At 40.9% G+C, this 72,089-nt stretch overlaps 1 protein-coding gene and 2 pseudogenes across 3 annotated transcripts; all 3 read right to left on the bottom strand.

Annotated features, from left to right (window-relative positions):
* Window positions 1-5,059: 5,059 nt before the first annotated feature.
* On the bottom strand, window positions 5,060-6,111 carry LOC150012382 (hypoxia-inducible factor 1-alpha inhibitor pseudogene; annotated as a pseudogene).
* Window positions 6,112-19,577: 13,466 nt separating this feature from the next.
* Window positions 19,578-19,674, bottom strand: LOC150012381 (U6 spliceosomal RNA; annotated as a pseudogene).
* Window positions 19,675-37,663: 17,989 nt separating this feature from the next.
* On the bottom strand, window positions 37,664-63,552 carry HSPH1 (heat shock protein family H (Hsp110) member 1). 3 transcript variants are annotated; one of them, XM_090273732.1, is made up of 18 exons: window positions 63,148-63,551; window positions 60,650-60,707; window positions 58,629-58,769; window positions 57,786-57,908; window positions 56,426-56,525; window positions 55,064-55,197; window positions 54,536-54,780; window positions 53,692-53,920; window positions 52,587-52,693; window positions 52,215-52,348; window positions 47,638-47,846; window positions 46,021-46,152; window positions 43,472-43,609; window positions 42,574-42,699; window positions 40,165-40,272; window positions 39,945-40,064; window positions 39,345-39,506; window positions 37,664-38,539 (listed from the first exon to the last, which is right to left on the bottom strand). In XM_090273732.1, the coding sequence occupies exons 1-18, from the start codon at window positions 63,252-63,254 to the stop codon at window positions 38,330-38,332; spliced, it is 2,583 nt and encodes an 860-aa protein (XP_090129858.1). In that variant the 5' UTR covers window positions 63,255-63,551; the 3' UTR covers window positions 37,664-38,329. The 3 variants fall into 3 exon arrangements, with proteins under 3 accessions (XP_090129858.1, XP_090129859.1, XP_090129860.1); XM_090273733.1 differs by lacking the exon at window positions 46,021-46,152 and adding an exon at window positions 61,982-62,069 and having other exon boundaries at window positions 63,148-63,247; XM_090273734.1 differs by lacking the exon at window positions 46,021-46,152 and having other exon boundaries at window positions 63,148-63,552.
* Window positions 63,553-72,089: the final 8,537 nt, after the last annotated feature.

The following is a 72,089-nucleotide window of genomic DNA, read 5'->3' as shown; positions in this document are numbered from 1 at the left end:
AATGTTGAGTGAAATGCAGAAAATACCCCAGGGAAGCATAGCCATTACAAGGGTGGAAGTCATGCAAGGTAAGTGAAGTGTTCATTGATCCAAATATTTATTCATTCAGTTATCAATTTGTTCAACACATATTTATCAAACACTTTCATAGTGCCATGCTTAGTGGATGAGTACATGAGATACAAACAGAAATAAAATGTGGTTTCTGGCCCAGATTCTCACAGACTGTGAGATGATAAACTAAGGAAATAATAACCACAAACATGAGAGATGACATAATAATGTATAAACTGCAGACAAGCACAGCAGTGGGAACTACTAACTTTTCTGTAACATGTCAAAGGATATTAATATAACTAGGATTTTTCCAGAAGGCCAATGCAGGCAAAGGCATTTGGATGAGGAGAAGAGCATGAGCCATGTCTAGAAGCAGGAGAAGCAAGTTGGTTGGAGGGTCTATGAAAGTTTGAGCGGATAGAGCATCAGGTACAAGAGGAAATTAGGACAGAAAGTTAAATTAGAGCTTGAAAGTCATGCTAAGGAGTGTGCACCTCATTGAGCAGGCAGTGGGGGCCACAGGAGGAGGAATGTGGACATCAGTGCCCACAGGCAGTGAGGGAGGTAGGATTGGAACAGAGGTTGTGGGAAGGAGAGAGCCCTTTTCCGACAACTGTCCAATGCCACCTTCACAGTTGCTTTGAAGCAGGACACCCTAGATTTTCAAGGATGCTCCATGGGGAACATATGAAGGCAAGGGAGAAAAGACACAGTTCCAGTGCAAGAGAAGCCAATTCTCTTCACATAGAACCTGAACCCAGTGAGAACATTGAAAGAACAATGGCCAGGGACACTTTGAACTCTACAACACCAGTCTCAAAAAAGGAAAAAAAATTTAGTTTCTAATCTTTCTTAAGTATTCTTATCTGAAAGTCTTCCTTTGCAGAACAGTAGATGCTTCTGTTCCTAATGCCACATGTAAGCCACAGTGGGACAGATGGGCAGCTTAGGAAGGGAATCAGGGGACACCACTCTCTGGAGTTTAGATCTGGGCTGCTGGGAAACCAAACCACTTTGGCCAGCACTTGGGTTCTGTTGTCCCATTTCCATCAGCATTTTAGCCCCAAAGAGGGATCCTTGTAAATAATCTGTTTGCCCACAGTATGAGTGGTAAGGAAGCCACAAGGAGCAGCACTTCCCTAGGGAGAATGATGAAACTGGCCCAAGGAGACACAGCACCTCTCTGGGTGACCTGCACATGGACCACTACAGGGAGAGATGCCTCTGGTCCTCTGGGCCACAGGTTCCAGGTGAGTCTTTGGTGTGAGCGATCACAGGAGAGACCCCTCTGCCTCTGTCATAGCGGTGACATGAAGGGAAGTTTGCTGTGGATGTTTGGGGATTTGATTTCTTACTCTGTTCTTCTCTGTCTCTTCTTTCTCAGAACCACGGGCATAAGGAGGACATCCTCTCTATGGCTCAATGCCCAGCTTTTCTTCTTGCAGCCTCCAGCTATAATGGGGAGATTATCATTTGTAATGTCATCTCAGGCCACATATACAGCAAGATGAATACACCAGCCATCCTGACAGAGCAGAAGATAGTGAAGGTAGGCAAGCAAGGGGCAGGTTCCATAGCCACTGTGCACAGGTCACAGCAGGCTTGGACTCCTAGCCAGTTGTCTAAAAGATCTTCAGTTCCGAACTGCTTGGTTTCAGGTTTAACTTGAAGGATGAAGATTCCCAAGGTGGGAGGGAGTTTAAGAGTTCCACTTGCTCATTCACATCCATGGGCACTATCAAAACCCTTCTCATGGGCCAGCTCGCCACCTCCAGGAGCCCTATTCTCACCCATTGCCCCCCTGAAAAACTCTCCCCCGCTGAGGCTCTTGGGCTTTGTTGGTACACAACACTGATTTTCCTCTTTGTCTTCAATACCACCACCCATGGGCTCCTTCCACCCAGCTAGCAAGCCTGCTCCCCCAGCCCATATCAGACATAATCTCCTGATGTGTCACTCATCTGTGTGGCTCACAAATCTTTATGTCACCCCATCACCAGCCCCATTTTGATGGCTCCCAGCTTCCAGGGTCCTCCCTCACATTGCCCAAATCCCCTATACCCCTGACCTGGGTCTGTCTTACTATTCATTATTTGTATGTTCTATTGCAAAAATTTCTCCACCCTCCTACTCCAACTTTCCCAAGTTTTCTGCCCTAGTCCCATTTCAAAAATAGTGATGAGCTCTTGCTATTGTCCAGGCCCAGAGCTAGGTGCTTGCTGGTAGTCATGTCCTTTTCCAAGACCTGAACCTTCTGAAAAATACACATTAGAGACACATGGAGGATTCATTTATCTATCACTCTCATTGCTGGATTGGAAAATGTACTTGAACCGCAGTCCGGTGGGCTCCTTATCTCTTCTCTCCCTGCCTACAGATTACAAAGTCATTCGTTCTTCCCAAGTGGCAGTCTGAAGACACTCACTTGCCATCAGCCAGGAACCCACTGCCTCATATCCATGGAACCTGACAGGGGAAACACAAGGCATTGGGCATTTTTGTATAAAACTGGAGAATTCTTACATCTCCTGAAGTCCAATTAGCAAACTCTTAGAGAGCCATGAGTCTCAGATTGCAATCTCCTGCTTTAGGCATGTGATAACTTATCAGCCATGGAAAAGCTCTAATGACTCATTCCATCAGAAACTCTCTTCAAGCCTCTCCTGTGGGCACATCCTTATGGGAGCTGGGTAGAGGAGACTAGAGAGATGTGAAGTCTGATGCTGCTCAAGGGGTTCACAGTCTAGGTTCAGAGATAAGATGTACATGTCTGACACAGCTAAGATAAATGATACAGCAATGTAACTAGCCTCCCTGTGCTTAGAACTTGAAACCAGTGGACACACAAGAATAATTTTTTTTTTTTACTTGTAGATATATTATCTTTTCTATTCTCATTCCCCTATACTATATATATAAGATTTTTCCTTGAAGCTTTTTCTGAGATCTTTGGGAGAAAAAAAGGGTGGCATTTCCTTCTAAAGGGTTTTTTTTTTCAGCAATGACTATATTTGAAAAAACTACACTTGAGAATGTACCATGTTTGTGCACACACATTGCCAGAGAACCCCAGAACAGAGGACTAAAAATAAATATCCCTTCCTAAAATACACACACAGGTACACATACATACACCTTCTCAGTCCATCAGGGCAAGGTAACTGTAAACCGAGCTTTAGGGGTAAGAGCCACAGCTCAGACACTGGAAGTAAACCTTTGGCAAAGAAAGAAAGAAAGAAAAAGAAATATATAAGCCCAGAGATTCCAATTCATCTTTTCTTCCAGAGAAAAGGGGCATAGTGATGAAAGTGGAGGTGACAGGTCACAAGGCCACCATATTGCCCAATTCCAGGGGCCCCACTTCTACTGAATAGATGTGAATGATGGCTCTTTGAGTTGTGCAATGCACAGCTGCCCAGTTGTTAAGGTACAGCCCTGAGAGGGGTTCCCATGAGTAGCTATGAACAAGAAAGGAAATTATACTTCTGTGATCCACCAGTTGCCCTGACTTTTTTGAGGGTGTTTGTGTGGAAAATTATCAGAGGCAGATTTAATGGCAGGCACACTGGGCATGCACGCTGGGCCCTGACTTCTGAAGGGCCCCGCAAACCCCAACTTTACACTTTTTTCTAATGACAGCAACTTTGGTTTTATTACTATGCTGCATAAAATATGGTTAACATGTATTTTTATTTTCCCTGTCTCTCTCTTTTTTTTAAGGGGCCCAATATTTTCCTCATGTCCGGGGCCTCAACCAACCTTATGATCCACCTCTGATTACAGTAGGGTCTGGCAGAGGTGCTGACTTTAAGAGAAAAGGCTACATTTTTCTCCTTGGCATAAGGTGGATGACAGGTGGTAAGTTAGCTGCCTAAACTGAACCCCATTTTGTCTACTTAGCCAGGAATGTCCGTAGGCATAGAGGACATAGCCTGGGCACAAGAGACTAGCCAGTCAGCCTCATGCAGGTTTCAGTGAAACCTTGCCAACACCCAATAGCTAAAACTGAGTTTAAAATCTTTAGGTTAGGTCAGGTAGTACTGCCCTGGGGTTTCCACTGTATGCCCCATTGGACAAGGTTAAGCAGTAGAGAAACTTGGTAAGCAGAGAGGCAGGCCAATGTGAAAATTCATGCATGCAAGCCTGCACACATACACACACACCCTACACAGAGGTGAGCACCCCTAGAACCTAGAGAAGCCACTACTAGGACTACATTGTTACACAACACAGGGAGAAAGAGCTGGTGCTGAAAGAGAGAGGCTGTATATATGTCTGCAATTTGAAACTTATGCACAATCCTTGGCTCTTGTGTCGCAAAGCTCCTTTCTATGTATGGCTTGAGCATGAAGGTCCAAGTTGGAACCTATTTACTTTCTCATACGAATCTCTCTAGGCTCTCAAAGTAAGCCTTCTTCTCACTCTCCCCATTAGAGTCCCAACAGCCACTCCTACCCAGCCTAGAGCCTGACTGTGAAACTTGAAGGAAGACGAGTGACCTAACAGTCAGGATAGCTTTGACCCTGCAGCCCAGATGTATGAGGCATCCAAGGCATCCTCTCTCAGGCTGAGGCATAGAGGTTGCAGGAGATAAGACTGAGACCCAGAAGTGGGATCCTGACCTGAAAGAAGGGCTTAAGGAAAGATACATAATGCGTGTGCATTCACACACATGCATACATACATCCTGAGGTTGCCAGACTGACACACACAGACATGATGAAAACCACAAACTGGAACTCCACATACTAAATGCCGGACTTTAGAGGGGTAGGGAAGGAAAGTGCTGAGGCACAGAGGCAAGGGTATGACATTCCTCCAAATGGGAGTGGAGTCTCAACCATCCTTCCTTGCCCCAAACACTTACCTCCAGGGTCATGACAAGAGTCCAGTCCATTATGTGCTGCCTGCAATACGAGTGCTTGGAGTCTGCTGTCCTCATGAACGTGGTGGTGTGGATGGGCTAGCAGTCACCTGGCAGGAGGCCTCAACTTCTGGCTGGCTAGTTGTACTGGCCCTTGATCATTGTGTTCAACAAGTGCCCTACCTCTTGTGGGTTCCTCAAGGCCTCTCCAAACATCTTCTCAATGCTTCTCATTATGGCCATTTTCTAATAGGCTTTGAGAGGATATTCAATTCTCTTAGAGGTTAGGGGCCCCCTTAACCGGAAGTTCACAGTGATGGTAATCCCCCATTTAGTAATGACTCTATATGATGCCACAAGTGCATTGGGATGTAAAGAACATCACCAGGACCTGCCACTGTTTTGTAACCAGCCACATTTTGGAATTTGGGGAACCTCTCATAGTCAGGATTGTCAAAGTCTACCTGGCTTTGTCTGTCACACAGATAATGAGTAGGATGTGGGTGGAGGTGCTCATACTGATCCAGAGGCAATAAAATGCATCACTTATAGCCCTTTGTGTGAGCAAAGAAGTTCTCTTGCTCATCATAGTGAGCAGGCATCATGTTTTCTTCCAAGCCGATGAGCAGCAGATTGAAGGTCAACTGCCCCCAGCCACACTTTTCCTGTTGCTTCTTAATTCAGTTGCAGTTAAAACCCAAGAAGTCCATGACAGCCTTCCTGCCCACAGTGTCATTGAGTGTTTGCTGCAGATTCAACCTCTTGTCCCCCCACCTTCACTGCTGTGTATCCTGCAGTTTCTCAACAAACTCATGGCATTTCATTTCCTCCTTGTTAGACCTTGCTTTAAGGTCTGGAAATTAGCCATCTTCTTTCTCATCGTAATAAAAAGGACTTGTGGGTACTGGCACTACACACAGAGAAGTCTCTGTTCTAATATTCCCTTGCAGGTATTCAAGGTCCCGTTTCAGGGCAGGATACACAAAATTTGTGTCAGTCACTACCACTGGCTCCTCATTCTCATTAAGCTCCTCTGCCTGGGCATCGCTCTGACTCAGAAGCGGGATGGCCCAAGTGGGGAAGCTATGACTGCACAGTTGGCACTCATTCCAGGCAGGGCAGGGGGCCTTCAGCCTCTTCCCAGGGTTTTCCAGAGCCTGAGGCCTTGGCTCCACTGCTGTAGCTGCCATCTCAGCCACTAGGGAGGGCCCAACAAAAAGGTTTATTTTCATTGCCATTAAAATAAAAATAAAGTCATCAGCCAAGAATTCGATGTCAACCTTTAAGCCAGCTGCTCTCATTTAAAACCTTGTTTGCAGCAGTACTTTCTACTTAAAGTTACGTGACAGTTGGTTTTGAGAAACTGCTTTTCTGCTCCAAAAATTTTCAACCAGCCATAGCTACCAAGAATTCATGTCTGCATTGCAAAAATTGCAAAAATGGGATGAAAATTTGTGAAAATTCCTCATTCTTCCAGGGATGACAGTACTGGCTCTTCTTGAAGGTTAGAGCAGAACACCATGGTCTTTCCATGGGGCTTGTTAAGAAGTCACCATTGTATTTGTAAAACCATCTGGACAATTCTGAAGTCATTCTCCATAGAGAGAAGAGCTGAGAGAGAAAGGGAATTGTGCAAGCAAAGCTGGATGAGGTAGAAACAGGTTCTTCCTGCCAATTTTTCAACATTTTAGCTTCACTGTTCATTATATTGGGGATTGTTAACTTCTTTCCCCACATCAAGGAGAAAGAATTCATGAGTAAGAGAGAGACCAAGAGATTTCAACCAGGCTAACATCCAGGAAATCAGTGAGCTCCCTGGGAGACTAAGCCTTTTTCTTTTCTTCTTTTTCTAATGTGGTAAAATATACATAACATAAATGTTACTGTCTTAATTATTTTTAAGTGTACAGGTCAGTGGTGTTAAATGCATTCACATTGTCGTGCAGCCATCAGCACCATCTGTGCCCATAACTCTTCATCTTGAAAAACTGAAACTCCGTACCTATTAAGCTATAACTCCCCATTTTCCCCTTTCCCCAGCTTCTGGCAACCATTATTACACTTTCTTTCTGTCTATGAGTTTGACTCTTAAGTACCTCACATAAGTAGAATCACACAGTATTTGTCTTTTGTGACTGGCTTATTTCACTTCATATGACATCCTCAAGTTTCATACATGTCGTAACATAAATCACAATTTTCTTCCTTTTAAGGCTGAATAATATTCCATTGTATGTATAAGCCACCATTTGCTTATCCATTCATCAGTTGGTGCACCCTGGGATATTTCCAGATTTTAGCTGTTGTAAATAATGCCGCTATGACATGGGTGTTCAAACATCTTTCTGAGACCCTGCTTCAATTTTTTGTTTGGGTATACATTCAGAAGTGAAATTGCTGGATCATATGTTAATTCTATTTTTAAATTTTTTAGGAACCCCCATACTGTTTTTCACAGTGAGTACATCATTTTACATTCCCACCAGTAGGGAACAGGGTTCTGATTTCTCCACATCTGTGTCAATACTTGTTCTATTCTCTGTGTTAGTTTGTTTTATAATAACCATTCTAATGGTTTGAAGTGGTATCTCATTATGGTCTGATTTGCATTCCCATAATAATTAGTGATGTTGAGCATCTTTTCTTGTACTTAATGACCATTTGTATATCTTCTTGGAGAAATACCTGTTGAAGTCTTTAAATGTGTATTAATTGGAGAGAGAGAGAGAGAAAGAGAGAGATTAATGTGAGAGAGAAACATCAATTGGTTGCTTCCCATTCGCACCCCGACTAGGGATCAAACCAGCAACCTAGTATGTGCCCTGACCAGCAATCAAACCCCCAACCTTTTGGTATATGGGACAATGCTCCAGCCAACAGAGCCATACCAGCCAGGGCATATTCAAGTCCTTTGCTTATTTTTGAATAGCGTTGTTTTTTTATGCTGAGTTTTATAAGTTTTCTATATATTTTAGATATTAAGCCTTTATCAGATATATGACTTGTCACTATTTGCTCTTATTCTGTAGGTTGACTTTTTACTCTGTAGAGAGTGTCTCTTTTTTTTTTAAATATATTTTATTAATTATATTGTCACAATAGCTCCAATTTTTTCCCGTTTGCTCCCCTCTGCCCAGTACCCTACTTCCCCACAAATCCCCCCCCTCAAATCCATGCCCATGGGTCATGCATACAAGTTCTCTGGTTTCACTTTTTCCTATATTATCCATTTAAAAGAAAACAAAATAATTAATTAATTTTTTATAACAATAAAAATAATATTTTACCCTCTCAGACTTAAGACCCTTTATAATCTTATAAAGGACAATGGGCTCCTTTAGCTGCTTCGAGCTGGACATGGTCGTCATCCTACCTACCCTTGAGTCCAAAAATCCTTAATGAGGGTGGAGGTGTGGAGGGGAAGGTGGTCTTCCAACTTGGTGAAGGATCTTGTAAGCTCCAGGTTAGTTGGTTGTACCCGGACAACAGAGTGCTTGATTTAACAGGCTGGCATCCTTGTTGTATTCTGGGGGCAACAGATTTGGCAACAGGGTTAAAAAACATTATTCAATCCATAACCACTATATGACAAAAGGCAGGTATTAATTTTCAATGTCCCACATTAGGAAAAAAAAGAGCTTCTTTGAAGGAAGGTGTGCCAGGCATGTCACATCTGTCCAAAACCCATTAGCCCATTATATTTAGTTTGGGCTGAGGGAAATATTTTAGGTTTCCTTCCTCTAAGACCTCTGGGTTCTTTCTGTCCAAGCCATTAGGATAGAAAAGAGAAAGCAGTTTTAAAGTGAAGCCCACAGACCACCCAATTCTTCACCAACCCATCCACTTAGTTCAGTCAAACCGTTGAGCCTCAGGAGGCAGCAATGCAGACAGGATTAAGTGAGGCTTAAACATACAGAGAATCACTCAGGTAATGAGATCATAGGCTTATGCCCTCTGGTTCAATTTTGCTCATTTGTTTGTGTTGTTCATTAGTCTCCTGTAATAGGTGATACCATAAAGTATTTTTCTTTCATTGCCTGGCTTATTTTTGCTAAGCATAATTCTCTCTAGTGCCATCCATGTTGTTGCAAATGGTAGAAGTTCCTTCTTTCTTTCTGCTACATAGTACTCCATTGTGTAAATGTACCACAGTTTTTTGATCCACTCATCTACAGACGGGCACTTAGGCTGTTTCCAGCACTTATTCATTGTAAACAGCGCTGCTATGAACATAGAGGTGCATAAGTTCTTTTGAATTGGGGTTTCAGGATTTTTCAGATATAATCCTAGCAATGGAATTGCTGGTTCAAAAGGCAGTTCCATTTTTAGTTTTTTGAGGAAATTCCAAACTGTTTTCCATAGTGGCTGCACCAGTCTGCATTCCCACCAGCAGTGCACTACGGTTCTCTTTTCTTCACATCTTCGCCAGCACAAGTTTTTACTGATTTGTTGATGATGGCCATTCTGACTGGTGTGAGGTGATATCTCATTGTGGTTTTTATTTGCATCTCTCTGATGGCTGGTGATGTTGATATCCTTTCATATGCTTACGGACTCTCTGTATATCCTCCTAGAAGGAGTATTTGTTTAGGTCCTTTGCCCATTTTTTAATTGGGTTGTCTGTCTTCTTGGTGTTGAGTCATTTAAGTTCTATATATACTTTGGAGATCAATCTCTTGTCTGAGGTATCATCAGCAAATATATTTTCCCATATGGTTGGTTCCTTTTTCATCTTGCTGATGTTTCCTTTTGCTGGACAAACACTCTTTAGTTTGATGTAGTTTCATTTGTTTATTCTTTCCTTTATATCCCTTGCCTTAAAAGATGTATTGGTGAAAATATTGTTAAGTGAGATATCTGAAATTTTCCTGCCTATATTTTCCTCTAGGACTTTTACAATGTCACGTCTTACATTTAGGTCTTTGATCCATCTTGAATTTATTCTGGTGTATGGTGTAAGTTGGTGGTCTAATTTCATTTTTTTGCATGTCCCTGTCCAGTTCTCCCAACACCATTTGTTGAACAGGCTTTTTTCACTCCATTTTACGTTCCTTCCCACTTTGTCAAATATGAGTTGACCATATAGACCTGAGTTTATTTCTGGGCTTTCTATTGTGTTCCATTGATCTCTATGTCTGTTCTGATGCCAGTACCAGGCTGTTTTGATTACAGTGGCCTTGTAGTATAGTTTGATATCAGGTATTGTGATTCGTCCTACTGTGTTTTTCTTCCTCAAGATTGCTGTAGCTATTCGGGCTCTTTTTGGTTCCATATAAATTTTTGAAGTATTTGTTCTAGGTCTGTGAAATATGTCATTGGTATTTCTATAGAGATTGCATTGGATCTATAACTTGCTTTGGGTAGTACGGATATTTTAATGATGTTGATTCTTTTCATCCATGAACATGGTATATGCTTCCATTTATTTATAGCTTCCTTAATTTCTTTCTTCAGTGTCATGTAGTTTTCTTAGTACAGGTCCTTTACGTCCTTGTTTAAGTCTATTCCTAGATACTTTATTTTTCTTGTTGCTATGGTAAATGGGATTTTTCTTTTAGTTTCAATCTCTGAAATTTTATTGTTGGTGTACAGAAATGCCTTCAATTTCTGAATATTGACTTTGTACCCTGCTATTTTGCTGAATTCATTTATTAGGTCAAGTATTTTTTTCGTGGAGCCTATAGAGTTTTCTATGTACACTATCATGTCGTCTGCAAATAATGACAGTTTTACTTCCTCTTTTCCAGTTTGGATGCCTTTTATTTCTCGTTCTAATCTGATTGCTGTGCCTAGAACTTTCAAGACTATGTTAAATAGGAGTGGAGAGAGTGGACATCCTTGTCTTGTTTCTGACCTCAGGGGGAGCGCTCTCAGTTTTTGCCCATTGAGTATGATGTTGGCTTCAGGTTTCTCATATATGGCCTTTATTATGTTGAGGTATGCTCCCTCTATTCCCATTTTGCTGAGAGTTTTCATCATAAATGGGTGTTGTACTTTATCAAATGCTTTTTCTGTATCTATTGATATGATCATGTGGTTTTTGTCTTTCATTTTGTTTATGTGGTGTATTACGTTTATTGATTTGCAAATATTAAACCATCCTAGCATCACTGGGATAAATCCCACTTGATCGTGGTGTATAATCTTTCTAATGTGTAGCTGGATCCGGTTTGCCAATATTTTATTGAGGATTTTAGCATCTATGTTCATCAGCGATATTGGCCAGTAGTTTTCTTTCTTTGTTGTGTCTTGACCTGGTTTTCGAATTAGGGTAATACTGACTTCATATAACGAGTTTGGGAGTCTCCCTCTTCTTGGATCTTTTGGAATAGTCTGAGAAGGATAGGAGTTAGTTCTTTCCTAAATGTTTTGTAAAATTCACCTGTGAAGCCATACAGTCCACGGCTTTTGTGTGCCGGGAGTTTTTTGATTACTGATTCAGTTTCACTAGTTGTTATTGATCTATTCAGGCTTTCTGCTTCTTCTTGATTCAGTTTTGGAAGATTATATGTTTCCATAAACTTGTCCATTTCATCTAGGTGGTCAAATTTCTTGTGATACATTTGTTCGTAATAATTTCTTACAATCCTTTGTATTTATGTAGTATTGGTTGTGATTTCTCCTATTTCATTTCTGAATTTATTTATTTGGGTCCTCTCTCTTTTTTTATTGAGGAGCCTGGTTAAAGGCTTGTTGATTTTGTTTGTCTTTTCAAAGAACCAGCTCCTACTTTTGTTGATCCTTTGAATTATTTGTTTAGTCTCTATGTCATTTAATTCTGCTCTGATCTTGATGATATCCTTCCTTCTACTCGCTCTGAGCTTTGCTTGTTTATCTTCCTCTAGTTCTTGTAGCTGTAGGGTTAAGTTTTTTATTAGAGATTCTTCTATCCTTTTTAGGTAGGCTTGTATTGCTATGAACTTCCCTCTCAGGACTGCTTTCACTGTATCCCATAGGTTTGGGGTTGTTGTGTGTTCATTATCATTTGTTTCCAGAAACTTTTTTATTTCTTCCTTGATGTCATTGTAACCCATTCATTATTTAATATTATGTTATTCGTTATCCATGAGTTTGAATGTTTTTGAGTTTTTTCCTTGAGGTTAATTTCCAATTTTAAGCCACTGTGATCTGAGAAGATGTTTGATGTAATTTCCATTTTTTAAAATTTGTTGAGGTTTGTTTTGTGTCCTAACACATGTTCTATCTTTGAAAATGTTCCATGCGCACTTGAAAAGAATGTATATTTTGCTTCTTTGGGGTGAAAAGTTCTATATATATCAACTAAGTCCATTTGATCTAAAGTGTTGTTCAATGCCTCAATATCTTTGGTGTTTCTTTGCTTTAAGATCTGCCCATTGTTGACAATGGGGTGTCAAAGTCCCCTACTAGACAGTGTGTTGCTGTCTATATCCTTCCTGAAGTCTTTCAAAAATTTCCTTACATATTTGGTTGCTCCTAAGTTGGGTACATATATGTTTACAAGGGTTATATCTTCTTGATAGGTTTTTTCCCTTAAGTATTATGAAATATCCTTCTTTATCTCTTTTTATGGTCTCTGCTGTGAAATATGTTTTGTCTGATATGAGTATTGCTACCCCAGCTTTTTTTTATATCCATTTTCTTGAAATAATTTTTTCCATCCCTTCACTTTCAGTCTGTGTATATATTTTGTTCTAAGGTGGGTCTCTTGTACACAGCATATATGTGGGTCATGCTTTCTAATCCATTCAGCTACCCTATGTCTTTTGATTTGAGCATTTAACCTATTTACATTTAAAGTTATTATCGAAAGGTACTTATTCATTGTCATTTTCCCCCTTTGTACTTGTGTCCCTCTCTGTCTTTCTGTTTCTTCATCTTCTTAAAGCAGACCCTTTAGCATCTCTTGCAATGCTGGTTTGGTGGAGATGTATTCTTTTAGCCTTCTTTTGTCCTGGAAACTCCTTATTTCACCTTCCATTTTGAATGAGAGCCTTGCTGGGTAGAGTATTCTTGGTTGTAGGCCTTTGTTTTTCATTGCTTGGAATATCTTTTGCCATTCCCCTCTGGCTTATAGTATTTTTTTTTTTTTTAAGTACAGACAAAGGGACCAGATGCCCCATTGCTGTGTTCCTTCAGACTCTGGGTTACTCAGTTCCTTTCCATTTAAACACAGAAACTTTTCCTGAGCACCTTCGCAAGGAGCAGGGCACAGTTCTAGGTGTCACTGCAGGGGTGAGCACGCTTACAAACAGGAAGAAGGCATTTGCTATAATAAATACAGTAGGTACTCCCTTAAACCTGTAACAAAACCGATTTTACTAAAGACTAATTAATATAAACATGAGTTAAGTTCCTATAATCTCATCAACGTTATAACAAAAACAAACGAAATAGAACAAAATGTTATTAGAGGACCAGCTTACCTTCCTTCCAGGTTGTTGTGAGGATTATCCTGGAGTCAGCAAGGTGCTAAGCACGTTAAAAAACGTGTCTGGCACTAAGTAAGTGCCATTTTATGGCCACTTATTATTATTCATTTTTATTAACTAAAGATTAGACTATAGACACCTAGTAGGCACAGTCCCTGCGTGTGCTCACATTGAACGACTGAATAAAACCCCTGGATCTAGTGAGGGAGACTGGCCAAGTACTTTCGAGCAAAACATATTTTCTAACCTTGGGCTCTAAGGGAGTTAGTTTGCCAAAGCTCAAGTGCAAAGGAAGCTGGCCACATAGCTGGGGGGTGGGGTACTGGATCTGGTCTGGTGGGGAAGCCGAAGGTGTAAGACTTGTCTGGAGACCGCAGAGGGGGCGCCCTGCAGCATAGCATGCCTCACAGGCCACTCCACCTGGAATCTGGGCCACAAAGGGTCGGGCACCGAAATGCACAGGATACTGCCCAAGCCAGGAAAGCAGGCTTAAAAATGCCGCAGGCCACGTTGGGGTCATCTGTATTTTTGTTAGAAATCGGTCGATAGCCTTATTGGAGCTCCCTTGTATTATTGTTTCTCTCTTGCTGCTTTTAGGATTATCTCTTTGTCTTTGAATGTTGCCATTTTAATTATGATATGTCTTGAAGTGGGCCTGTTGGGGTTCATCATCATTGGGACCCTCTGTGCTTCCTGGACTTGCGTGACTCTTTCTCTCATCATGTTAGGGAAGTTTTCTGTCATTCGTTTTTTAAACAGGTTTTGTATCCCTTGCTCTTCTTCTCCTTCTGGAATACCTATGATACAGATATTATTATGTTTCATGTTGTCCTGCAGCTGTCTTAAAACCTCTTCATTCTTGTTCACTCTTTTTTCGTTTTGTTGCACTGTCTGGGAGTTTTTGTTTACGTTGTCCTCCAGCTCGCTGATCTGATCTTCTGCTTCCTCTAGCCTGCTTTCTATTCCTTCTATTGTGTTCTTCAGTTCAGAAATTGTATTCTTCATTTCCTCCTGGCTTTTATTGATAGCTTCTGTGTCCTTTTTCATGTTGATGTAGTTCTCAGTAAGTTCCTTGTAGTTTCCCTGGAGTTCTTGTAGTTTTCCTTGAGCTCACTGAGCTCATCGAGCTTCCCCATAATCCATGTTTTGAATTCCATATCTGATAGTTTGCTTCCCTCTATTTCATTTAGCACTCTCTCTGGGGATTCCCCCTTTTCCTTCGATGGGGATTGTTGTATCTCTGTCTCCCCATTTTGTGACTCTTCTTGTTTGTTGCTGCTTCTTAGATTGATCTGCACTTCCTGGATCTGCCCCTGGTTGCGTCAGATCATGTACCAGTCTGGGCCTAGGCAGCCTGTTGGAGACTACCAGAGATCTACTCCTTTGTCTGTCTTCTTAGTTGTTAATCTATTCAATCTGTGATTAGCCCTCAGGCTTAAGGACCGAGGGTGGGGCAGCTTAATTCCCGTAGGCAGGGCTTTTTTTCCCCCTCAGGCTGACGCCACTTGGAGGGGAATGGTCTTCTTGCAGTATGGGGAATGAGTCAGCCCTGGGACCCCATTGGCTGCTCCCCCAGTTCTCCCCTCAAAGCCACCACACCAAATTCTCCCCAAGCGTCTCTAGTCCTCTCTACCTTCCTTCTACTTGAACCCAGGGTAAGTGGGGGCCAAAGTATTTTCATATGTGATCTGCTTAAGAGCTCTTTTTCTTCAGCTGTTTCTCTCAGGCTAAGAAAAAACCCTATGGCTTTTCACTTTTCACAGCTGGATGCTATTTTACTTTCCACTCTGTTGCCATAGACTGGGAAGCCCAGCTGGGGGTTTAGACCCTCCACTTCTCAGGGGGAACCCGCGGCTGCTGAGCTGTTTCTCAGTCCCTTCAGCTCCCACACATGGGAGCCCAGCCAGCCCTTTCACATCTCCACACTTCCTACCAGTCATGTTGTGATGTAGCAGCCTTTTCTGTCTCTCAGTGGTATAAATAAGACTTCTCTCCAGCTAGTATTCAGTTAGTTATTCCAGATGATTTCTCCACAGTTAAGTTGTAAATCCAGACTGGTCCCGGGAAGAGGTTAGTGTAGCTTCCACTTACTCCTCTGCCATCTGGGATCTCGAGAGTGTCCTTTGATGCACAAATTTTTTAAATTTTTATGAATCCCAATTTGTTTATTTATTTATTTTTGTTACCTGTGCCTTTGGCACCATAGACAAGAAATTGTTGCCAAATCCAATGTTGCAGAGTTTTGTCTTATGTTTTCTTCCAAGAATAGTATTGTGTTAGGTCTTATATTTAGGTCCTTGATCTGCTTTGAGTTAATTTTCATATATGGTGTCAGTTAAGGGTCCAACTTCCTTCTTTTCCCTGTGGGTGTCCAGTTTTCCCTGCACCATTTGTTGATGAAGAGATTATTCTTTCCCTATTAAATGGTCTTGGCACCCTTGTCAAAAACCACTTGATCATGTATATGGAAATTTATTTGGGGGCATTCTATTCTATTCCATTGTTCTGTATGTCTGTTTTAATTACAGTAGCATTGTAGCAAGTTTTGAAATCAGGAAGTGTGACTCCTCTAATCTTGTTCATTTTCAAATTGTTTTGGCTATCCAGGGGCTATTGAGATTCCATATGAATTTTAGTATTGATTTTTTTATTTATGAAAAAAAGTTATTAAATTTTGACAGAGATTGCACTGAATCTGTAGCTCACTTCGAGTAGTATTAACAGTTTTAAAATATTAAGTGTTCCAGTCTGTGAACATGAGATGTGTTTCCATTTATTTTTATCTTTCTTTCAGGAGCATTTTGTAGTTCTCATTTTATAAGTCCTTCACCTCTTTGGTTATGGTATTTTATTCTTAGTGAAGGGAATTTATCTTTGCTGTGCTACCCCCTATTTCAGTTCCCCTCACTCTGTTCCATACATCAATGACCATGGAGTTTAATAACCAAGAAGTAAGAAAATAGTCCACTGAACTAGTGGTGCATCCCAGGCATCAGGGAGTACACTGGGACTGAGGACCAGGGCAGGAGCGACACTGCCATGTGGGTAACCCTCTCTCCTGCCCCTGACAATCCTCAGTCCCCCCAAACAACCACAAAGCCCAATATCAAGAGCTTTGGATGAAAACACATCTAGGTTTGAATCTCAGCTTCTCCATCTATTAGCTGTGGCACTTTACAATACAGTTATTTCTAAACCACTGTCTCAGGGTCACAGTCTTTATAAAATCAGTAGCATAATGTCTACGTGGGATCATTATGATTATTAAATATGGTAATGTTGAGAAAGTGCTCGGCACACAGAAAGTGTCCTTTAGCAAATAATCCTGGCTGTGATCATCGTCCACTTGAGGGAAGTGTCTGAGTCAGCCATGCCCACTGTGGTTTCCCCAGTGCACAGCACTGTGCCAGGTACAGAGTCAGGTCAAAATAAGTATTGATGAACAATTAACAGCTTGAGTCATGAATGTTTCTATGGTGGTAAGACCTGGGAGCAGCACCTCTTTTGTTCAACTCCAGCACCAATCCCATTATTTATATCGCTCCTTATTAACATGACACCATTGGCTTCACCTCCAGTCTTGGCAATGTACTCCGAAAGCCTGCAGACCCACGAAGGATAAAATAAAGAGACCTTAGCTCACACCTCCAATATCCAAGTAGCAACCTTCCCTGTGGCTTTTGGAGGTTTTTATCTAGGTATGTTTATAGTATTTTTATTCAACAGCAAATGCTGGAACTCTACATACCAAATAAGTACTGTGAAAGGATTAGAAATAAACGTTAAAAAGGAAAAATGTGGCCCCTGGGTGGATGGTGCTCAAGGTATAGCAGGAAGAGTAGAGACAGGGGAGGTAGGGAGCTGGGTTCAGAAGTTCTTTCAATACTTAGCTATGTTATGAAGGTCAAGGTTTAACATCAATGCTGCCTAGTGTGGCCTTCACTGACCAGTGCCCACCCCACATTTTGAGATACCATATCCATTGCTGCCCTGTCCCCTTGGAAATCCTTCTCTGGCACCTGCCCTCCCCACATACAATACAGCCTCTTCTGCCTGTGCCAACAGCACCTTGTCAATTCCTTGGGGGTAGCCTTTGGTGTGGTTTGGCTGTTATTTCTTTCCACAGGACTCAGCACAATGCCTAGATCCTACTAGAAATTTAACATATGCCAATAAAAAAAGGAGGGAATGGAAGAATAAGCATCTTTATGGCCTTGATCAAAGCTTTGAAATTTCCTAAGTCTCCATTTCTTCATTTGATGTGGGACTAATAAACCAGTATCATGTGATGTCACGTGGCTTTACATCTTAATAAATGTTAAAGGTGACATAAAGGTTAACTAGCTTTATTTCAATCCAGGAATTCCTAAGGAGTGGTACCTCTTAGGAAATGTCCAGAGAGTCCTAGGCTAAGCCCCTGAATGCCCTGCCTGCTTGGGTTTTCCAGGTCTCTCAGCCCCTTCCTCAAGACCACACCAACTTCTCAATCCTTGTCCTGCTCCAAAAGCCCTGGGGTGCTGAGGTAACACTGGGGCCAGTAGCCTTCACATCTGCGAGCTAAGTGTCGCTGGTTCGATCTTCCAGTCAGGGCACATCAGAGAAGGAAAACTCTGATTCCAAAAAACCTCCACTGCCTTGCGGCATACCTCTTCAGGGGAAAGGCTAAGGGAGTAAACCCCGACAGAAAATCCGGAGCCGGAGTCCCTAAGGCGGTTTGACGTTGTAGTCAACACCGGCAACTCCTGCGGCGCACCTGAAGCCAAGCTGTATTGACTCCGTCTTTCCCTTGGATCCTTCAGCTGCGAAGAGAGGGGGGGTCTGCTGCATGGGCAACAGCAGACCCTCCATATCACCCTGCCCAGGCTCTGTAGCTTCAGCTTCACTGGAGAGGACACTCCAGCGTCATCGCAAGATGTCGATTCAACACGGGAGGAGACAGATACCGTGTCACTCCCGAGTCGGACTGCACAACCATTCTCGGCGGTGCAGATAGACTCTTAAGAAGCTACAGCATCGTCTCTCGAGACGGACGGCTGCCGACGACGACGACAATTTCTATTTACTGGAGATTTATACATGCAGATTCTGGTTCTACTATAAACAGGTTATAGCATTTCATTTGCCATTGTCTGACAGGTGAGCTTCATCTGTGAAAGGGCCAAGTGTGTGTGTGTGTGTGTGTGTGTGTGTGTGTGTGTGTGCGTGTGTCAGATGGGCATGTCTTTCAATCTAGGGATGTAGGAAACAAGAAAATAGTGACTCTCAAATCAGTACAAAATCAGTAATAACAAAGGGCAAATGTAATTAAAGGGTCTCTGAGACAGGAGTTGATAGCATTAGCATATTCACAAACCACAATAGGGGCATTTAGATTATCACATTAGATTGTAACTCTGGAGTAACCAGTAATGGAGAAACGGGGAAGAAGGAGAGGGGTGGGGGGGGAGCTAATTGCGTTAGGGCAGGGAAGTTAATCAAGTTCAGGGCAGGAAGCTAATTACTTTCAGGGCAATTTCAGGGCGGGGAAGCTTTAGGGTAGGGAAGCTAAGACTATAAAACCAGCCATCTTTGTCTACTTGGCGCACACATTCTCCTGGCTGAGGGTGCGCCCGACTCTGCAGACTCGTGAATAAACGCCTCGCTTTACTGCTCAAGTCCTGTGTCCCAGTTTTTATTGTGAGCGTTTCTCACAGGGACAAAACCCAAGTCAGCAGTATGGTAATGATAGCAGAAGATGTCCTAGCCTATGTGACTGACCAGGAAGGCCTTTTGCATGTCTACAACATTGAGGACTATGGCATATGGGGATGAGAGCCACAGCCTCCCAAGAGCAGGCAACAGCTCTTCATCATGTTAAATACTATGCTGGGCACAGCTTCAGTTTTAATTTAACATTCTGGTTGGTAAAGTTAATTGTGCCAATGAGAATGGGGTCTCTTAAATCCTTTAAGAATAGATTAAGAGACAAATATTTTCATGGAAGTATTCAGTGTTGGCAAGGACACAGGAGAATGAACAGGCGTGCACTCTTGGATAGCAGGTGAATTGGTGCATACTATATGAAGGGCAAGCTGACCATATATATCTAGAGCTTCAAACAAGCAAGTCAACTTCTAAGGATTTAGCAGAAAGAAAAATAAAAAATATACAAAGATTTAGTTGTAAGGTTGTGAATGGACACATTGTTTATAAGAGATATAGATAATTAGAGAAAACCTAGATGTCCAACATAAAAGGAGTTGATTAAATATGTGATGGTATACTATATATTTTGGGGGAGGGGGCATGCTAATCTTCTCTGTATTGTTCCAATTTTAGTATATGTGCTGCCGAAGCAAGCACTGATGGTATACTATATTGGAATACAGTATTCACTCACTTATCGTGGGTATTACGTTCCAGACCCCGCTGCGAAGTAGGAACCTTACATTTATTCTACACTCTTAAACCTACATAACTTTAACAACATACATATACAGTACCACAAAATCCCACGATATAGTGAAAAATCTATGATAAATAATTAAATATAATATTTTTTAAAATCCCGTGATACAGTGAGGCTGCGATAAGTGAACCACAATATAGCGAGGGACTAGTGTATCGAGTCATTAGATAATGATGTTGTATATGAAAATGATTTAATGGGAAAATTTTTCATGAGAATGTTGTTAAGTGAAAAAGTCAGATCACAAAATAATATTATAGTCTGAGTCTATCTTTGTTAAAACAAAGAAGCATATGGAAGGTTGAAAGTCTGGAAAGATATTCACCAAGGTATTAACAAATGTTCACTCTGTAGATGACATTATAGGTATATTTTATTCATATTTTGAAATTGTTCATTAATTTTTCTGTATATATAATTATTTGGTAATAACAAAAATATGTTAATAACTTTAAAACCCTTTTATACCATTGTGAAAGTGCTCATTTTTAGGGAAAAAATTTAAAAACCATGAAGAATGGAAAATAAAAAATAGTAGCTGTTTCTGTGATCCCTCTCTACAACCTAATTTGCCATTTTTGCCTCATGAATTTCAATTTCCATCCAGAAAGTGTCTATGCACATATATGTATATATGTATAGATAGGGACTTAAGAACTTGTATTTTTCTTTGATCTCCCTGATAACTTTCCAAATAAGCATATTTAGACCTACTTAGCATATTTAATATTTAGCGTACTTACATGTCTATATAATATTCCATTAAATACATTTCTGTAAAGCAAACTTAGAGGTTAATATTCACATACTTGCCTTCAGTCACCATTTCCTGCTCCACCCCAGGAGAAGTGTAAATGCTGAAGTAAGAGAAATTATAATTTAGAAGTAAGAGTGAGCTGCCTTGCACTGGTCTTTAGGTCAAGTACTGGGAGTATAGCTTTTACCAGGCTATTTGAAATCATTTTGATCCTTCTCCAGTCCTGCATGATTGCCAAACCCTAAGCACTGAAGAAAACCATAGCGAAAGTACCTTGTATAGGTACCATTTTACATGTCTTTGGACCTGGCATGGGGTTCTGCACATAGTAGGTACTCGATAAGCATTTATCAGATTAATGTCTCAAGACAAATGATTTGCCATACCAGTACTCTCTCCTTGCTGGACACTCACCAGACCTGACCCATCCTTCAGGGACTGTGACACAGCATCCAGTACCATGGGGTTAAGTCTCCATCATGCTCAGGTGTGTTCTTTCCTTTGATGGAGATGTGACATTCTGGCAGGCCCACATCAGCACAGTGGCATGGTGAGTCCCATCCAATTTAGAGTGAAAACACTTTCCACAGCTTTGGTCAAATGGAGGCCCTCTGATTTAGTCAGAAGAAGAAAGCAGTGTTATAATTCTGCGGTGACTAAAACAAGATGTGCATGTGGCCTGCACAGGGCAAAGGAAAAGATGGGAAGTCTTCATTTTTCTTGTAAATATATGATTGTTTACCTTGAATGGATCAGGTATTTTAGCATAAGTTTAGAAGCTGGGTAAGTTTAAGATATTTTCACTGGGGTTGAAAGGAGTCAGTGCTAAGGCCAAGATGTGAATTATGGCCAGAAGCTTCTTTTTAATCTCTTGGTCTTTCCACCGGACCCATTGTCCAGCAGATAGTTCCCAGTACATCTTGCCTGATTGCAGGGGCTGCATGTTGGAATGTGGAGGTGGTGTGGTGTGGCAGGAGGCAGGGAGAGAATGGTACCAAGAATAATTCAGAAGATTAACTTTAATTAATGGAGTATTAACATGTGGATCCAATGAACTTTTTATGCTGGAGTAGCCTCAGAGCATCTCTCCCCCATTTTGTTTCATTAGTTTGGAGCTGATAAAAGAAGACAAGGTTCTGCTGTTGTGCTCCCTTGACCCCACCATGAGCCTATAGAGCGTGAACAGGGAGTACATAGGTGTGGAACATCCATCTGGCCAGCCTCTCAGCCCCAGGTCAGGGTCTCAGATGGAGTCTCCAGTGAATTGTGAACTCTCTGAGGTCAAGTGTGTTTATCTGTGCCGCTGCCATAACAAAATGCCATAGACTCAGCAGCTTCAACAATAGGACTTTATTTGTCAAATATAAGTTCTGGAGATGGGAAGACAGATTAGGACACCAGCATGGTCAGATTCTGTCAAGGGCTCATCCTGAACTGCAGGCTGCAGCTTTCCTGCCATGTTCTAACATGACTAGAGAAGGCTCTCTGGTGTCTCTTCTTATCAGGACACCAATTCTATCAGATCAGGCCCTACCCTTCAACCTTAATTACCTCCTTAAAGGCCCCATCTCCAAATAAAGTCACATTGGGGGTTAGGGATTCAACATGTGAATTTGTGGGGGGACAGGGACATAATTCAGTCCATACCATAAAGTCAGCTTACTTTCACAAACATTAGCAAATCAAAGGTATCTAAACTTAGAGAACTCAGCTAGATTGAAGGAAATGAGTTTGGTAAGGAAATGTGTTACCCTAAAGCTCTATCTTGGTGGGAACAATTCAGAACTGGGACTGCTGTGTGGTAAGAAAGGCCTAGCCTGAGTGGGTTGCCTGGCTTATTGCTCAGAGAGACTCTACCTGTTTCAGCAGGGTATCTGGTCTCCCTAGCTAACATTCCTTGAAGCAGGTGCTAGAACTCTTTTAAATCTCTACAGCACATTCTGCAAGTAGCTTTTTCACCAAGTGATGCATTTTGTAGGGGGCATTCCTGGCTTGCTTCTCCAGGGCCAGTTGTCCTGGAATTATTTTTCGAAGATCTACAGAATCCTTGACCTAGCAAGGATTAAAATCTAGCAAAGCTCTGCTCTGATTAGAAAACAGGTTACCTTCCATCCTGTGCTTACTCTTTATTAATTTATCTCTATTTTTCCAGAGAAATTTGGGCAGAGTAGCCTCGAAGATATTTTCACTCCTGTCTCCTGGAGCCAAAATTGAGTGCCCTATGACATTCTGACAGATCCCCAGAGCATGCCTGCTCACCCAGTGCTGGACAGAGGTGTTCTTGCTACGCACACAGGAGAGGAGGAGCACAACAATGTGGCAGAGGAAAAGACCAATGCCAAGGTTGGTTCAGGCACAACCAAAGCACCTGTCTTGACTTTATTGCTTGTAGGCAGGTCAGCATGGAATACAGACCACAGCTTGAAATTGTCAAAGCATGACTTAGAATAACAATGTGTCCCACAATCACACTACTGACAAGGGACAGGAGGGCTTGCTGTGGGGATGTGGGAGCTCATTTCCCAGCATCATTTAACTTTGTCCTCCTGATGGCCAACAAAAAAGTTGTTTGTTGCCCTTGACCTTGGAACACAAGGAGACTCAGCCCCAAGCTCAACACAACTACCACATCCAAGAGAGACACTGAAATTTCAACCCCAAGCACACACACATCATCAGAAAGTGTTGGCGGTGGTGAGAACGGCACCAGGTGTTAGGCCAGTGGTTCAGCAACATCAGTACTTGAGTTCTGATTAAGAAGCAATTCAGAGCCAAGGCTCAAACTATAAGAGAAAGTTTATTTAGAAAGTCACAGAAATAGAAGAAGTAAACTGTGGAAGAAATGGGTTTAGGAAATAAGTTACAGAGGCAAAATAAGGGCCTTTGGAGTTTAGGAGAGAGGAAGGTAAAAGTAATGTGCCTGGGGTGGGGGAGAAGAGGAGGTGGGGAAAGGTGCAGGCCTGCTCCCTGGAGGGAGACAGCTCTGAGTCCTCTGTCCTAAAGGTTTTAAAAGGCAGGGATTTTAGGAGAGGTCCGTAGAGGGTATCTTCATAGAATATTCAGGCAGAGAGGAGCAAAGGGGAAAAAAAATTGGGACAACTGTAACAGCATAATCAATAAAATATACTTGGGGAAAACAAAAGAATATTCATCATCTTTCCAGGTGTGTCCTTTCAGGGTCCTGATCTCCACTGACTTGTAGGTGCCAGGGCAGGAAGTCACTAGTCAATGCTGCTGATCCTGAGGTCAGTCAATTTTGCTTGTCTGGTTTTGCTGCTTTTCGAGGCCTGGAGCTGAAACACAACTGAAGCCTAGATGTCTTTGATGTAGGTCAGAACCTCATGGTCCTGGGTGCTTAATACTTAAGGGCTATTCTCATGACCCTTGTTTCTCCTCTAAGTGGGACTACCACGTAACTAGCACCACGCCAGGGGAGGAAAGGTCAGGGGAGGGTCTGAACCCCACACCAGCAATATGAAAGGTCAGGAGATCTAATCTGCATGACCAGCAATATGCTAGGAGAGGAAAGGTTGCCCTCAGGGCATCTTTCTTGTTTTCCTAATTTTGCCCCCTGCTCAGTACCTAGGGCTTTCCACCCTGGTAACCTTCTGTACCTGGGCCATCCTCTTGGCTCTGCTCACGTCTGTCTGACCACCTACCACGGAAGTACATTTAAAAGCTGGACTTTCTACTGAGCTAAAGGAAGAAATGATGGGTTTAGTGCCAAAGTCAATGAAAGTCAAAATTGGTGCAGAGGCTTGAGAGAACCCTGGTAGATGGAGTCATGATTTAGAGCTCAGTGAAATATATGGATTTCCAAGAAATGCTTGCCCTTTAATAAATGGAAAAAAGGTCATTTCATGAGCTATTGCTCACTGGTTATGTTACAACTCATAGCAGGACACCCGCTCTGCCAGCAAAATAATGTCTCTGAGGTTTTTCCTTGGCAACCTCCTAGAATACTGATCACACAGCAGAATCTCGCCACTGACATCTGCCTACAGCCCCAAACATGCTCAGAGTAGGAACTAAAGGGACCGGGAGAGTGTAGATCAAGGACACCTCTGTCTTGTCAAGAGGCCTCTCACCTTTGCATGGTCAAGTTCTCGAAAGCATTCCCAAGGTTATAAAGAGGGGTTCCAGCAGCTCTCAGGAGACTCAGGTGTGACCACACAGCACTGTTAGCCCATTTAGAAATATAATAATTTCTGTGTGCATTTGATGTAGAGAAAATAAATGAGTTCATTAATTTTGATAAGCCCACAATTTGGAAAACAAAAACACAGCGGGGGGCTGGGGGACAGGGGTGTGCTCCGTGGCAGGGTGGGGAACATGCTGACCTGCACAAAACCCTGGGCTGGAAGCTTCTCCACAAGGACTGGGCTGAGAGAGCCCAGGCTGCACGTGGAGATGTAGGAACAGGAGTGAGGGAGGGCTAGGTGGTGGGGAGAGGAGAAAGAAGGAGCAAGGAGGGGAAGAGACAGGGAAGGGGGAGGAAGAATGCTCAGTTCAACAAAATCAAAACATATAACTTGCATGCTGTTTGCTCTCCAAGGGTGAGTGAGGGTGAGACATTAGACTTCATGAGTGAGCTTGATGTTGTGTAAGGAAACCATTAGGTGTTTCTATTTTTATTATTCTGTCCAATTTGACTACAAGTACCCCAGGAAATTATCTATAAATTCCCTCTAAGAAAAATATGCAGGAAAAAAAAAGCAAGAAATTATCCCCTGTATAGGGTCTGTAAGCCACATGATGAGAATCCAGTCTGTGATATTATAGAATAAGGTGTTTGCAGCGCTGGTTATGATCAGGGTCATCTGGGTTGCACTCTCAAGCTCTCTTTAGTCAGTTGTGTGACCTACTGCAATCACTTCCATTAATCTATAAGTTGAGTGGTGTGATCTTAAAATTTTGTTCCAGCCAGGAAAACGTTGTGTTTCTCTGCATATCTGTTTTGCAAAACTGAATGCGTTGATTGGATTCTGGTGTCAGTAACAATTCTTCCAGGATGCCAGCTTCAGACACAACCACAACAAAAGTAAGCTGACTGAATGCTGAAAACCTTCCACCAGGAAAACCACCCACATTGTTACAGAAACGGGTGTCCAAAAAACCCCAGAGTGTGCGGCTGGGGGATGGGGAGAAGGAGGAAGCTTTCAGGATGCCTTCACATGCCTGAGGCTGGTGGCTAGTGTCTGTTACGAAAAATGTCTTTAATGCATCCAAGGCCTCAGGTAGATGGGAGGGGTCTTGGACCAGGGGACGGTATGGAAAAGGCACACAGAGCCTGCGTGAGGTTCTGTGAATGATCAGAACTGGTTACCATACCCACTGCATCAGAGGACGTAGTCAGGGATTTAAAAATAAGTGGCAGACATTTTAAGGGGTCTGATGATACAGTTTTAAGGAAGGAACCTGCCTTGCTGCTTTGAAAAGGAACAGACTAACCATGTGGATTACAAAGGACTAACTATGCAGTTTACAAGGAGGCTGAGAATCCACGAGGTTCTGGATTAAAAGCTGGTGGACACCATAACACAGATGAAGTCTCCCCAATCAGAATTGAATGATTGGCAGCTACTGGTAAAGCTGAACTGTGTTTAGAAAGTAGGGAAACGGTATCTCTAACTTTTCTAAAACTAGCCTGGTTTGGTGGGGGGGAGGCAAGGATGTGTGTTTATGGGTGTATTAAGGAACATAAAACTTAACGGCAGAAATCCGCAAATAATCTAAATCTATATAACTGTTAAATAAACAATTTTTCTTTTCACTAAACTCTGGTATTGAGAGTTATAATTCTGGCGGCAGGCAATTGGGCCCCTAACTAAAGAGACCGTGGGTTCTGTTTCAATCGGAGCAGCCCAGGGTTCTGTAACAACATGACTTGGTAGTTGGAAATTCGAGGGGGAAATGCTCTTGTATCTAACAGATTCAGCCACACTGGGCCTGTTCTAACATGGAAAATTAATGTAACTGACAACTTATCCTAGTTCCCTGTCACCTGTGTGACCATGGGTTCTCATTCCCATATCTGCTTCTTCTCCTTCCCACCTGAAAAGACCTTTACCCCTCACCCTCCAGAAGACTGCATCCTTGAAGTTGAAGCAGAAGAAGATGTAAATCAGTGGTATGCATTTGGCACTGACAGGTTAACCTAAGAAAAAAAGTCCAGGTCAAAGCAAGGGTCCTCCTGACCTAAGGTAGCTTTTCCTGGCTGCAGTGTCCTAGGCTACAGTGTCATCTTCATGAATCACGTGTCCCTAAGCCCCGAAACCTGTGAGTATAGTGAGGTCACAATTCAAATCCCATCTGCATGACTCAGGACACTCCAAGGAGACCCAGTTTTGTCTGGTCAACCCAGGTGGTCAAGGGCCACCTTCTCAGGACCTTCACTTTGAGCTCTGTGGCTGATGTGGCTGTCCTCAAGGCTACTAGAGGCAGGACCACCTCCCACAGGAGCTCTCTGCAAGCACTGTGATGTTCTGAGGGCATGGGTGGAGTGAGACCCTGGGACTCCAAAGCTGGGAAGGACTGGGACCAGGAAGGCTGTTTATGCCGTGGTCTCCCTGCACTGGGCCATGCTGGTTCTGCTGAGAAGTAGGTGAAGAAGAAATGGCTCTCCATTCTGTGAGGGTTTTTTCTCTATCCCCCACACTGGCCTTCTTGGATCCAATCACTGAGATCAGGAGATGGCTGGTGGTGATGGTTTTACAGCAATGTGAATGTACTTAATGACACAGAACTGACACTTAAAATTTTATGTTATGTGCTTCTTATCACACTTAAAAATTAAAGAGAAAGCAGAGGACGAGGCAGAGTTCCTAAGCCAAAGAGGTAGGAGAGGTTCTGGGAAATGTGAATGGTTCTGATGGCTGGCACAGAGTTGGGAGGGGTGGTGACAGTGACAAAGACTGCACCGTGAAAAGGAGGGGTTTGAGGTGTGGCACGAGATGCCTTTCCAAGGTATTCAGAAATGAACAGGAAGGAGGAAAGAACTGGTGACAGAGAATCGAGTGGAAAGAGTCAACGTGCATGTTTTTGCCATAGAAACCATGCTGCAGTGGGAGGGAGAACCATGCTCTACTTGAGGGGTTACATCTAAGCAGGAAGCAGCATGGAGCCACCAAGTGTGGCTTGCTCCTTCTCTGGTTCTTTCCCCAGGCAGCCACGGGAAGAGCGCCCAGGCTGGGGTAGCCCAGCATGTTCCAGATCTTCAGTGCCATGAGGTGGCCTGCCTGTCAGCTCTGGGGGAGAAGCTGTATTTATCTATTATTGGCTCGGATTTGTTCATTTTAAATTTCCTCACACAGGAAGAAGAGGGAAAGGAAGCTACAGGAAGAAGCAGGGGCCCCACGGCAGCTTCCTTGTCTGATTTCTGAAGCCCCCAATCTGCCGTTTCCTTTTCTCCACCAATCCTTCCCTGATGATCAAGGGCTCTGACTGAGATGTGGCTTTGCCTGACAGGCCAGAGAACAGAACACAGAAGGATTTCAGCTGATACAGGCTTCTTCCCAAATTAATTAGAGCTTGAATTTAAGCAAACAAGTTGTATTCGAGGATTTTCTTCCTCAGGAGCCAATACTTCATTGAGTGAGGAAAGCAGAAAGCCTGTGGGCTGCAGCCACAGCCCAGGAGAATTACCCACAGCCCCAGCCACTGGTGGGCTGAGGATATCAGTGAGTAAATGGGCTCTTGGTAAGAAATAAATAAATAAATAAATAAAATAAACAAACAAATAAATAAAATAAATCACTGAGTTTTGAAAGTTTACTTTGTGCCAGGCAAGTCTTGCTTACAAGCTTAGCTCGTTTGTCTCTGATAAGACCCCTAAGTAGAGATGTTGTTATTACCCCATTTCACCAACCAGCAAACTGAGGCTTGGGCAAATTAAGCAACTTGCTGATGGTTAACAAGTCAATGGCACAAGAGAACCCAGAGCCATTTAAAGCTATCAGATCCTAACACTCCCAGGTAAAGCCTCCTGTTGCAGCTGCTGGGCACAGAGCACTGACTATGCTAATCTTGAAGGGCATCACTTAACTCCTGAAGCAGCCCAGGGAGGGTATATCCCTGGTTCACAGGTGAGAACATCCTCACACAGATTAAGTATTCTGCCCCAAATCACATAGCTAGAGAATTCAAAATTCACACCTTTATCTGATCCCAATCCCTGGGCTGTAAATCTCTACTTCTCATCCAAAGCCATCATTTTGCAAATAACGATCTTGAGGTACAGAGCCCACCACTGCACAGCTGAGCATTCTCCTGACCCCCAAGTCCAGCACCTTCCAGGATATGCTCATCCACCCTTTGCTCAGCCCATGACCAGTACCCTTCTTAGTCCTGGGCCAGAGGGACACTGTCCTGGCCATGTCCCACCCCACAGGGCAAAGGGTCTGTAGGACTAGGGAGCAGTGTCCACCCCCTTCTAGACCACGCTGTAGGACCTGCAGAGGCCATGTCCAGGGCCCACGCAGCATTCTCCTGACCCCTCCATCTGGACAGGGACACACAGTGCCACTCCAGCAAGGTGACTAAGGGACAGGGGTTTGCTGGAGTTTGGACAGATATTAGACATACTAGTGGGGGGGGGGGTTGCACAGGAAGGCCCCCCGTGGTGCAGGAAGAAATTAAGGATGGAGAAGGAAGGGGGCATCTGGACATAAGGAATCCCATTCACCTCGGAACTATGAGGACCCCCAAAATTCTACACCCGAACTAGCCTTTCAGGGCCCCGTGGAGTGACTAGGGTAGGAGGGTAGAACACTAGTTATTAAATGCTCTATTTAACACTTTATTAACTTAATAGGTCACTTTTAATTTTCATTTGTTCTCTTTCCCAGGACCTACCAAATATTAAGGTTGATCCTGCCCCTTTTACATTTCAGAGTCCTTTAATCTCGCACTCAAGGCCCCTGTGGTCTCAGTCCTCTTGACTGATCACCCTGTCCCAAGAATGGTGGATCCTCACAGAACACTTTTTAGGAGGCTGACCCCCTGACCCCTGACAGCACCCTTACATGACTGACATTCCACACAGCAGTTTCACCAGCTGCTCTGAAGGGAGAAGTTGCTTTGCTTTCTGGTTACCTTGCCTGATTGTCCCCTGAGATTTTGCTGACCCACCCAACCATGAGGCCAGGCCTCAGCACCCCCAGCTGGTATTCTTGGAAAAGCCCCACAACAGTAAGTAAGCATAAGTTAACAGGATTAGATAAAATAAGAAATGTATTGGCTCATGAAACTGTGGGAAAAACTGTGACCAGGAACTTAACATTATCAGGACTGTCCTTCCATCAGTGGCCCGTGGGCTGTCTGTTCTCTCACCACAAACCAGTTCTGTCCACACTGCAGGATACATGGCCACAACTGTCTCCAGGTTAAATTTGCAACTTGAGCTTCACAGAGTGACTGACTTCTAGTTCTCTGGGATTCCAAGTCCCACTTGCAAGGGGGCTTGCTGTTGTATCCTGGGCCAGTACTTATCTTGGCCCAAACATTGGAGGGCAGGGGTCTGGTTCCTTTAAAAATGGCTGCTGTTCTAGAGCCATGGGGGTGTCCAGGCCCTGCCATCACCAGAGATGCGGAGGGTGTGGGGTATCCAGACAAACCTTTGCATGTCTCCTTAGGTCAGACAACTGATTGCCATGACCTTAGACTATAAGACTGAGCATCCCTTCATTCCTCCCTCCCTTTTTTCCTTCCCCACCTGGGTTTTGAATTCTGAGTTTTCTCCTTCCCATTGAATCCAGGTCCCAGAGGCACAGAAAGGAACCAGTCCCAGCTCTGCCACCAACTGGGTGATGGCCCAAAGCCCATGTTTATGTCCTGAACCTTAATTTCATCAGCCATGGAGGAGGGAGCAGTTTGTTCCCCCAAAAGTTTGAGCAAGCCCCTCTGTCTCTGAATCTCAGCCTCCTAAGCAATCAGCCTAACTTATCCACCCTGCTTTTTATATACTGTTAAGCAGTGGATTTATCTCTATTTTAATGAAATATTCATTTTTAATCCTTGGTTTTTGAACCATAACATTTAGAGTTTAATCCTCCAGATCCTAACCTGCCAACTTGGTGCTGTTTTAAACCGAGAGCTCTGAATTAATGCTGCTTTGCTCAGGACAATGTTTCCTCTATTAACTAATCCCTTGAGGAACTATTGCCACTGTATGAAGTCAGTGGCATTCAAGACAAAACTCATCTTATAAATCATGCCAAGCAGACTTTCAGGTACCTCTGGGTGCCACCTCCAATTGGTCCAGCCTTGTTGAAAAAAAATGGGGGAAAGCAGGGAACGCCTTTTTTTTAACCCAGCTCCTCTTTCTGACCCTCCCCAACCCTTCCCACCAGAATCCTGCTTTTCTAGTCTGCTCTTTTGTTCATCAAGACAGGCACAGGGACAGGTCCATCCATTACCCTCAGTTCTCTGAAGAAGGAAGTCTGGAAAACGCTGGATTCAAGACAGTTAAATGGGCCTGTTTGCCCCAGTACTTCTCTGAGCCCTTACTCTTCCCAAGTTCCTGGTAAGACCCAAGGAAAGGACCAGTCTCCCAAACTTGCTTGACCAGAGAACCCCTTCTCAAGGTGCAACTGGTAGGATAAATGTTCTAAGGAACCTACTGTTGGGAAATGCTGTTTCACCTACAACAGATCTGATTAAGGTATGCTCCCTTCCGCTTCTTCTATGGAAATCTTTTATTTAACAGTCAACTTCTTCTGCTTTAAAGTTTTGAAAGAGCTCCCATGTCTCTGTTTTCAGTTCTCCCTCCCAAAGATCCCATGAGACAAACACTATTCCTCTCAATTTACAGATAAGGAAACTGGCACTCAGGAAGTCTCCAGGTCCCAGGTCTTGCCATTGGAAAGCCTAGGAGGTGGCTGGCTTCATCTGATGAATATACAAGGAAACTGAGGCACAGAGTGTGTTTATCAGCTTGGCTGCTGTAACAAAATACCACAGACTGGGGGCTTAAGCAACAGATATTTCTGTTTTGAGATCAAGGTGCTGGCAATTTAGATCTTGGTGAGGGCCACTTCCCAGCTGGCAGATGGCAGCCTTCTTGCTGTATCCTCACATGGTAGAGTGGGGCAGCTAATTCCATCAAGGGGGCTTCACTCTCATGACCTCATCTGAATTTAATCACTCCCAAAGACCTCACCTCCAAATACCATTATATTGGGGTTAGGGCTTCAACACATAAATTTGGGCAGGGACACCGACATTCAGTCCATAACAAAAGAGGTAACTTGTTCAAATTTATTAACAAGAAGGTTGCAGAGCCAAGTCTGGGACTGATGTCTCTGGGTTCCTGTATCTGCCCTCTTTCCCTTCATCCATAAAGGACAGCATGAGGCCTCGCTGGCCATAAGTGAGGAGAATGTGGGTGGGAAGGTGGCAGGAAAGGTGGGACTGGATGGGATTTGGAACAGGGGCCCTAGAGGAGTCTGACTCTGTCCTGCCAATAACCCCTTCTCCTGGGTGAGATCTCAGAGGAAGACACATAACGAGCAAGAATGGCAAATGGAGCCAAGGTACCATTTTATTGTTAGCTGAGATGCCTGGTAGTCCCTCCAAAATCTCTGGTGAGCTGAGCTGAAGTTACCTCAGGCTCAGAGCATGAGCAGGATCTTCACCCTGCCTACCCAATCCTTACCACCAGGAGGCTGACAAGCCTAGTGTGAGTGACCCAGACACGAGTAAGGAAGTCTAGTCAAGATTCTGGTCTCTAATCAGTATTAGAGAAACAGGACTGTCTCCTGTCTTCTTGTGTAGGGTGACTCAGAGTAGCACTGCTGGGCTAACCCTCACAACACAATTTGTTGGCCTCTTTGGGATGCTTTGGTAAAAGGTAGGAATCCATTAAGGAGAGACTGGAGTCTTTTCTCCTTTCCAGGTGCTCAGGGGAGCCTGGCTACAGTTTCTGGAAGCTTCGCCATAGGCCTATTCCAGGGCACCTCCCTAAGGTCATCTTCTACCTTCCATCTCTCATACCAGCCCTGCCCTTTCTGAGCTCAGGTTAAACCTGGGCCTGCCCTCCCCACTTCTCAATCTCCAGACCCCAACAAGGACATTTTGTGGTTTAGATGCTAGTCTGAAATAATTGGGCTGGTTTGACTAAGGGCATCTTCCCCTACAACTTATCCTGAAATGCAGCTCCCCTTTCACTTCTTCCTGTTGTCATGAAGACTCTCCTGAAGAAAGATGTCATTCATGTAGATCAGAGCAAAAGCTAGAAAGTTTTAAATTACTGGTTTAGATTCCTTAAACAACAAAGCAACATTGCAAGGGAGATGTAGGCAGTATTTTTTGTTACCTGCCATGGAGCCCAATAATGGGCTGGGAATGCCCACAAAGAACATGACCTGAGTGGGAAGTACAGATGTGCTAAGTTTGGGACCATGAGGTGAGATCACCTGGATTTTTAGGTGGGCCCTAAATGCCATCCAGTGCCCTTGTAAAAGAGAGACAAAAGGGAGTGTCAGGGCACCAAGGGGTAAAGAGGTATAAAGAACAGACATAGATGTGGACGGACACAAGCCAAGGGTACCTGGGGCCACGAGAAGCTAGATGAGGCAGGAAGGCTCCTCCCCTGGAGCCCTGAGAGAGAGAGAGAGAGAGAGAGAGAGAGAGACAGAGACAGAGAGAGACAGAGAGACAGAGACAGAGACAGAGAGAGAGTGATCCTGCCAACATCTTGAATTTAGGCTTCTGGCCTCCAGGTCTGTGAGACAATTAATTTCTGTTTTAAGCCACCCAATGAGTTGTTATTCTTACAGCAGCCATAGGAGACAAATACAGACACCAAGCTTTTCCTTCTCAAGAATGTGGGATTTGGCCAGTGCCTATCCATTAATTAGTTCATCTGCTCATATATGTGCCAGGCTCTGTATAAAGCTCTGGAAACACAAATAGGATTAAGAAACCATTCCTGGACTTCCGGCCAAGATGGAGGCATAAATACACATGCTGTTTCTCCTCACAACTAAGAAGGAATTTACAACCACTTCAAAACTAAAAACACCCCAGAAAATCCAGAAAATCAAACTACAGGTAAGTTCAGCAAATAAATAAAGAAGAAATAATCAACCAGAAAGGCAGGAGGGGTGGAGTTGGGGTGGAGAGAAAGAGTAGTGGAGCAGTGGGTACAGGGGCAGTGCTTGGCAGGCAGCATGGCTAGAGGCAGTGGCAACTGATGGGAGTACAACGGGCAGGTGTGGCTAGCAGTACAGCGACTGTAGCTTTGGCGAAAAACACAGCCATACAGTTTAAACCTGAGAAGCGATCCTAGCCCCAAACCAGATGGCTCCCAGCCCCAGCCTGGACCATGTAGCTTGCAGTTCCAGCACCAGGGAAAATAGAGTGGCATTGCTTCTGACTGTGAAAGCCAGTGGGGGGTTGAAGCAGAGGAAGGAGCTACCAGTCTCCAAAAGGAGGCAGCTTGCTTAGTATGGGAAGGGGGAGAAGTGCCTGGAAAAGCAGTGGCAACCGGCACCGTTTCCTCTCTCAGACCCCTACCTCACATACAGCGCCAAAACGTGGTGAAACAGGTTGCCAGCACTAAAGAAAACTTAAGGCTCCACCCCCTGTAACATAACAGGGGTGACAGCCCTTACCTAAATCACAGAGGCAAACACAGAAAGCTGTGAAGATAAGAAGACAGAGAAGTACAGCCCAGAAGCGGGTAGGGGAGCAAATCAAGGTCCCAGTGACACAACTAAGCAATGAGCAGATAGCGAACCTAACAGATGAGGAGACAGCAAATCTAGCAGATACACAGTTTAAGGCATTGGTGATAAAGATGCTCACAGACTTGACAGAGAAGGCTAAACAGGATGGGGAAAGAATGAAGGCTATCCTGGATGAAATGAAGGAAAATCCACATGAAACAAGTGGTGAAGGAAAGGAAACCACGGTTCAAATCAACAAATTGGAACATATGGAAGAAAAAAACAGTCAACCAGTACAAAAGGAGGAAATGAGAATTTTTAAAAAATGAGGAAAGGCTTAAAACCTCTGGGATAGCTTTAAACATGCCAACATCTGAATCATAGGGTTGCCAGAAGGTGAAAAGGGAGAGCAAGAAATTGAAAAATTATGTGAAAAAACAATGAAGGAAAACTTCCCTAATTTGAGGAAGGAAACAGACATATGGGTCCAGGAAGCACAGAGTCCCAAACAAACTAGACCCAGTGAGGACCACACCAAGACACATCATAATCAAAATGCCAGAGGTTACAGATAGAGATAATCTTAAAAGCAGCAAGAGAGAAGAGTTACCTACAAAGGGGTACCTATAAGACTGTCAGCTGACTTCTCAAAAGAAACTGCAGGCAAGAAGGGACTGACAAGAAGTATTCGATGTGATGAAAAGCAAGGATCTACAACCAAGATTATTCTATCCAGCAAAGCTATGTCCCCAAGAGAGAAGCGTAACACCTTTGCTACAGCAGCAGCACTGCTAATGTCCCTGCCCACTACGAGAGCTTAACCTGCCAAACTCAACACTGAGAAGTTCAAGTGTTTTCCAAATGTTAAGATTCAATCTCCCCCAAAAGCATGACATTGTTTTGTGATTACATCATGAGATACTCCTCTACAACAAATACCACAGGCAGGATTGAAGCCTGGATATACACTGACAAGTAGTAATGTTGGAAAATTATCTTGATGCTGCTGATAAAAATGGGTCACTGACAATAGCAGTTGAGGCTTACTTATTCTTTGACCTTTCAGAAAGTATTGTTCAATAGCATCAAGGACAAAAAAAAAAAAAAAAAAAAAAAAATCAAAGCAGCATTAGGGATTTTAACCTCAGAAAGTTAGTCATTGCTCAGACATTACCAACAATCATGAACTAGATTCAAGGTTTGATTGTTTGTTAACTAAAATGACTAGATGTTTATAAGTACTGTCATAAAGTGACAATTTATGTGAAAGTTAAATATAAAATTCAGTCTTTTGTTAGAGCATTTATCCAAATTGGTGTGTATGTGTATATATATATATATATATATATATATATATATATATATATATATATCACAGTTGTGTAAGCCAATATTAATATTATAAAAGTCAGTTTTTAGTCCTATATACAAAAATGCAATTCTGAGGTCTACAAACTGTGGTCAATTGAGCCACTTTTTGAAATACTGCTTCATCTTTACAAAAAAGTAAAGCTATTAAAAATTTCTAACCTTTAAAAATAAACTGGTTTAGGCCAGACTGATATTACTTCCATTATCATCAGGTACTGTTTTGGGGTAGAAAAAATTATTTTCTCATTCATATATTTTTTAAGTCCTTTCTTTTCTTTTCTTTTTCTTTTTTTTTTTTTTTGTGAGCTTCCCAACTGTACACAGAAGCCTAACCTATCTTCACCTCTCAACAAGTACAGGTACATCCATTCAATATATATTAGTGTGCATTAGAGAGCAAAAGAAAATCTGTGAGAGACATAGATTACATAATTCAAGGCTTCTAAATGGTAAAATAGTTAAATTACAAAGTGGGACAAATGCTCGAATATTGACAAGTGGTTAAGAGCCTTAACATTTTATATAAAATCACATTCAAATGAGAATGAATAAAATATTCAGTTCATGAAACACAAGACGCAAACAAGTTTAAAACATCAAGATACACAAATAAAGACGTCACTGAGTGCAGAATGCCTGCTACATGTGGGCGTTCATTTTGAATGCCCGTTTGTTCCCAACTCTGATACTCCCCTGTGATCCTGGGTTGCTTTAGGTATTAAACCATGTGAAATATCTGGTACATAGCAGCAAAATAGTAGGCAGTAAGATAAGACTAACAACAGTTAAAAACTCAGTCACCACTTGGTGAGGGAAAGTTGGCCCCAACTTGAGCCCACACTGTCGCATCTAGTGGGTAAAATGGTTGGTTGGTATGCCCCCTATTGCCCTTTTCCTCACTGGAGTCCCAACACTACTTCAATTTCCTCCTTAGAAAATAACCTGGTAAGGTTCATTGTTGCATTATTTAGAATAGCAAAAACTTGGGAAACACCGAAATCCACCAATACTGGGATTGGTTAAAAATACTCTTTAATTTGGTATCACTCAGCACAGCAGTCAAGTTTTAATACCTGATTATATACAGGTTGGGCAAAAATAGGTACTATCAATAAAGCTGTTGTAATAATCTGCATCTTTTTCCAAACTGTAAACCTACTTTTGCCCACCCCTGTATTCACTTACTTGCCTGGAATAGTTTTAAAGAGCTGTCTATACAACATTGTAACATAATACCCACACTGAGAACACACTCCATCATTAGGCGGCTTGAAGGACTATGCAACAGGAGTCAATGCTTTTTTCTGGGTAGATTATCGATTATATTCAAGTTTGTATTTTTAAATGTTTTATTCATACGTGCTACCTTTCCATCAGGAGTAAGTCATTTTAGTTTAGAAAATAGCATACAAGGGGAGATGCCCATAAAACCAAAAATATCTTCTGGAGGGCAGGGCTCTTCTAATACAGGTTCTCTGTACTACAGGTGAATGTTCTAAGGACCCATTTGTACCTGTGTACCAGCTGGCGCTGCGGTGAGAGATTGCATTTGGCTTCAGTGGATTTTTTTTGAAAACTCAACACATTTGTCCATTTCATGGGAGGTGATTTATGAGCTCACCTGCCTACTGAGTGTTCAGCAGTTTTTGAGCAAAACCAGTATGACCCCCATGCTCTACCCTCCCATTCACCTGATCACACTCCAAGTAACTATTTCCATGGATGAAAAGTCCTCAAAGGGAAACATGCTGCTCATGTGGAAAAGGTGAACAAAACAAAAAAAAGGCAGAAGCACTAAAAGGCATCAAAACTGACAAGTTCAAAAACTGTTTTGAGCAGTGGAAAAAACATCTTGGATAGGTGTATTGCATCAAATGGAGAATACTTTGAAGGTGACTAGTTTAAACAGGTAAGAATACATAATTTTTTATAAATAGATTCCATTTTTTGGGTCCCCCCTCCTGTATAGGAGCAAAACAAACCAAAACAAAAAAAGGGGGAAAAAAAATGCCTCTCAGTGACTTCATCTCTGCAATGATAGTTTATACCACTCTCCCCGAACCCATTTTTAAGTCAGTGACAAAACCATTTAGAAATGACACAAGATGAACTTTATTTTAAAGTTCATAGAAGGCTTCACAATACCAGTTACACAAAGAACCCACATTTCTTCCGCCTTACATCTTCACATGACAGTGCACTGTGTAATGAGAGATTTCTGAAAGATTTGTTCTGCATGCTGCTAACACATTTCACTAGCATTTGCATTACTCAATAAATTTTAATACCAAAGCAAAAAGTCATCTTCTATTGGACAGAATTTTAGAAAGCCCTTGTGAAATTAGACTGTCTTGTTTATAAACATCCACACACATGCTGAAATGGAGAGCAAGATGTAAGAAAACTACCTTGGCAGAAACAAATTTTACCCATAGACCTCTTGAACAAGCAGTACAATTTGTTTTAGCTTCTCCAAAAGACAAGTCAATTTCATCTTCACTGATTCAAATGGTAATACTGCACAGAAGCTTAGTATGAATTCACAATTCCACAGGAATCTGAAAGTTACCAAGGCAATTTTCCCTTTTAGGATCATAAAGACTACAGACTTAAGCTTTTTCTTTTTCCATATACTACACAAAAGTTCTAAACATCCTTAAAAAAGAAAATATAAATAGTCTCAGTATGTTATGTAGAGTCACATACTACAGCAAAAAATTTATTAATTGAAGAACAAAGTCAATTTAATGTTATTTAGTCCAAGTCCATATTAATGGAACTCTTCTCATTAGGGTAACATTCACCATTCTGATGTGAAGGTTCAGCACCAAAATTATTTTTGCCTTGATCTAAATTATCTTCTTTTTTATCAGTATTTGGGCCATTTGGAGTTCTTTCCAGTTTTGGTGATTCGATTTTTGGTTTAGGTTGTGTTACAACAGGTTCACAGGTGTTATTCAATTCCTAAAAAAGGAAAACAAAGCTAGTAATCAGACTGACTCATCCATCCAGGTCATTTTCTATTCCTTTCCTACATACGTGAACCAATACTTTTCTACAAGTCCAATTATACATATCTCAAAGAATCCCATTTACTCATTCCACTTGCTCAATACTATAGTCTGAAGCCTGACAGAAGTGAAGTGAATCTTTGCCTATGTCTAGCCTGAAGACCAGAAAAAGCAGAGAGCTGAAATTCATTGCAGCCCGGGGACTTCAAAGGCTCACGTTTCCTTAACCTTCACTGTGTCTGAATATTCTTCCAGACAAAAAGCAGTTTCTCATCCCCTCCTCTGCAACCTCCCTTAAGCCTCAAGCACTGGGCAAGGCATTCTGACAAAACACTAACTAGGTTTTTTCCACTGTCTAGAATCTTCTAACCCCTTCTGACTCTATTTGTATCACCAGCACTTTATAAGCCATCTGATACACTGCCACATATGTTTACTGGCAAGGCTTCCTCACTCTAGCAGGTGACTTCAACAAGGCAGGGACTTTCTTAGTACACTGGAAGTTTAGCACCTCATACAATGATTGGCACATGGTTAGGGGCTCAACAAATACATGTTGAGCTGAATGAATAAATAAAATGGAAATTTAACAGAAACTTAAAAGTTATCTAAATTTTGTGTTATCAATAATAAATCAAGAAATGTGGCTTCAGTCAGGATGAGGTAAAAGTTTCAAAGGAAAAATGGCCATGTTCAGGGATGAAGTGATTGCTACCTGAGTCCCTTAAAAAACACAACAATGAACAGACAACACTCACCTTTATTTTTGCTTTAATTTCCTGAGAACGTACAACTGGATCCTGATCAAGACTCTTTGTAGCCTGGGCATTCATGACGTTATTCATCCACTCCATCACTTCATTCACAGACTTCTCGACCTTTTTCATTTCAGACTCATCAATATGGGTGTATTTCTCATCCTGAATGGAAAAAGCATGATCATTCAGTAGAATTAAGTATTTAACAGTGACAACTAACTTGACAAAATGTTTTGTGAAGTTCCAATCTACCTCTGGTCTCAAATACAAAAACAAATTTTTTATTTAAGAATATCTGGTTCTGCCCTGGCTGGTGTGGCTCAATGTATTGAATGTCGACCTGTGAACCAAAGGGTCGCTGGTTCAACTCCCACTCAGGGCACATGCCTGGGTTGTGGGCCAGGTTCCCATTTCGGGGAGTGCGAGAAGCAACCACACATTGATGTTTCTCTCCCTCTCTTTCTCCCTCACTTCCCTTCTCTCTAAACATAAATAAATAAATCTTAAAAAAAAAAAAAAAAAATAGAATACCTGGTTCCTCAGCTTTATATTAGCTGATTAAAACCTCCTGCAATCCCCTCTGGGTATACAAAGACTTACATTATTTCTGAAGTCAGCTGCTATCTTGGCATAGTGCTGTAGCCTCTGTCCTAGTTTTTCAAACATTTTTGGCCGTTCCTCAGCTTCCTGAAATCGAACTTTAATTGGAGTGCCAATTTTCTAAAACAAATATAATAAGTTAGTATTTGTTATAACCATATTTTCTTAAGTTTATAGTCTAAAACACAGGTACTGCTTTCAGAGGTGAAGGAAAACCTACCATTAATTCTTCCAATTTGTCCACATAGGCTTGTTTTGCTTGGTCCTCTCCTTCCTCATACAGCCAGTCCTCAGTTTCTGTGAGCAGTCTCAAAAAATTCTGATGGTCCTATATGCGAAACATGAGAACCAACATGACCGAAAGTCAGTCAGAAATGTTAAACACTGCCCTGGTCAGGCAGCTCAGCAGGTTAGTCAGCTGGATACATCAATGTTGCTGGACCCAGTCAGGTCACATATAAGAAGCAACCAATGAATGCATAAGTATGTTAAACAAATTGGTGTTTCTTTCCTGCCCTGCCCCCACCTTTCATCTCTCTCTGAAATCAATACGTAAAATTTAAAAAAAAATTAAGTAACAAGTATCTGCTCTCAGATTAACTGGACTGTCTTCATTAAAAAGCATCAATGGGCAATGAACTCTTCTATCAGCCCCATACAGTATTTCACATGGGGATGGACAGCTCCTCGTTGGCTTCTGTTTTTCGTACTAGGACATTTGGGAATTTTTGATAAATCGCTCTTACTGACTTATAATATTGTATCTTAGAAATCCAATTACAGACAACTTCCACATTGAAATGTAGGTATGGAAGAGAAACCATTTTTCTACTCTTCAAAACAATTTGCTTCTATTCACTTCCACAACTATGGAGTACTGAAAGGGAAACAAGAAAGCTGACGATTCAAGCACTGAACTCGTTCCTACCTAATTCATATAAACTATGTACTGCTTACTCTAGCCTGGTTTGGGTTATCTCTACCTCAGAATTGCCATAATAACCAATCTAAGAAATGTTAGGGCAGAGCTGAGAACTGAAATATATTACAAGAATCTTAGGACTTAAAATAGACTAAATTTAAATTCTTTTAACTTCAAACAAGAACTGAAAAATAAGGAGAGGATTAGGAACCTCTGGGACAACTTTACACGTACCAAAATCCAAATCTTAGGGGTGCCAGAAAGAGAAGAGGAAAAGCAAGAAATTGAAAATGTATTTGAAAAAATAATGAAAGAAAACTTCCCTAATTTGGTGAAGGAAATAGACATACAAGTCTAGGAAGCACAGTGTCCTAAACAAGTAGGACCCAAAGAGGATCACACCAAGACACATCATCATTAAAATGCCAAAGGTTAAAGATAAAGAGAGAATCTTAAAAGCAGCAAGAGAAAAGCAGAATTACCTACAAAAGAGTTCCCATAAGACTATCAGCTGATTTCTCAAAAGAAACTTTGCAGGCAAGAAGGGACTGACAAGAAGTATTCAATGTGATGAAAAGCAAGGACCCAAAACCAAGATTACTCTATCCAGCAAAGCTATCATTTAGAATGGAAGGGCAGATAAAGTGCTTCCCAGACAAGGTAAAGCTAAAGGAGTTCATCACCACCAAGCCATTATTATATGAAATGTTAAAGGGACTTATTTAAGAAAAATAGCAACATTTAGAACATTACATTGGCAACAAACAACTATCAACAACTGAATCTAAAAAACAAAAACAAACTAAACAAACAACCAGAACAGGAACAGAATCATAGGTATGGGGATCATTTGGAGGGTTATCAGCTGGGAACAAGAAGGGGGAAGAAAGGGGGAAATGGTTCAGGGATCAAGAAGCATAATTGGTAGGAACAAAAGACAGCAGGATATTAAGAATAGTATAGGAAAGCATGATGCCAAAGAACTTACATGAACAAGCCATGGACATGAACTAAGTGGTGGGGGATGAGGGGGTGGGTTACTGGAGGGAAGGGGGTTGCTGGGTGGAGGGGGGCCAAGGGGAGAAAAATTGGGATAACTGTAACAGCATAATCAATAAAATGTACTTAAAAAATAAAAATAATGGTTTCCAAGAAAAAAACAAAAGAAAAAATTCTTTTAACTTCAAAATTATTTTTTCAACCATCCTAGATCTCTATCTAGCCAATTTTTTTCTAAGTCCCATCTTTCACAGTTGTGCTTCTGGGACTTATTCAGAATTCAAATGACTTTGGGAACTTAGACAAGGGTTAAGGGGAATGAGAGCTGATGAACTTTGGAATGCCTGGATGAAACAGTTTGGGGGGGGGATAAACATAAAAGCAACCAAGTCATAAAAAAAGTTTTTGAGGTCTTTGAAAGCAAGGACTTTCTTTTATTTATCTTTTTAGCCTCCATAACTATGACTTTCATATACTCTGAATTTGACTGGTTCTTTCTTTTGGATGGCAAAAACTGAAAAGTCATTGATATAAACTAGAGCAAAACTGCACATCACTGTGAGCCTCTCTCTAGGACTTTGTTTATACAATTTTTATTTCAAGTTGTTTTGTTTCCAAAAGGCTCATTACATAATCTGGTAGAGGTACAAATGTTAAGTGTGATATTAAACACTTTATATCTGAATAAAAACTAGGCTGTAAACATACCTGCTCACAGATGAATTTTTCATATGGTCCACAAAGCTTGTCCCGGAACTCATACACATATTCCTCCACTGCATTTTTTGCATCGTTTCTTTCCTTCTCCAATTTATCCTGCATTATCATCTTACCCTGTCAGGGAACAGAAAGGTTATTTCCAAACTTGTTATCTGTAATAAACTGTACCAAAAAAATTAGTATTAATAGTTCTAATTTATCTCATAAAACTCTTACAACAAACCCCACAAAGTTCTTAACTTTCTAACATTATATAAAAAATTACATAGCCTTCTCATTTAAAAAGTAATACTAAGGAAAAAAAGTCCATATCTTTCATATTATTTTGTTTTCTTTTATGTAGTTACATGGTTGTCTCATAAAAGATTTAATACTGACCACTGGATAATGATCAGACCACTTTGCCACATTTGAAAATCAAGGATAAAGTACTTGTATCTATTTAGTTATATTTATCATTAAATACATTTCTCAACACACACAGCATTCCCATGTGAGTACAGAAAAACTGAATCATTTCACACACTCTAAACTATGGAAAAGCACAATGTTTTAACAGAAATATTCAATGTAGCCTGAAATATCAATTGTACTGTGCTCTGTGCTAGAAAATAGGGCATCCAATTTCTTCACAAGAACTTGGGCAATCACTTTTATACCAAGCAGAACAGTATCAATCTTTTTCATAAGAACACAAAAATATAAACAAAACTTGTTAAAAAAATTAAACCGAAAAGCAACTGATTTTGGCTTCATTGTATCTCTAAAACTGTTTAAAACTTGGGATATTGAAAAGGATTATAGCCATTTATCTATCAGAAATATGGGCAATAGGGTCAAACAACTAAACATATTCCAAAATAAAATGTGCACTGGAAGTACCTACCTCTGTTTCAATGTACATGTTAAGCAGGTCTCTCCCCAGCTGCCACACTAAGTTGGCCTCAACAGGCAGCTCCACATTCACCACCTTGATTTTGGGTTTTTTAGCTTCTGGAGGCTGGTCAACTTTCTTTTCATTTGTCTTAGGAAGAGGGTAAAAAAAAAAAATTCTTAAATAATCCTTGAAAAAACAAAACTCCTTATCATATTTGCTGATGACATAGGCTAAATAAAATCCCTACAACTATTAAGTTGGAGGAGGGTATAAGGTCATCTGATTCACACCGCCTGTTTTAAATCACTGCTGTAATGACATGTTAACCATGCCATACTCTCATTTGAGAATTCACCAGGACATGTCTCTATTTTCACAATGAACTTTAATCTCTCCTGCGAAAGCTTTTCTCCAATGGCCTTTACATTGTCATTCCTTTAAACTATGTTTGCTGCATCTTTATAGTCTAGAATCTGACAATAACTGCAGACTGACCAATGCTAGAAATGTCAGGGTCAGCCTATCTCTGTAATATATACCTAAATCCTTCTGTCCCAGCACTAGACCTGCCATAATTACAATTAGCACTGCACTGATGAGTGCCTTTCAAAATGTGTGTGTGTGTGTGAGTGTGTGTGTATGTCTTTATTCCTACTATCTGCCTCTGGGTCATATAATTTTTCATAAGTCCTAAAATAGCAAATAGAACAATGCAGTGAATGCTAACAATTTATAGTAGGTTTTTCAAAATACGTAAGTACAGGGCTAAAGAAGCAAGCAACTCCCATGGCCTTTAATTTTCCAAGACTTTTCTGTGCATTTCTATTTCTGTAGGTTCCCTCTCACACAGGCAATGAAGAACACAATGTAGGAAACAGAGTAGAAGATAGCCAAGGTGTGTATCACATGTGCCACATTAGGTGGTTTGGTAAAGTAGGAAGAGACCAGCCCATGGGTCACAGCAAGCACTGCCAATGATTAATTTTGTGGAAGCTATAAAGGATGTTAAAATTCTAGGCACTTTATAGAAAAAAAACTGGGACTTGAGAAGGTTCGATGGTTTGCCTACAATTACAAAGATAGAGATGGGATGAGAACTCTGTTTCCCTGCCTTCTACTTCAGTGCTCCTTAGAAATCCCACAACTCTCACAGCTATAAGCTGTGTCACTAGCAGTGACCCAGTCAGTCTGCCTGCACTCCGTGTCCTCCTCCCTCTAGTGCACAGGAGAACCCTCCAACACCTTGTGCAAGCTCTGGGAGCATGAACCACAAGACAGACAAATGGATCAGATCACATCTACACTTAGCAAAACACCAGATATTTAGGAAACAAATCAGATTACAGTCCATGTCTGGCAGTTAGGTTAGGATAAGACTATCTGTACAACATTACACCAACTACTGACAAAATCAATACATCACCACACAGTATTCAACGTGGCATGGACAAGGAGCCCTCTGAGGGGTGTGTGAGGATGTTCCAAAAGGCCTGTTGCTGGTACCACCCACTCCCTGCAGCTAAGAGCATGAGGTGCTACCCATGGCAAGGTCCCGACAGGTACTGACATCATCAGCATCGTCAGTAAATGCTCCAGTACGTGAGGGGAGTGATGCTGAAATCAAGGAGCTGTTACTACAAAGGAAGCAGTGCTGCTCCACTGGCACCATTAACTCTAGCAGGAAGGCTTTCAGAAACCAGAACCAGGACCTCCAGCTCACATCAGGACCTCCACAGGAGAAACTAGAGCGCAGGGACATTAAAAATTGGAGACTTCCACCATGCATAAAATGTATTTTGACCCCAATGAACAATTCTGTAATTTGTGTAGGATAAAGAATTCCATCAGCACAATGAGCAAACTAAACCATTAATGGAAGGTTAATAATTTACATGCAACCTGCACAAGCAATGGACTTTTGCAACGCACAGAGTGAGCTGGAAAAACAAAAGAAACTTCCTAATATCCATGCAACTATAAATTTTAAAGGTTTGATCAGAAACCAGTATTTTTAAAGGGACACACTATACTTAATTTAGCTTCCAATACATACTGTGGAAGCAGGGCAAAAGAATTATTACTTTGAAATACAACTTGGCTATTTTCAGATTATCATAATTAATTTATTCAAATTTGGCAGGTGATATGAGAGAAGAAAGTTTACCAGACTCCTATAGCCCATGTATTTATCATTAGAAGTGGCAACTAATCACACAGCCCTGGGCTGCATTTCTGCTTCTCACATCAGCAGGTATCTCTGGCACTAGAGAAGGCAACCAAGGCTATGTGTCTCCTATTGCTTGGAGTGGCAGTTAACCAAGAGAAGCCTTCAGGTTTAAAGCAGGATATTCAATTCCCTTAATTGAGCTTGAGTACCTACAACTGGTTTTAGTTGAAAAACAGAGAAAATCAACAGGAAAAAAACAACAACAAAAGAACTATACATAGACTAAATAAGACAACTTGGTGCTTGCTCTTGAAACTGCAGGTGTAATAATATCATTAATGATCACATGTTGCAACATTGTCCAATGGAATGAACTAGAAGCATCACTCACTTTGTCAGCATCTGGGGTTTTGCTCTCTTCTGAGGTAAGTTCAGGTGAAGGGGGAGACTGTGAGGTCTGTTGACCATCAATTTGTACCTGGGGCTGTGTTCCAGCTTCACTGCTGTCTTGCTGGACATTTTTCTGAAATGAAAGCCCAGGCACAAAGGATGTAGAAAGCAGGTGTACTTGGATCAATGTAAAGGTTACAGGGCACCAGAGTTAGTACGCTGAATTACTGAAACCTTAACAGGAGGGGGAAAACACTGGATAATACCAAAATGTACACAAAATATCTAAAAACTTCTTAAAAATGTAAATCCATAAAAAAGTACTTGAATGACAGCAATTAATAGTTAAATAATACAAATAGCAGGCGTTTTGATCATGAATGGCAATAACTTTCCTTTAAAAAACCTCCACTTCACCTTGTACAGATATTGACTCTTTGAAAGCAAAGGAAATAGGCTTACTCTAGGCCTGCCCCAGAAACAAGCTTCTGAAACCTAATTTCACCAAGAGCCATCATGCATGTGGACATATCTCCACCATTGCAGTGAACTGAACAGTTCCATGAAAGAGCCAACCATCAGTTATTCAGAGGCTCGTCTTGACAGCTCCTATCGACATGCAGACCCTCTGTCCCCACTGCTTGTGGTCCAACTAGTTATACCCAAAAGACATCAGCATAAAGATTATATGCTGCATGAAAGTGACCTCAATCCTTCCTGCCCACTCTGAAGGCTCTCATGGTTTTCTGTGAGAGCTTCGAGATGCTAAGGCAGATACTGTTCAGAAGCCAGGCACTCCTGATTATGTCCAGAAGGTCCTAACACACTGACACAACAGGCATTAGAACAATGGTGCCTGTAGCCAAATGAGAAAGCACATGGCCCTGGTCATTTTACTCATTACACTGAAGTTTGTCTAGATGAGAATACTGAGGCTCAGACATTAATGTTCCGTATGTATTCTAGAAATAGGTCTCTGATCACTATTCTCACATCTTAACTAAAACACTATACTGCCTCCTTCATTTAAGCTATTCCTTATTATTACCCAGAAGTAAAGTTTCTGCAAGTTCTCTGTTGACCATGTAATACTAGCACTCATACTAAGAAGTCTAAATTAAGAACATGAGCAGTAACAACTTTCTCTGTTCTAGAAAGACACTTCTCTCTCTTCCTTCCTCCTACAGTATAGCAAACCATAAAAATAAAAGCAAGTTCTGAAATACCAAAGCCAGTTTTAACAATGAAAAAGAAAAACACAAAACCAACTTTAATATCTGTTACATATATTTCACCATAGTTTTTATAAGTCTTTTTTTCTTTATTATAAGTCAACATTTTACTTCAATATGTGGTCTATGTCTTTTCAAAAATATTCAAAGAAACTTTACCTACTCCAATTAAATTGTCATATGCCAATTCAATTAAGATACACAGATTAATCACAATTCACCACACTCTAGGCGGTGTATTAACATTACAGAGCAATTGCTAACTATTATCCAAAATTCTAATCAAAATTAAGCAAAACTTATTTTAACCCTTCCCTACCCTTCTCTTATAGCTTAGGATTAACTCAATTATGTATTCAAACTTAAAGGCTCATCCCCAGACTTACCTCAGCATCTGGGTTTTCTGGCAGTCTCTGGCTCCGACACTCCATGCCTGCTTCAACAGAAGGCAGCTCACTGTCCTCAGCAGGCACTTTCTCCACCATAGACGCGGTGGAGATGGTGAAAATGCCATGGGTGTTGACTCGCACTTTCACTTTCACTCTTGATTTTTCTCCATCTTTCTGCGCAGAAACATTCTGAACTATGAAGCGGCCTGAACAAAAATAATCGACAGTTTTAGAACTGAATCTACATCTCTGTAAAGACAACAAAGGCTAAGAACTAAAGCTTCAAAGTACTGTTATTCCAAAATCTCATTTTCTCTACCAACTGAATTAGACTTAAGTCTTTTAATGTATGAGCATAACTTCTTAATATAGGAAAGTCTCCAGTATAATTATAATACTTGAGATTAGCTTTAATATGCCATGAAATGTACAACGCCAAGGGTACGTTTGTGACTGTTTTTATTTAACACTTACGACACCACCACTACGTGTAAGACACTGATGACTGGTAGGCACTGCCTCCTCTTACCCTATTCCAGCTGGGTGAGCAGAAACTACAGGTGAAAACCCATTAGCAAGTGAAAGGCTGATGGATACCAGGCTGTGCTGCAATTTTAATCCTATAGGGTCTTTCAGGGAATATGATTTTTTTCCAACTGAATAATCAAAATAATTTCCTGGGTTTTAAATAGGCAAGGTGAGCTAAAACCTTTATCAAAGTCAGAATTTAGTACCTTTTTAACGATTTTATTTACTTATTTTTAGAGAGAAGTGAAGGGAGAGAAACATCGATGTGCAAAAGATACACCATCTGTTGCTTATCGTATGTCCCCAACTGGGGACCTGGCCAGCAACCAAGGCATATACCCTGCCTGTGAATCCAACAGGCAACCTTAGGGTTTGCAGGCCACTGAGCCACACCAGCCAAGGCCAAAGCATGAAATCATTATGCACAACAGAGTAGTTCCAGAGCACAATGAAGGAGGAGTTGGATGCTGACTCTGACTAGGCTGTGACCAGCTGCAAGTTACTTGGCATTTCCATGCTTCTGTGGAGTGAACTGGTATTTACAGTGAACATGAAAAACTATGGAACCAAGAACTAAGTGCCTGTGACCATCTGCACCAAGAGTACTGTTATTCCAGGGTTTAACTCCCAGGACAGTGAGAAACGTTGGAATAGGCCTTCATTTATCATCAATTCACTAGTCTGAGAAATAACTGCATTAAGACCCATTTAAAGAACGGCATTTACTATGTGGTATCCAAGAAGGCAAGAGAGGGAGAAATTTCTGTAAGTATATGCAAGCATTTTCAGTTTGGGTGCTAATAAGAAAAATCTGGTGCCATGCTAAAGAGTTCGGATTTTATCCTCTGCACAATAGGAAGTTATGCATAGAATCTTAAGTCTGTCAAAATTTTAGTCTATCTTCAACAATTTCCAAAACTAATTTCTTCCCAATAGCTTTGTAAAAATTGTTTAAAAAAATAAAAAATAACTCCTCTGTCAGAAAATTTAAAATTTTAAGTTGTAAGGAATGCACATAATTGGCCAGGGCCAAGTTAGACTCCTTCCACAATTTTGTTATGAAAGGCTATGGGCAAGGGTGGAGTCCTAAAGAGATCTGGCAATATTGGCAAGTTCTACTCACAGCCTGGGAAAGAGACACGGCCGCTGAGGTAGATGCCTGAGACTGTACCACAGATTTCTAGAGTTACTGTGGGTCAAAATAGATGGACAGTGTCAAGCCTCTCAAAAAGATATGTACCAAAAAAGATGTACTTTTTAAAAAATACAAAGGCACATTTGAGAAGTAGCTCAATAGTTTCTAAGCCAGGTTAAGATGGAAGTAACATTCTGCAAGTAATGTTTCACCTAGAGGAAAGGTTAATGTTAAAAGTAGGTCGTAAATACCAATTCAAAAGAACCTATGCACCGCTATGTTCATAGCAGCACTATTTACAATAGCCAAGTGCTGGAAACAACCTAAGTGCTCAACTGTAGATGAGTGGATCAAAAAACTGTGGTACATTTACACAATGGAATACTATGTAGCAGAAAGAAAGAAGGAACTTCTACCATTTGCAACAACATGGATGGAACTAGAGAGAATTATGCTTAGCGAAATAAGCCAGGCAACAAAAGAAAAATACCTTATGCTGTCACCTATTACAGGAAACTAATGAACAACACAAACAAATGAGCAAAATTGAACCAGAGGTATGTAAACAAGGAGTAGATTAACAGTAACAAGGGGGGAGGTGAGAGGGAGAGAAGGGGGTAAGAAGGGGAATGGTCTAGTCAAAGAACATGTATAAATGACCCATGAACATGGACAACCGAGTGGGGACTAAATGTTGGAGAAGGAGGGGACAGGTGCAAGGAAGCAAGAGGGGGAAAAAAAGTGGGACAACTGTAATGGAAAAACAAACAAAAATTTTTAGTGGGAGAAAAATGAAAATATGAAGAATGGAAATGCCAGTTCAGTGAATATTAGAAGGACAAGGATTTTCCTTCACACTGTATATTTTTCCCCCTATCTGATCCCTCCAGAGTTTGGAATTCTAAAGAAGTAAGTGATGACATAAGTTTCTTTGCATAAAACTAATAAGACCAGTTGTTAATAATGATTTTTTGACTAAGACTTTGACTGGAATGTCACGCCTAAACGAGACATGCTTGGGCTCTGGGTGTTACCAAAAAGCCCTGAGGAACTGGGAATGACTTTCGAAAAGTAATAAAAGCCCACGAGATAAAAGGCCTGGTACCGTGGTTGGTTGTGCGGTCCATGGCAATCTTTCCAGGGAAGGAATGAAGGTTGTTTTCCTGAAAGATGGCTAGAAAGGACCTTAAGGCACAATGGAAAACCAGAAGGATTTAGAAAAGACAGGTGTGTACAGGCAAGGCTGAATGGCAGGTATGTGGCTCAGCTTCTGTGCCCTGAAGGGCAGACGGAAGGTCACCCTAAATGTTCCTTGTGTAAGTTCCAGCAAAGCAGAACTAAAGATCATAAGTGATCATTTGCTGCTCTTGTTGTGTTTATGCAAATGAACATGAGAAATTAAAAATGGACTTAATGCAGTCCCTTTAATGACAAGGAGGGTAATCTTAGGGAGAAAAATCATTATTCAAGGAAAATCACAATGATCAGTGGTAGACTATAAAGTAGTGCAGCTAACCGTCTTTAAAGTTTATCTTCATTTAAAATATGTTTCCACTTGAAAGTTAAACTATGTCTGTGGTATCATCAAAGATATTTAATTTACAAGCAAGAAGAATGTCAAATGCCTTGCAACTGAGTGTCTTTCCAGTAAGATTGTCTTACAGATTTGGAGACTTGTTTGTGGGTTATGTTATATAAATTAACATGTGTTTTCTGTTTTCAAAGGGCATAAGCTTATGATCTCATTACCTGAGTGATTGTATGTATAGGCCTCACTTAATCCTGTCTGCAGCGCTGTTTCCTGAGACTCAATGGTTTGGCTGAACTAAGTGGCTGGGTTGGTGAAGAACGGGGTGGTCTGTGGGCTTCACTTTAAAACCGGTTTCTCTTTTCTATCCTAATGGCTTGGACCGAAAGGGGCCAGAGGTCTGAGAGGGAGGAAACCTAAAATATTTCCCTCAGCCCAAACTAAGTATAATGGGCAAAAGGGTTTTGGACAGGTGAGATGTGCCTGGCACACCTTCCTCCAAAGAAGTCCCCCCCCCCCCTTTTTTTTTCCCTAATGTGGGACATTGAAAAATTAATCCCTGCCTTTTGTCATCTAGTGGTTATGGATTGAATGATGTCTTTTAACCCTTTTGCCAAATCTGTTGCCCCCAGAATACAACAAGGATGCCAGCCTGTTAAACCAAGCACACTGTTGTCTGCGGACAGCCAACTGACCCGGAGTCTGCACAATCCTTCCCCATGTGGGAAGGCCACCCTCCCCTCCACACCCCCACTCTTATTAGGGATTTCTGGACCCAAGGGTAGGTAGGATGACAACCATGTCCAGCTTGAAGCAGTTAGAGGAGGTTGAGACCTTCGCCCATTGTCCTTTATAAGATTATAAAGGGTCTTAATATCTGAGAGGGAGGAATTGTTATTTTTTATTGTTAAAATAATTAATTAATCATTTATTTATTAAAAAAAAAAGAAGAAGAATATATGAAAGGGTGAAGCGGGAGAGCTTGTATGTACGAACCATGGGCATGGATTTGGTGGGGGATGGCTGGGGGTAGGGGGATGCTGGGTGAAAGGGAGCAAAGGGGAAAGAATTGGAATTATTTTAACAATATAACCAATAAAATATAAATTTAAAAAAACGTAGGTGGTAATTCCTTAAATAAAGACAATAACAAGTGTATGAAAAGTGTTCCTAAATATAGATCCTTAGAAGTAACAGCAGAACTAGCAATTCATTTCATCTCTGTAGACCAGTTCATTCATCAATAAAACAAAGATTTCTCCATCACATTATCCTGAATCGAAAATGCCTTCACTCAGAATTATGTTCTACTCAACATTGCTAAAAATAAGTTTAAAGTTAGTACACTGAATCTTTGAGAGTAAGTACACATAATTGTTTTACCTATTTTTGCTTCTGGATATGGAACTCCTTGAGGATCAGAATAGAAAGCTTCCAGTTCAAAAGGCCCACTTCTCAAGAAGGTGAGAACTTTGGAGAAGGGAGCAGCATGGTTCCGACTGAACACTTCGTGAACACTAGGGAAGGAAGGGCAGTCAGTGTGTCAAGTGCTACAGAAACAGAATAGGAACATTCCAAAACCTGTACCAAGTCTACGTCACCATTTTTAACACCAAAATGAGAAATACTTTGACAGGTTTGGATTTTAAAAAACCCCAGTTTAGATTAATCAGACCCACATCCATCCAAGTCATTTGTGACTTTTTCTTCTTTATAGTAAAACACATTATCTGAAAGTTATTCTATGATACATACCCTTCAGTGTCTTCTGAATCATGGCTCCAGACCAGAGATATTGGAAAAGAAACTGCATCTGTGACGGAAAACTCTCTAACTTTAAATGCTGGAGACAGGATGGCACACTTCAAAAAGGAAAGATAGATGGGAAAAATTATCATGAGCACATAAATAATTCCACTCACCTTTTAACATAAAACTCAACTCAAATGAAATGGGTAGGTTTAAAATCAAATTCAAAACTGCTTACAGTATATATTAACTAACCTTCCCTCCCCTCGATTTCTGGGAATTAGAGCTAAGGAGGCACACTCCATTATCAAGAAAAAGAAAAAACAAAACCCCCATGATGAGTCATGATGATACAATAGATAATCAGTAATAATAAGTACCTACATATTCTTACTTTAGTTTTAAAGGGTAGTCCATCTAAATACCTTTGTCCACAGAATCTCTTGCTTTGTACTAAAAAAACTATTGTATGCTAACCACATCAAAACTCAAAACTTTAGTTAAAACTACTTAATTTGACTACAATGTCCTAAATATAAACTGAAATTAATTTTTCCTTTTTATCAGTAACTTCTAGATTTGGTGTTTTAGCTTTGTCCAATGCCAGGTCTCTGAGCTGTCTTCTTACTTGATACAGGTTAAAATCCTTTTTGAGAAGGAGCAGCTCTTTTCTAAAGCCAGTTAACAAATACACCCTTGACCCTGCAAACTTTCCCCCACTTCAATTCTGTATTACACCAGATTGTCATTCTAAGTCTCACCTAAGTGCTCTGTAACAACTGTCACCCCCCCCAAAGCTAACTGTGTTACAGTCGATTTCTGTGACACTTCAGAACCATGCCAGTTCCTCATCCCGTTTAAGAAACATTAACTCTGCAGAGTTCCTTTAATTTCAAATTTCCTAATCTTCCAGATTTGAAGATCCTTGTCTCCCCACAGCCTTACGGATTTATTTAAAAGTAACTCCTCTGTTATATCTAATCAGGCACAGGCCTCTGCTTACCACCTGATGCCAGCACCACGTAATGAGGTGAAGAGGTTGCTGGCATGTGTGCATGAGAAGGGCGGGCTTAGGAAGCCATTCGTGCAGGAGGGGGATTAAGAAGCATACCTGCAGCGCGCAGCCTCTGGCAACTGCTTCATCTGCATTGAGTGTTGTGCTAACATCTTTTCCAAAGAATTTGGCAATTTTTTCTTTCACAGCTGGAATTCGTGTAGCACCTCCAACTATCTCAACAGCACTCACATCTTCTACTTTAAGCTGTGTCTGTTCCATCAGTGAAAAAAGGGGAAATTCTATTCTTTGCAGGAGTTCAACACAGAGTTCTTCAAATTGTGCCCTTGGTAAGTAAGAGGAACACTTTATAAATTTTTAGGAAAGCTTCCTAAAGGTCAGTATCTTGTTTTTAAACAATAAATCTTATCAACCTAATGAATTTCATTTTTCTTATCAAGACACCTTGGACTCCACATGGGCCAAGCTTAACTATATTTTAATTTGTAATTTTTTAAAATATAAACTTACAAAATAGGTGAAGAAAGGGTATGGGGAGAAAATCAGTTCTGGAAGAATCACTTTTACATTACGATTGACATTTGACTCCTATATTTCATATGATCCAATTCTTGTTACTGTTTAAAAAGTTTCGACTGATTTCAAAATATTTCTGTGAAATTACAGTATTTGGTAAAAGCGCTGCTTATTCAATTACTGGCCCAGAAGTACTAAAGAGTAAAAGAGGTCCAGAAGACTTCATCATGAGGGTGCTTAGCAAAGCTCTTTCTAAACATCCCCTTAGCAGAAGAGGCCCTAGTTCTGAGGGTGTTCATGGTCTTTCCAGGAGGTTGCACATAGCTGTGGGCCTAGACACACAGCACCCTACCCAGAACTGGCCCCTGGGCTCTAGTCCAGCCAAAAGCTCTTCCTATTTATTATGGCAGAATTCAGGACGCACCTGTTCATCTTTCCTGACACATCCTGGTCATTCATGAAGCACTCGATGCTCAGTGGTAGGTCCGTGCTGTTTGAGCTCATTAGCTTTTTCAACTTCTCACACTCTTGATACAGACGAAGAAGAGCTCGAATTTTGGATTTTGCATCCAACTTGTACTTAGTTTTAAATTCTGCACAAAAATGTTCTACTAACTTTTCATCAAAATTTTTTCCTCCTAAGAAAGGATCAAAAGCTGTTCCCAGTACCTAATTTAGTTAAAACAACAAATACTCTGGTTATTTTCAATCTTATTCTTGCCTCCAATCTTAAAAATTGCTACTAGATCATCTGAAAAGGCTTTTCTTGCCTAATCAAGAATAATTAGTATGTCAACACATCATCTTTATGAAAATCAACCTTAGGAAAAATTCCTTGCTTATACCATTACCTAACACTCTTCATTACCAAGAAGACCACACAGCTTAAAGTAAAGACAAATACAACACATTTAATAGATTTTGGTTACTTAATTCCAATTTATAACTTTACCTTCAATTTTCCCTTGTTAAATGCACAGGCAGACACCTGAAAAGCTGAGTGTCCCATGTCAACAAACACCACTATCCGAGGTTTCTCATCCAGGCCTGGGAGATCTTGCTTATAAATTCCATAATTCAAAGCAACTACAAAAAAATGAGTTTCATTTCTTTGGTTCACATTTTTGTAGGAATTTCGTTGTTACAGTATAATTACACACACAAGAAGTTTGACTATACTTTGAACAATTAAAGCTGAACACACTTTTTACACCCCACTTCATACTAGTTTTCTTGGCATCCATTACTCTTTCCCCCTTTCTGATGTTAGAACAATGCTCTATCACTTTTCAATATATGGAGACATGAAGATGTATGATGACATGTGGTAAATACGAATGACTATCAGACTCACTACACAATACTCACATTTTAACCACAACCTGCCAGGAGACTGCTCATCCAAAAAATTAAGAATTTAATATACAACTATAGAAACTGAAGTTCCTACCAATTATTTTTAGATCCAAGACATATAACTGATCTCCCTTAAAGAGTCTGTTAGCTTTTTCTGAACATTGAAACCATTGCATTTCTAAACACAAATACTTAAGAACATGCCTTTACTGGAACTTTAGTTAAGACTTAGAATCCATTAGAAATATGCTAAAAAGCCTTCTTTGTTTTGCCTAACACTTAATTGTAACCGAGTTTTTGTTCATCTGAAATCTTTAAATAAACTCATGAAAACTCTAGGAGGTGGTAACGTGATTGCTTTGTTCAACATTATACCCACAGCTAACCTAATGACTGGAAAATGATACAGCTTAGTATTTGACTGAGGTGAATGACTGATGCCTTACTACATATATTTGGGAAATATAAGAGAATTTTTTTAACTACATCAATAATTGTAGTCAAGGAGAAAAATTTTTAAACAACATCAATAACTGTAGTTAACTGTGAAACCCAGAATCTGTTAAGACTTTGGAAAAACTATAAAAACAATGAAAAAAAATTAAAACCTAAACCCAACACACCTAATTCAAAATATTAAAATATATACAGGGTGGAGCAAAAGTAGATTAACAGTTGTTTGTACGCAAGACACAATAATAACACAAGAACAAATCTTGTTTCACGTACTCACAACTGTAAACCTACTTTTGATCCATGCTGTATATATAAAAGAATTTCCTAATGAAAACACATTTATAAATCTGACAAAGTGCCATTTCTCATTAAATGAAAGCATCTGAAAAGCTGGAATTTTCTAAGTATTTCCACATCAACATGAAAGTGTTCAATAATTGGGCCTGATGTGTCTTAGCTGTAGTTTTTATAGTACAGTTACTCCACACAAGTTTTGGCTTACCAGCTGTCATGTCATTCATGAGTCTTAAGCAGTTTAGGCCAACAATTTGCGCGGCATCTAACACAGACCGCCTCTCAGCGTCTGTGAAGAAAGAGGGGACCTGCAGACAAGGATGGAAAGAATTTTAGCATGCCTAGAACACAAAATATATACAAATTCCTTACAACCACTTCTAATAAATTCCTAACATTCTAGCAAAATAGGTGCCTAGCCAAGTCATAAAACAGAAATAGAACTTTAGGCTTAGTTTCTAGCAAGTTCCTTAACATTAAGAACAGTTAACTTACTTTGGAAAAGACTGCCCTAAACTTAACAGTATCAAAGTAGTCTTTATTATAACCAAATTTTAACTCAAAATAAAAATTAATCAGTTTTTATAAGGCATGTTGAGGTATTTAAACCTAACAGCTTTAAATTTAAGTGAATAAAATATCATTTCCAAATGTCTTAATTTCGATTGATATTTGGATGTCATAATGCTAAGTCAACAATTAACATTAATTACAATCATAATTATTAAAGACTACAAGACTTAAATAACACAGCACTAATTCTAGGATATGCCACTGCCCTTTAGTTTTGCTATTTGTTGAGTTCAAGCATTACTAGATATGGTACCTTCTAATTTAGTAGACCTGTTAAGATTACAAAAACTTTTTTTTTTTTTTGCAAAGCCTGTTGATTTTTCTAAGAGGAAGAAGAGTTCAAAACAGCTCAAGGGGATGGAGTTTCTCATGGTGTTGAGTGACTGATGCTTCTAGCTAAATTATTTTAATTGCTTTTTAGGACCACATTTTAACTAGGATACTTCTCAAGAAGAGCATCTAACAATACATTCATAGAAACATTTAATTAGAAAGTATGTAGGGGAAAACTTAGTACAGTGGCTTTCACATCCTGCCCCCCACCCCAAGTAATTGTAGATGCTTCAGAAGGAGACAGAGGCAAGAGCTAATGTGGCACACTGGCCAGTGCTGAAAATCTAGGTTTGGTTAATACTGGTAGGTTAATTTAAAAACTTATAAAGAACTGTTTCTCAACTTGAGGGGCAGAATTCAGAAAAGTTCCCATGTATGTATAAAATTGTTTAACAGTGCAGCAACTGTTAAAATATCCCTCATTAGACTAATCAGTCTATATTTTCAAAGAGTCCTGTAAGATTTTGATTTGCATCTCCAGAACCTTTGCAACTTCTGGCTAAAAATACCACTGAACCTCCTCTGAAATACTCCTGACTATGTTAACACAGTCCCATAGAATTTTGATCCCTAGTAATAGAATAGCTTTCACATACTGGATACTTGAGAGTTAACACAAAGCAGGCAAAATAAAACACATTGCCTTGCTGAGTTCTACTTACTGAGATAACACAATCTGTTACTGGTTTCTTGAGGTTGTTTTCAGCAGTTTCCTTTAATTTAGTCAACAGCATGGCTGTTATCTGTTCCACACTAAACAGATGTTCTTCATCCATGTACATTACCTATGTTGAAGAAAGAAAATGTCTTAATCAGTGACATTTAAAGCTACCTGCTAATATTAACTTCCAATTATTACATATTCTCTTCCAGAAAGTTTCTACTGTTATAGCTGTTTAAGAAAGGAGAAAAGGAAGGAAGAATGGGAAAAGAAAGGGAAGCAAAGAAAAAAAGAAAATAACAGCTTTCTTAGAGATGGAAGAGGAAAAAAAAACAAAAAACGGGCAGAATTCTCCACCCTAAGTACTAGTCCAAACATTATAGCAGGCAGTAAATTTCCCCTCCAAAGAGCTGAATCACTGGGATAAATATTATTTTGTGCAGATCATAAGACAGGAATGCCTCTGCGAGTTTAAGATTTCTGGTTGTAATACAAGATGGCTCTCCGAACAACACAACTGGGCTGCACTAGACAGACTTTTATTTGACATGACAACACAATTTAGGTTTTTTCAACACCTCTAAGTAAACCTAAATTTTACAACTGCCAAGAAGTTACAAGAAACATAAACCAAGTTACAGCAGTATATAATGTTTGAATAATTTTCAGACAATTTAAAGATATACCTAGAGTTTAAAAAAAGCTAGGTGAAAAATAAAGGGGGGGAAAAGACCATATTGTCCAATTAGGAGATGACAGCTAAATTTTCATTAAGAATTAAGTACCTTTCTCTATAGATCAGTCAGCGTCCTATTATGAATCTAAGTTTGCTCAATTATATTACCTTTATTCCAACTCCACCATTTTTCATCGGAACCAAATCATAACTTAAGTTTTCCTTCTCTTTTTGAATGAAGGGGTCACTGAATGCTCGACCGTGAAACCTCTTGAAGTTAGACACTGTATTATTTGCATGAGTGATTTGCTGCACAAGAAAATAGAGATTTTAAGTTATTTTCTAATTTCAACACCTATTAGTACTTACAGCAACTTTACAAAAAATCACTTGTAGAAGATCTCAAACCATGGGGATATTAACTAACTTTCCCAGAGCTCTGAATTAACCCATCAATGAATGGAATTGATTCTTTCTCCTTTTCCTACCCGTAGGCAGTGAGAAGAAACAAGAGGCAATATTGTCACTACACGCTTTAAGTTTTCAAAATCTGCAAGATAAACTGGAAGACAGTGAAACTATCCCTAGAATTTTGAAGCAACTACCAAGAAGCACATGCCTTTATTTCATTCCTTTCCCCCACTAAACTTGTTTTCTACCCACTAAATGAATAAATAAGGACATGTAGATGCATTAGTCAAATTACATTTTTGTAAAGAGTTCATTTATTATAGTCTAATTAATTGCTAAGTGGTAAGAATAAACATTTTGTGCCACAAAATACATGGACTGCTACTTTTCAACGAATAGCATGTGATGCTAATTAGTTATACCAAAACGAGTAAGAGGCAAGAAAAATTCAAAACTTTCTAAATGACCTAGTGCTTTCAGCTGCATGTACGTATTTTTTATTAGGCTCTGGATTAAAAAGTCCCACTTTACAGCATTATTTTACTCAAAGGCGTCAGCAAAGAGAACTGTATTTAAAATAAAAAAGTAATTAAAATAAAATATTAAGAACTAAGACTTAAGTTACCAGCTCAAAAATACCAAAACAGTTAATTACTCTTTTTTCCGACCTACTTCTTTTAAAGGGAAGAATACAGCTTAGCAGTATTTGTTTTCACACAATATGAAATTTAAGCATATTTATAATCTAAAATTCCTTGAGATTCTATAACTGACATGAAGAATGTCTACCAATCTACAGGCTAGATCAGAGCCTCAACTGATTCTCCCCACATAACCACAATAACGCACTAGAAGTATCTCTCTCCTTTTGAGTATGTCATGTTGAGTGTACATACCTATTTCTCTTCTTGCCCTTGTTTTTTACCTGTTTTGTATTGTATCACATCTCTTCCAACTAGCTATAATACAGTATTTCAGGGTTTAGAATTTTTTTCTTTTTTAGGAATACTATTTTCTGTACTTAAAAGATTTTTTTTTTTAGTCTCTTTCTTATAGCCTCTCAAAAGGGATTTCATATTTTCTACTTTATTTTTTCTCCCCAACTGCAAGAGTTATAAAGTGAACCCTAAGTGGGAATGAGAGATCTAAATTTTCTGGTCACATTAAGTAGTAACAGGTGAAATTAACTTCAATATCTTATTTAGCCTAATATATCTAAAATACTATTATCATTTCAACGTATACGCAATATAAAAAATATTGAGATACTTTATTTCAGTTTAAGTGTTCAAATCCTCATGTGTATTTTTACTTCACATTTCAGTTCAGACTAGGCACATTTCAAGTGCTCAGCAGCCAAATGTAGCAATGGCTACCACATAAAATAGCACAGGTCTAGACAGAATGTTCTCTCAGTCAGTCCTACCTTAATTAATTAACCTGAAACTGCTTTTAAACAAAGAACTTCCAGAAGATGAATCTAATTCTTAAATGAGTGTCAGAGAAACTTCACATAAATTACATAAATTAAAAAGTAGTGAAGGTATTAAAAATTAAGGTTGGCAGATTAGATAGTAAAACTAGATCTTATTCAATAGAACAAGAAGGGAAGAGAAGGAAAACATAACCATCTAAGGATTCATAAAGACAGTCCCATTACATATTTAAAACTCAACAACATACAGGTTTAGGTATTCCATACCCTTATATGTCCTTGAGATTTTACCTTAACCCCTCCCCCACCCCACTAAAAACCAGAATTCTCTTAAAGAACATACCTGATTTTTGGCTGCAACTCCAATTGTTCTGTTTTTTGACCCAAATGATATGACTGATCTGTAAGATAAAACAGGTTTCAAAAATAGTTAGAAAGAATATATGCGGACATTTTTTACTAATAAGAGATAAAATCTAATATAAATTGGGCAGGGAGGGGCACAAGTGTAACACAACTTTGGAATCTGAACTTTAGCCAAATACTCAGGGGCGGGGGGTGGGGGTGGGGTCAGGGTCTATCCACTTAATTGTTAGTGAGAATCCAGTCTAGGAAGCAGTCCTACCCTCCCCCACTCCCCATAAAAGTCTGCTCAGGGGGCATTTCCTAACACATTAAGTACCAGTATAAACGCTCCAGGTCCCCAGTTATTAGAAGGTGGACATTAACTTTGAAAATGCTTTGAATAAAAGGTATTTTTAACTTGGCCCTAAATACATGATTAACAAAAAACATGGTGTAACTCTACTTTTCAGCCACTAAGTCTGTACAAATCTAAATATCATCGTTACTTCTATTGCTGTACTGATAACACCATATAAACCCACAAAATAGGCCTAATTTATGCTTCTGGGGTTTAAAAGTACAAGAGTGTCCTACATGGAAGACTACTTCAGAAAATCAAGTAAAAATGATGCAGAGAGCACCGCAGCAGAACTGAATATAAATGCTGAAGGAAAGTGGTGAATGACCAGTTACATTAAGTCAGCTTTGAAGAGATGAAAAATGACCTGTGACTGTGAGACAGCCTCCAGCATTGGGAATGCAGCATAGCACAGAGCAGAGAAACAGGACGAGTCAGGAGGACGTAGGTGTATTAGGTTTAAGATTCCAGGACAGGTGGAAGTGATGGTAAGTGAGAGGAACAAAATGGGAACATACTGAGAGCATTAAGTACCAGACTAAATCAAATTTAAACTTGCTCTAATACAGACATCCTCGACTTAAAATTTTCTGAGCAGGTACCAAGTAGCATCCCAAAAGCCAGAAGAGCTCAAGCAAAGGCTAGACCTTTAAGATAACTTCCAAAAAGAGAATACCGTTCTGAGTTCAAATAACTATACACTTGTAGAACAAATGTACTCATTCCAAGGAGAATCAATTAATTATATTAAAGAGAAATTAACAGTAGCTAATACAATTGACTCAAACATCTATTTTAACAAAAACATTAGAGGGAACTTCCATACTGCCCTCAGTTTACATTTTTGAGAGCCATACCTGTTTGTCTTTAGTTTCATAGTCACTACAGTCACATACACAAGTTTCCTACCCTCAGTTGAACAGCTTTTCCTTCTTTTATAGGGATCAAAGAGAACAAAGATGTAAACTGCACCTAAGCATGGAAGACTGAGATGCTGTCTTCTTTCTCACTGTACTCCATTTACAGAACCCTTTGCAGAACGAAAAAGCAGGCTGTAGATCTGCAAATAGGGAGAATCATGGTATGCTCAGGGAATAACATTTTCCCGAAGCTACTAGTATTGTCAAATGTTTGCTTATTTTATCTTCCATTCACTTACATAAATGTTCATCTGTCCTCAGTGATACAAACCCATTCTACCTTTCAGCTCGATGTTTCATTCTATGCTTTTTATCTTGGGATTAAGGCATTTAAAAATGAAGGCATTAAAAATAAATTAATTCCCCTGAAAAGTAAGCAGTTGTTTTCATCAATGCACATGTAGGCATGTTTGCACGTTAGCTTCAGAACACAAATAAACCCGCTGAAAAGGTTGCTTTTTAAACTGTCATCCTTTGCTCAGCCCATGCTGCTGTCGAATATAATAATATTTAATTCAGTGACATCCATCCTATTAAGTTCTAGCACTCTAACACAAAAGTAGGCGATTTTTACTTTCTCTCCTTTATTTAAACTGTGCAAAATAACTCAGAACAACAATGAGGGTTCCTCTTGAATGACTTTCATAAAATAAGAAAATGGACGTTTACACCTTCCACAGGAATCCCAGGCACTGAAGCCAGCAGCGTTAGGAACCGTTGGACAGACAGCGGCAGACAGGCTCTGGAACCTTCCAGTTCATTTCGAGATTCACAATAAGGAAAAAAAAAAAAAAAAAGCTCAGTAGCAGGGCTCTGGGAGGAAGGGGACCGGCTGGGGGCGGCTCGGAGCAGCCGGGCAGTGTGGACGCGGGCGGCCGCGGAAGGCGCTGGCTCCAGCTTGCCGAGGAGAGCGAAATCTCGGGCTCAGCCGCAGCCCGGCACCCAGAGACGACTCAAGGTGGCTCAACTCGCAGCCCTCTCTTGGCCCCCGAAATCACCCTCTAATCAGCTCCTGGGTAGGCGTCCTGCCGGCTGCGCCGTCGGGTCTCGAACCTCCTGACGAGCGGTCGCCACTACCCCCCTCCCCAGCCCCCGACCCCTCAAGCAGCGCGGAGCTCCACAATCAGCCCGCCGGCCTGAAGTCCGCCGCTCCGCAGCCCGCGACGGGCTTCTCCTCTCGCCCAGAACCTCCCCCAGCACCCCGCAGCCTCCACTTACGGGGTGCACCGGTCACTGAACTCATTGGCGATGGTCTCGATGCCCCCGGACCGGGCCACCGCGATATAGCAGCTCTGGGAACCCACGTCCAGCCCCACCACCGACATGACTGACTCGCGGTGCGCCTCCGCCCGTGGTCTAGCTCCGTGTCTTCCCGCCGCTGCACGCAGCTCTCACGGGGTCCAACCGGTCCTCTGTCACTCGGGCGCCCCGGCTCCTGGGGTACAAGTGGCGATTCACAGAAAGCTCACCCTGCGGCAGGCGGCGGATCTCCGCTAGCCAGCCCAGTGACTTCCTGGATCCGCAAGCGTTAGTTCCACACTTGGTGCCCTACTAGCGACCCAAAAGGGGAGGGCTCAACTCCTCAGCCTTATGTATGGCACTGATCAGAACTTTCCAGAATCTGCGGCATTTACTCACCGGCGCCTCCACTGGCAGCCTCCACGTGCCACTTCCGCTTCCTTCTTCTCGAGCCTTCTCGAAAGATTCCACCCAATAGGGTCCTGGTCCCTACGGGGATGACCGCTGTTGCCATGGCAGCAGGAGAGCCGCTCCAGCGCTATTGGCTCAGCCATCCAGGCCACCCGCCCACACTCCCCCCTCCCCGCTCTAGCCCTAGGCTCTTTGCTGTTAATCGAAGGACAAGGAAGAGTGATTTGAGAAATCGTCACCTTCATAGTCGAGTCGTGGGTAATGCCGTCCGACCCCTAGACCCTAGACTCTAACGTGGGAACCCCGGACATTGACAGTGCCAACCGATTGTCAGGACAGTACGTCGGGAAATGTAGTCCTGCTGCGAGTGGGTGTGCGCCTTGCATGCTGGAGCCTGTAGTCTCGGCTGGACTGAGTGATGGGACCTGGCTTTGTCTTGGGGAACTCTCGCGAGAGCCGGCTTCCCTCCATGGCATTTGTGCGGTTTCGGGCGCCGCAGTGTTTTGTTGCGTGCTCGTCTTTGTGTTCTTGTCCTTTGTCTGTATTGTCCCACAATTGGTTGATTATGGAGACGGAATATCCGTTTAAATCGCTAATAATAAGCACAGGGTTTGTGGTAAATGCTCTTGTAGTCATCAGCCGGCAGGTATTTTGTGGAATAAAATGTCAGCCCCCCCCCCCCACACTTTTTTAAAAGCATTTTTGGATGTGACGTGACTTGGAAGTCTTATCTGCGGTAACACTTTGCTGCTTATTCTTAGTATGTCTTAGTTGCGCAGACCTTGGGCTGCCCTGCTACTCCTAGCCATAGATTGTTAGATAACGTTTTACTTGTTTAATCTGAAACCCCTTTTGTCTGTCCCTGAAAAGCGATGTTCTTGTTAACTTTTCAGTCAAGAGCCAAGCATGAAAAGAAAAAAAGGTAGAACTTTGATGCCACTATCAAGTCTTTTATACCCTTCTGTGTCTTTTAAGTTGCCTGAAAGCTTATGTCTCTCCCTAGGCTTATAGAAATGCAGGCACAGTTGAAATGCCTGTAACTAGTTAAGTTAGGAGTTGTTACCTAAAGTCACAAAAATGTAACTCCTGGAGAGTATGTTATATCTTTGGTAATATCAGAGACAAGACTAGAAGCCCCGGTTTATGATATAAATTGTAATTTTCTTTTTTTTAGTGGATGGTCTGATACTTAGACCAGCTACTTAGTCAAGTGCTGCACTTAACTCGCCTTTAAAATAGACAATAATGGTAGCTACTAAAGGTGAAATTATTTTGGTTATGCCTTAAAAAATGTCCCCCATCACCACTTTTTTGCATATTAAACTGTATATGAAAATTCATGGAATCAGCATTTTTTTAACAGAAATAGAACTTTAAGTTTTTTTTTGTTTTTTTTGTTTTTTTTTGGTCTGCTTCCCACATTTTGAATGAGGAAACATACAGAAAAGAGAAAGGAACTGTTCTTGGTCTTTGGACCCTGACAGATTTGGATCAGGTTTAAATCCTGGGGCAATAGTACAGCTTGTAAGAGCACCGGCCCACCTGGAATTAGACTGGCTTGAATCTTGACTATATATACTTAGTAATGAGCCAGCTGTGTGGCCCTGAGAAATTACTAAGCCTTCCTGTGTTCCACTTCATAGGGTGCATGTAAAATGTATGTAAAGAACTAAACATATCATTGGTAAGTAATAGCTATAATCTTCAAATTCTGTGGGCTACTGTTTCATCATCTGTAAAATGGAGACCCATCCTGCTGGAAATTTGGAAGAATTGGATATAAAGAGCACATTTAGTATGTTAGGAGGCTGAGTTGTACATTTTTGAAGGCACCTTTTATTTTGTCAATCCACCTTAACTATTTTTTTTTTTTAATTGGAATAGGTGAGTGTGTAGGGGCCATCGTTATGAGATTCCTGAAGACAAGTTGGGTAGAAGTTGGAGCCTAGGGTTTAAGCCCATACTGAGCTACCTCCAGATTTAAGTTATGTGACCTTACACATTTCCTTATTGTTCAAGCCAACTTGAATGAGGGGGGTCTCTGTTATTTGCTGTCAAAAATATTCTAATTTCCTCAGGATGGCAAGTCTTCCTGACCATATTATGTAATGCATCTCCTGATTACTCTCTGTTGTTATCCATTTATTTCCTTTACAATATGTACCACAATCCATAATTATTTACTTATTTTCCCTCCTGAATTGTATGGCGCAGGAAGACAGTGACCTTGTTTTTCTAATTCATAGTGCCTTATAGATGCTCAATAAATATTTGGTGAATGGATGAATGATAAAAGCATATCATAAACTTACTGGGAAAAAAGAGACATTTACCAGCTTTCCTCTGATACAAGGTTTTCTAGCCTTGGCACTCTTGACATATTAGGCCAGATCATTCATTTGTGGTGCACAGTCCTGTGCATTGTAGGATGTTTAGCATCATCCTAGGCCTCTACCCACTAGGTGCCAGTAGCAGAAAAGAAAATGTCCTCTGATTGAGAACCACTGCTATAATATCCATAAGATTTTATTTAAACTTAACTGGCCCAAAAAGGGCATAATCTTAGAACATGTTTTTGAGATGAAATAGAGTAATATTTGATTTCTGAACCACAGAGGCTAAGAGGTAATGTAGCTGTGAATGGGTCAGACAAATCCAGCTTGTTTTCCATCTGGTTGGTGGGGAGGGGTAGTATATCCCCCATTTAGCTACAGGACTTGCTTGCTGTTGTGAAGATGTGCTCTGCCCATTCCAAGGAGGTAATTTTGAGTGTGGTTGAGAAGTGTTTTTATGATTACAAAGTATTTCCTTCAGATGAAAACCCATCACTTTTCTTTGCCTTAGTTTTCTTACTTAGGATCTACAAATACTTGCAATTACTAAAAATTATTAAGTAATTCTTACATTTATGGTTACTTTAACAATTCTATTATAGTAGAAGAAAAAAAGACATTTAATATTTGGATAATCAGGATCATCATTACCCTATATAATATTCTGATTTTTCACACTAAAAACAAAATTCATATACCAGAAATAGATTTCTCTTGTCTTCTTTGTTTCACCAGCACATGTGAGAAAAAGGACAGGGAGGAAGGGTTAGTGTCCTCTGTCTTCTCTATTCTGAAATATAATGAGGTAAATTAAAGTCCTAATACATAAAGATGAGTCATTTTAGTACCAACTACATATTTGAATTTGTCCTGTTGAAAGGAGGTGACTTCGTTTTACGTGGGGGTGGGGGTTGGGGTGGGGCAACAACCACCAAAGTGTTGATTTATTTATTATGTTAGATGGATTCTGAAACCAGGCTATGTCTGAGCTCCAGAGATGTTGGCATCATTATGGATGCCGTTCTTGGGTGGCACATTCAGTTCTTGAAACATAAGTGAGTTAATGATCCATGGAGAGTGTGGGAGTGGTAGAATAAATAACGTTTTCAGAATTTGTTTTTATTGGGCAAGTGGGACTGATCTTACCTTAGGTGTGCCAAGTGAGATGAAGTCTTCCTTCTAGAAAGTTCAAGAGAGCTTGCTACCTGCTTGCAAAGTCAACTGTTGGCAAGGATGGTTATAATCACAAAGGTCAGTTGTCTGTTAGCAAACAACTAGAGTGATGTGGAAAAGAGGCAGACGTAAGAACTAAGAGTCATGCAAATTAAAGTTGCTTTATTTTAATTCCCCAACATAAAGGAGAAACAGCAAAAAGGGTATTTCTTGCTGATTCTGAATGGTGACTCACTCCACAATCGATGCTCATGCCTTCCAATGCTTTCTACATCTACAGACATAGGTGTTAAGTATGTTAGCATTGAAGGCATGCCTTCCAACCTTAGAGAGAGGGGAAAGCACAGTGACTGTAAGGAAGCTGATATTATTGACTGACAACCCTGAAGCCAACTCTTCAAATTGTAAAATGTCAAGTCTTTTTCCTGACGAAGTTTGTAAATAGGTATTTTTCATTAAAAAGGGTACATTTCACAAAAATGTTATTGTACTCCATGTTATGCTTGCAAAAGCTCTCTTCTGAGGAGTTCACCATTTATCAGCCGTTGTTACTTTTTGACGATAGTGTAAGTTCTTGTCCTTGGTCTCTGAAGGGAGGGAACAGGGTCAGCCCAAGAGAAAAAGTCAGGAAAGTCTGTCTTGAGCTCCTGACCTTGCCTTTCTATGTCTGTCTCCAGCCTCCTCATTCACTATTAAGTATGTCTCCTAAATGTCCCAGAATGCAAATCCATTGCTCCCTATGCCAAGGTGCTTAAGCAGTATATACATATTCTGTCCCTACTACTTCTCTTTGGTCTTCCCAGGGCTGAGCGGCCTAATCAGCCAGTGACAGCCCAGCTATCTTACAGCATCAGCTAGCTGCAAGGCAGTGAAAGGGTTGCCCATCTTGCTTAGAACAAACCATGACAGACTGTTTTTCTTGTGATTCTGTACTGGCCTGGCCTGTTCCTCCAAAATGGTGAGGATACCTCCTAGGGAGGAGGGAGTACAATTTAGGCTTACTACCCTTAAGCGCAATGAAGCAAGAACAGATCTTTTTGTTTCTTGAGAGTACAGAAAACCCCGCTCTTACTACTGTGACCTATGACACATCCTTCAGGGTCACCTTTGTCCTTTAGCAGAATCACAGTTCTTTCTGGGGCAGAGTAAAGTGTGTCTGTTTGTGAGTAAGGGGGTATGGGGGTGCTTTGCAGGGATGGGGGGGGTACTGAAATATCGAGGAGCCTTGGGCTGTTTCCCAGGATGGTTCCAAGGACCATGTTGACTTTCTTCAATAGCAGTGGGTCTCCAGGACATCAATCATGCTAAAATGAAACCAATATGGCCAAACCTTTGTGCTTTTTAAAAAGAGATTGTATTTATTTATTGTTAGAGAGGGGAAGGGATGGAGAAAGAGTGAGAGCAACATCAATGTGTGGTTGCCTCTCATGTGCCCCCAACTGGGGACCTGGCCCACAACCCAGGCATGTGCCCTGCCTAGGGATCAAACTGCTCAACCCACTGAGCCACACCAGCCACGGTTTTTTTGTTTTTGTTTTTTAAAGATGTGTGTGCTTTTAAATATACCCTTACAGATTGCATAATGAAAATGCCTATTAACCTTCAGCTTGAAATATTTTTCTAACTAGTCCATTGTGCACTTTGTTCATACAGAATAGCCCTGCCTTCACCTATGATGGATGAGAACAGCAGTCTGCCCTGGGGATAGGGTGATGGACCTGGCAAGTTACAGGGACACCAGCAGACTGCAGGTTCTCTGGAAGTGAGAGTTACAGACAGTATGATGGACTCTATGTCTGGATTCATATGGATCCGGGTGTAACTGATGGTATTGCAACCTCTCCTGGGCAATGACCTAACCATTCTGAAATTTTACCTGTAGAATGTGGATAGGAATTTTGCTGCATTGTGGTAGAGTGGGGGCCAATGAATTAAATAATATAAGCAAAGTGCCTGCCACAGAAAGAGAGTTGTAAAGGCAGTTGTGGTTCTTATTGCCTTGATTGATCTAGCCACCACCTAAGACACCACCAGTCACCTTCATACTCCTGTAAATCCTCTCCCAGTAAGACAACACGACCCTGTTTACTTGTCCTCCCCTTTCAGTGTGCTGCTCATAGTGCATTGTTGCTTAGGTAATCAACAGTTCACATATTTCAAAACATTAGACTGATATGTGTTAATATCTTTACAGATACAGTATTCCCTCATTTATTGCAGGTATTACGTTCTAGACCCCCGTGATAGGGGAAAATCCGTGAAGTAGGAACCTTACATTTATTTTAGTATTTATATATATACTTAAGGCTTTATAAACCCTTCCCACACACTTATAAACCGTTCCCAGTCCCTTATTAACCTTTCCCACGCCCTTATTAACCTTTTCCACACTTTTATAAACACTAATGTTCTTAAACATATTCTACACTCTTAAACCTATATAACTTTAACATGTGTATACAGTACCGCAAAATTCCGCGATATAGCGAAAAATCCGCGATAAATCATTAACTATAAAATTTTTAAAAATCCTGCGATACAGTGAGGCCGCAATACATGAACTGCGATATAGAGAGGGACTACTGTAATTCAAAATCAGAGAATCCAATTTTAGCGGGGAGCTTAAAATGCCTTCTTTCTGTTGTGAGAGACTTAAAAATATTCCACAGATTTTTACATTGTCACTGTCCTGGAGAGATTGATTGACTTGACTTTATTTTCTTTACCTTTATTTCTGTTACATTGCTCTTAAAGCCCTTTCTTCAGTGTGATTTTATAACATTGTGTTTCTGCTTAGTGGATGACTATAGTGATATCAGTACATTTTCTAAAGGAATAATACAGTACCATGTCAGCCACCTTTGTTTAGCAGTGGAAGTTTCCCCAAGTCCAGGCATTCACCCATTCACCCCACAAGTATTTGTGGAATTCCTCCCATGGAAGGCCATTCCATAGAAGTATTACAGTTGATTCAAAGATTATTATTAACAAAAAATATTTGCCTACCTGCTGGGGTGAGCGATACGGAGAGGTGTAAGCAAAGGGCCACAGGGAGATGTGAGTGCACAGGGAGGTGAAGGTGAAACCCAAAGCTTAGAGACCAGAGAGCTGTTCTTACATCCCAGCTCTCTCACTGCAACAGTGTGACTCTGGGAAGTTGTTTATGCTCTCTGAGCTGTAGCGTTTTCGCCTTCAGAATGTGGATCCACCATCATTCAGTCAACAGACATGGCCACTTTGTGCTAGGTACATCTCTAGGCCATTTACTAATGCTGTCTTAATGAAATCCTTGCCACAGTGTTATAAGGCATCTGGGCAACATATGTTATTTTATTTCCTTCTCTCCTTCTAATTTGTATATTCATTTAATAAATTTCACGTCAAGTCCTGTGCTAGGAGGCACTTGGTTTAAAGAAATAAAGAGATAAAGACCACACCTCAAGCTTCTCAATAAACAGATAAACAGATAATGATCCCAGCATAATTAATCATAAGACAGTGCTATGCATAGAACATGACTAGAAACAGAAAAGGACACATAGCCCAGCCTGGGCCAGTGTTGTGGGATGGGGGACAAGGTAGTTGACACCTGAGCTGAGGTTTTGAGGCTGGAGGATGGGGACTCCACTTCCTTGCCAGAGGAGACGGACTGTACCTGCGAGGAGGAGTAGCTTAGTGTTTCTGAAGAGCAAGGGTCACAGTAAGATTAAGCAAGGTAGTAAAAATGTAAGTACAATAGAGTGGTAATTACTAAGGATGTGTTTCTAGGTCATCTCGGGGAACTAAAAGGTTGTTAAAGGTTTTCAGGGACCTTGTTGGCTCGGCAATAGCAGTGGCTCTCCAGGAAATTGATCATGATAAAATAAAATCAATATGGCCAAATCTCGTGTTTTCAAACATGTCCTTACAAATGTCACGATTAAAATGCCTGTCGGCCTGAATCTTTTTCAATTCTGCACCTGTCTCATTCAGAGTACAGTAATCCAAATGAGGTGAGTTTATGAGGCCAGGGCCAAGGCTTTTAAAAGCATGATGGACTCTGGGCTGGTTCACACAGTTGGTTGGCAAAACCTTCTAGTAATTTCAAAATGGTGCTTTATGTTCTGACTGCTTCTAGAGGAGGGTGACCTGCTGCACCTGGCTTGGGCCACTCATTATACCACTGACCCAAAGCCAGGACCAGTGAGGGGACTTGAGAGGCTTACTGCAGACAACACCACCACAGCCAGGAGAGCAGGTAGACCACAAAAAAGAAATCTGTCCAAGCATTTGTGGGCTAAGAGTAAATAAAGCCAGGTGTGTCAGATACTGAAGTTGTCAAAGTATCAATAAATTGTGGATGAGACTGCTTGTACAGAAAGCAGGACTCCTAGAAACTTGAATTTATTCTCTTTGCCACTCAGGGGAGCCAGAGACTCATGAAAATCTTATACAAAGCTACCAAAGTGAAGAGCCAGGTCACAGCAAAGCAGTATTTTAGTTTGGGCTTTTGCATTTGCAGGCAACAACAAAAAAACAGCCAACCAATAAAACAAAACAAAAACTTGGATTTTATTGATTCACAAAACTTGGAAGTTGTAGGTTATCTACGGAGCAGGCTCAGCCACATTTGGGGCTATGTGGGTCCATCAGCTCTTGCTATTTCTCTATCCACCTCTCATGTAGGCTCTGCTCTCTGTTGCTTTCCTCCTGCCATGGGCCTTCCTCACGGTGGGGGCGGGGCAGGTGGACAATATTAGGCCTGCAGCTGCTGGTGAACACAGCACTTACCACTGGGAAGAGGGGAGCCACTGGGTGTCACACGTGTTCCAGAAAGCCTCTCAAGGTCCCTCTGAGATGGATGCCTTCTATTTCATTCTCATTTTACAAATGAGAGTGGGGCTTGGCTGGATTAGGTAATTTCCCAAAGGACACTGGTAAGTGGTCAGCCAAGTGTTAAATACTGTTAGGGATAAAGAAGCAAGTCAGTGACTCTCAGACCAGTAGGAGATAATTAACAAATGA

Source organism: Furipterus horrens, unplaced genomic scaffold (assembly GCF_987537825.1).
Source record: "Furipterus horrens unplaced genomic scaffold, mFurHor1.1.pri manual_scaffold_4, whole genome shotgun sequence".
NCBI classification, from domain to species: Eukaryota; Metazoa; Chordata; class Mammalia; order Chiroptera; family Furipteridae; genus Furipterus; species Furipterus horrens.
This window is presented reverse-complemented; position numbering and strand designations above follow the sequence as displayed.

What these genes read in the sequence shown, in the direction of transcription:
- HSPH1 (XM_090273732.1), bottom strand. Translation starts at nt 63,254, where the DNA reads ATGTCGGTGGTGGGGCTGGACGTGGGTTCCCAGAGCTGCTATATCGCG. An exon ending in TAACAGATTGTGTTATCTCA is followed by an intron (nt 56,526 to 57,785) that starts GTAAGTAGAACT and finishes CCTTGTCTGCAG; the next exon opens with GTCCCCTCTTTCTTCACAGA. An exon ending in ACATGTACATTGAAACAGAG is followed by an intron (nt 42,700 to 43,471) that starts GTAGGTACTTCC and finishes GTTCCCTGACAG; the next exon opens with GGTAAGATGATAATGCAGGA.